This window comes from Delphinapterus leucas, chromosome 8, assembly GCF_059928025.1.
Source record: "Delphinapterus leucas isolate spDelLeu-1000000601 "Yukka" chromosome 8, BTC_Dleu_Yukka2, whole genome shotgun sequence".
NCBI classification, from domain to species: domain Eukaryota; kingdom Metazoa; phylum Chordata; class Mammalia; order Artiodactyla; family Monodontidae; genus Delphinapterus; species Delphinapterus leucas.
Genome location: NC_143136.1, coordinates 61,727,656 through 61,799,279, shown reverse-complemented (window position 1 = coordinate 61,799,279; position 71,624 = coordinate 61,727,656). Strand labels below are relative to the sequence as shown.

The following is a 71,624-nucleotide window of genomic DNA, read 5'->3' as shown; positions in this document are numbered from 1 at the left end:
CCTGCTCTTTTTTTTTTTTTTTTTCCTGTCTGCCTTCAAATACACTTTCCACCCTGGTATCCAGGTATTCCTTCAGAAATTCAGAATTGATCATACTTGTTTCCCTACTTAAATCTTTCATGACTACTTTGTTTCCCTACTTTTAAATCCTTTATTCTTAGGATAAAGTTCTAACTCCAAGGCCCACAATACTCCATTATCCAGCTTGTACCCCTCTGGCTACATCTGTCACCATTTCAGCCTCAATTTTGACCCATACGCAACAACAAAGTGCTTGTAGCTCCACACACATTCTTTTTTCACTGGTTCATGCTGTCCCCTCTCCTTGGAAAAACTGATCCACTCAGACCAGGATGGGGCTCTCCTTTGGTCTCCCATGTACCTAGTACACATCTTTATCACTTACTGCCATACTGTTTTATAATTATCCATTATGTCTCTGACTCCCCAGTTAGAGTGTGAGCACCCTGAGGTCAGTGACTGTTCATTTTTGTGTTCCTAGGGCTCAACATAGTGCTGGGCACTGAATGGGTAGTCAGAGTAGTGCTTATTTTTTATTTTTCAGTCATCTATGTTTGGTCATAGGTACTGTGACTTGACATTAAGAAAAATCATTAATAATGTTACGTAACTTCTGGTTATATCTGGAATACTTCACATGTATCTCTTCCTAATTTGTGTGTGTGTGTGTGTGTGTGTGTGTGTGTGTGTGTATGTATACAGAGAGAGAGAGAACTTTATTCTCAGGTATCCAAGCAGTGACTACTTGCCTAAGAAGAATTACTTTTCAACCTCTATAGTCTTACTTTTACTTTCCAAGCTCTTTATTTTGCATTTACATTCCTATAAGAAAAATTTAAGAAAAGTATTTCTGTGGATAGAATAGCATTAATTTCTTTTTTTCTGGAAGTTATTATATTCTTTATAAACAAAACCGTTTTCCATTTATTACAATTTCAAGCACCAAACAACACTAACGTCAGCTCAGGATTATCGGTTAGCAGTTTTATTACCTTTTTTGGAAATGGAAATCAGGTAAATTTATTGCAGTGCTGTTTAGTCACGAAAAAAAATCCAGAACAGGAGGACATGTAGTAAACATGTACACTTGCTACATTATAATTTAGGAGTGACCATTTTAAATTTTTGAATACGTTTCAATATTTATTGATTAAATTATATGTATTCTTTTCTAGGTGAAATGAGCAAAAATGTAGTCATTACAGAGCAGGAGAAAAATGATGAATGCTCCCCTGAGGATTCTGATGATAAGTTGTCTGAATCAACAGATGCTGGTGGTGAGGATGATACCAATGATGAAGATAATGAGGAAGACAGTAACCCTAATAAGGATACTCATGCCCCATTAGAGTTAATGACAGAAGTAAGTTTTACTCGTATGTTATAACTCAAGAAACTTAAAAATATTAAAATAGCTGAATAGTATATAGTCTTGCAGACTAAAAGAAATGGTCAAAATATCCTTGCCCACACTCAGATGCTTACCTCGTTACTCATCTTTCTTACTACTTTCACCAGGGTAGAGGTGAGAGAAGATTCTAGAAGTGACTCAAAGTATTCTGGTAAAGGCAGAAGCAGGAATAAGAGAAGTTTGGGCGTAAGACTCTTCAAGGACTACTTTAAGGAAAACTTTTTACTTACTGGGTACCATGCTAGTTACTTGGGATATTTAGAGATAAATAAGAAAGACATGACCTTACCCTTGAGAACTAACAGGCACATATTATGTATATAATGCAATTTATAATAAAAGGAAATATGTGCTAGTAGAGGTGTTTGTAAAGTTCTCTGGGAACTGGGAGGGTTAAGTGACTAATTGAGAAAAGAAGCAGGAGAGATGGGTAAAGGAAGGATTTTTAGAGGAAGAGACATGAATGGAATCTTAGAAACTTGAAGAGGAACGTGTAGGAATTCATCTGGTAAACATCAAGGAGGTGTTCCTGGCATAGGAAACAGCATTGGCAAAGGCATTGAAGCCTGAAACGTCACATGTGAAAATTGTACATCAACGTTTTACTGATAATTCTATGGAGAACAAAACAGTTTTACCTCACTTGTTGTGGTGTCACAGTCTACCTTTAATTAATATTACACAATTTCATGTATATCATAAGAACTTCATAACAGTACATTTTCATTTCCCCCTTCTCATCCTTTGTATTTTTGTTGTCATATGTTTTACTTGTACATGTGTTATAAGCCCCACAATACATTGTTCTTTTTGTTTTAGATGGTTAGCTATCTTTTAAGAGATTTTTTTAATGGAAAATATCTTCTTTTGGAAGGCATTTCTGGACTTCTTCATAGCTCTGCGTAGATCCAAATTTCTACCTGATATTATTTTCCTTTTACCTGAAAAGCTTCCCTTACTATTTCTTATAATGCAGTTCTGCTGGAAATGAATTCTCTCAGCTTTTGTTTGTCTGAAGTCTTAATTTCACCTTTATTTTTAAAGGATTTGATAGCTGGAGATTCTAGGGTGGGGGGCCAGGTTTCTTTCAGTACTTTGAAAGGTTGCTCCACTCTCTCACATTTTGCATAGCTTTAGACAGGATGTCTGCTGTTATTTTTATTTACATGTATATGTCTTTTTTACCATCTTTCAAATTTTTTTCATATGTATTATTTTTGGCGATTTGATTATGATATGCCTTGATGTGACCTATTTCTTCTGTTCATTGAGATTCTTGGACCTATGAGTTTATAGTTTTCACCAGGTTTGGAAAATGTTCAGTTATTAAGTCTTCAGATGTTTTTTCTGATCTCTGCCCTCCCTCTCTTCATCTGGGGTACAATTATACATATGTCAGACCACCCAATATCATCCCAAAAGTCACTGATGTTCCCTTTTTTTCATGTTTTTTTCTATATATTTAAAAAAATATTTATTTATTTTTGGCTACACTGGGTCTTAGTTGTGGCACATGGGCTCTCTAATTGTGGTGTTCAGGCTTAGTTGCCCCACAGCAACTATGTGGGATCATAGTTCCCTAACCAGGGATCGAACCCATGTCCCCTACATTGGAAGGCAGATTCTTTACCACTGGACCACCAGGGAAGTCCCTCTATGTATTTTACTTTAGAAATTTCTAATGCTCTGTGTTCAAGTTCATGATCTTTTCATTGCAGTTATAATCTGCTGTTAAGTCCATTTCCCTCCTTCTCTCCCTCTCCCTCCCTAGCCCCATATATATGCATATATATATATATATATATATATATATTCATTTTAGGTATCCTGTTTATCATCTCTAGAAGCTTTCTTTAAATATTTTTGTAACAATCATTTCTCACCTCATCATGTTCAGATTTCCTCTACTTTTGAGCATATGGCATATATTTATAATGGCTATTTTAACATGTTTCTCTGCTATGCTATCACCTCTGTCAACTCTAGGTCAGTTTCTATTGATTAAGTTTTCTCCTGCTTATAGGTCATATTTTCCTGCATCTTTGCATGCCTGGTAATTTTTTACCAAATCCTAGATGTTGTAAATTTTATGCTCTTGGATACAAACTTTTGTTGTTGGACTTTGATCTGGGACAGTTGAATTACTTGGAAATAGGTTTCTCCTTTTGAGTTTTGGTTTTTAACTTTGTTGGGAAGATCCAGGGCAACCTTTATAGTGTAGGGACACTACTAAGGGCCCTTAAGTCCCCTTATGAGGACTCTTCCCAGTGCTCTCCGTATTAAGAGGACCTTCCACTCTGGCTGGAGAGAACATGAGTTCTTCTCAGCCCTGTGTGAGGTCCAGTGAGTATTCCATCTGCTCATTCTAGTGATTCTTTCTCCAGCCTCAGTTTCTTGATACTCATATGCAGATCAATACCAGCCAAAGACTCTTTAATATTACTTCATGTCCCTATCTCTTGCAGTGTACCTGCAAATGGTTCAGAATATGTGACACACAAGCAAGAATAATTATCTGAGTGTAGGCTTCTTTTTTTAATGGAAGGTGTCTAAATAACTAATAATAGAAGATCAGTAAATTGTGGAGCCTAAGTAAGTAAAAGAAATAAACAAGAATATTTAATTCCATGGGGAGAAAATGACCATGATATGTGGTGTATTTTTTAAAAGTTACTGAATAATCCTAGTTTTTGTAAATATATATGTGTTCATTTATGGAAAAAATACTAAAATGATGTTCATGGAGATGTTAAAAATAAACATCTCTAAATGGTAAAAATGCTATTAAATTGGGGACAGAATGTGTTTATTTAGCATTTAAATTTCCTACCTACAAAAATATACATACAAGTATGCATACAAATATTACTTTGTAGTAAAAAAACTACAATAAAAATAGTAAAAGCAAAACTAGATGGTATAAGGGCAATCAATACTGGAAAATATTGAATATACATAATTGTAAATCTATATTTTTACTAAGTATTGTCATGTAATTACGGATTAGGTTCACAAATAAAAGCTGTATCTGAACCGAAGGGACATTAAAGTGATTAAAGTCTTCAGAGTCTATGCCAGTTGAATCAACCTACATATTCTCAAATTGTTCAGTAGTGTGTACACTGTGTGGCTGCAGCAAAGCAGAGGTATCATACTTATTCTGTGTGGCCTTAAATAGTCCTCATTAACTGACTGATTACAGACTCAGCCCTGGAAAAGCAAGTAAAAGTTAAAAGCAAAATAGTTAATCATTAATGGAAAAATTTCTAGGGAGTTTATAATTGACATTTAAATTCTCTGTGAAACTACGTAGCTGAAGAATTTCTGAATGTTTTCCAGTTCCTGAGATCAGAAATGGGCCAAGACTACCATTTGGCAAAAAAATTATGTCAGAAAAGTAAGTACAAAATACTTTTCCTTTTTCCAGTCTTCTCTGTTTCCAAATACATTCCATAATATGTAAGATGGTTTGATTATCATACATCTAATGAATTCTCTGATAGTGTCTCAGTGAATCCTTGATAGTAAAAATTGGTACAAGGACTAATTTAGACTTCTAGAGTAACTTTGAGTGGGATAAAATGACAGAGACTAATTACACCATTAAAAAATAAGTCAAAATCCTTAGCCTCATGATAACGGGTTGGTAGCATTGTGCCTTTAGATTCAAAGAAGTGTTGTGTAGTGCAGAAAGCCTTACTTAACATGCAATTATTCCACAAATATTTGAGTACCTACGTGTGCCAGGCACTGTTCTAGGCACTGGACAGATAACGATCCCACATTTATATCTAGTTTCGACAGATAACAAATTTATCTGTAACTAGTGTGTCACAGATGATAGGTGCTATGGAGAAAAATAAAGCAGGGAAGAAGGAGTAGAAAATACTGGGAGGGAGGCAAAGCAGTTTTAAGTAGGATGGTCTAGGAAGGCCTCACTGGAAGACTAGAGCAAACACCTGAAGAAGTTGAGGAAGTGAGTCCGGTCATCTGGAGGAAGTGTGTTCCAGGCAGGACTAATAGCAAATGTGTTGAGAATAAGCCAGGGAAAGTATGATAGGAGATGAGGTCGGAGAGCTTACAGCTTACAGGGGTTGTACAGATTGCATAACACCTTTCGCAGCTTAAGGACCTTGGCTTTTTCTCTGAGTGAGGTGGGAAACCACTGGACACTTTTGAGTAGAGGAATGATGTGAACTACCTTATTTTTCTGTCTTTGGGTTTTAGTGGTTTGACTTGACATTCAAAATGGTGGTGGTTTTCTTTGTATTTAAGCAAAGAAAGGTTTGGGAGGTTTGCTGAGTTTCTTAACTCTGTGGGTTGATGTTTTCATCAACTTTGAGGATTTCTTGGCCATTAACCTTCAAAGATTGCCTCTGCCATATTCTCTCTCTTCTCTTCCTGGGTCTCCAATTACACATAAATTAGACTTTTTTTCATGGTGTCCCACATGTATCTTATACTCAGCTCTGTTTTTTCCATTTCTTTCTATTTCTGTGCTTCCGTTTGGATATCTTCTATTGACCTGTTTTTGAGTTAATTTATCCTATCTTTTGCTGTGTCCAATCTGCTGTTAAAACTATCTAGTGAATTCTTAATTTCAAGGATTGTATTTTCCAATTTTAGAAAGTCTATCTAATGATTTTGAAAGATTCCAGCTCTCTGTCAAAATCCATAATCTTTTCAACTATTTTGCCCATCTTTTTCTCTTAATTCATTAGTCTTAGTTATTTTAAAGGAGAAAATGGCAACTCTACAATTAAACTTTATTAATAATGGACTTGAAATATTAACTATTGTAGACCTATCTTATGGTTAAAATCTTTTAGTGAAAATGTAGTGTAGGGACATGGGGTCTACTCTCCCTTGCCTCACAGAGTCTCCACTGTGGATACAGAACTTCTTAAATCATTGGCTAATTTTTAAAATGGGTTTTTTGAATGCTTTAACACTACCTATTTTATATCCAAAATAATTTGCCTTGTTTAATCCTTTTAAGCATTTTTGACCTTTAGAGCCATCGAATAAAATATTTCAATCAAAACTGTTTCTGGTGGCCCACAAACAGAATTTCCAATCAGAAAGAATCCTTAGAGAGAGAATCATGTCCAATCCTCTGTTTTTATAAATAGTGAAACTGAAGCAGAGAGAGGTTAAGCAGCTTGTGTAGCCCTGCTCAGGGAGCAAGTGACACAGCCAGAACTGGAACCCCAGCCTCGTTTTCCCTCAACTACTTTTCTTCTCTGTGTGGCTGGTATAGAAGGGAGTGATTTTGTAGCTCTAGCTCCCAGTTCTCTTGTGGAGTTTTTCTTGTGGAGCCTAATTGTAGGAAAATTTACATATTATATTGTATTTATATATTCATCAATCATTTTAGAAAAGCCTCTGGCTAAAGCTTACAAAATATAGACACTGATATCACCACATCTGTCAGTAAGTTTTGGCTGTTAGCCCAAACTGTAAACAGCAGGTGCTCAGTATAATGCTTATGGACCTGACATACCAGTGTACATGCATTAAGGGCCAGGTCAATGGGGATGAAAAAGTTCAAACTGATATATCTTAATGGGGTTACATTCCTTTAAAAACTCACTCCCTTCTTTCCAACCAGTAAATATTGAGCACTAACTCTGTACCAGACATTATGCTGGGAGCTGGAGAGAAAGCAGAACTCAGAGCACACATGCTCTAAACCCTTTTGGGGTTGATATCAGACATGGTTTGCACTCTTACTGGCTCATCCAGTAATGCTTTACTCTTTTCTGTCCATGGCAAATAGTGGTGCCTCTAAAACTAAGGACTACACTCTAGGAAAAGAAGCTATGGAGTGCCCTAAGACAGGCACCATGATCCAGGGAGCCAAATGGGAAAGACCTGCTCCCAAGAGGAAGAAGAGGCTGATGGGAAATGTGGGCAAAAAGGCCCAGAGAACGGGCATAGAGAGCAGGGGTGTGCAAAGTAAGATTGGCTACCCCTGAGGCAGATTGCCAGCCAAGGATGTGAAAATTAGGGAGGCCCCGGTTTTGCAAAGCCAGGCAAGTTCAAGGAAGAACAGAGAGTTGTAGACAGACTGTTCCAGGGAGAAGGAAGTGCTAGTTCTTTGATGCCAATAGGAACACTTTGCTGAGGGCTTACCCAAAGTCCCTCTCTGTGTTCAGAGCAACAGACAAAACAATTTTTTTTCATCTAGCATGGACCCCAAAATATTATATGTAAATTCTTACAGCATAGATATTCTTTTTCTAAAAATTTTTTTGAAGGATAGTTGATTTACAATGTTGTGTTAATTTCTACTATACAGCAAAGTGATTCAGTTATACGTATATATATACATTCTTTTTCATATTATTTTCCATTATAGTTTATCACAGGATATTGAATATAGTTCCCTATGCTATACAGTAGGATCTTGTTGTTTATCCACTCTATATATAATAGCTTGCATCTACTAACCCCAAACTCCCAACCCGTCCCTCCCTCATCCCCCCCACTTGGCAACCACAAGTCTGTTCTCTCCAGTATAGATATTCTTTTGTCTCTTTCTTTCCCCCCCATCTTCTAGCTCTTCCATGAAACACTCCACCTTTCTCTCTATATATATTTATAAAGTTATGCATGTAAACATAGATTGTGTATTTACATTTTTATGTATTTATATATGTATATATTGAACACCTACTATGGGAACATTAAACATACATTGTTTAATTCTTACAGCAATTCCATGAGACAGATATGATTAACCCCATTTTACAGATGAGCAAAGTGAGGCTAGCAAGGAGAACTAATTCACCCAAAGTCACACAGCTACCCAGTGGTAAAGCTAGGATTAGATCCCAGGTCTGGCTTGAGAGCCTATGATTTCTTGCTATATTTCCATTTCCTCATTTGACTAATAAGCTTATATTTCTGGTTAAGTAGGCAGAGACTTGGAAAAGAGATGCTTTTATGAATCAATCAGATTGAAATGGCTCCTATAAGTTGACTAATATATTTTTTATTTGTATCTAAGGCAACTAGTTTATATGAAATACTGCATCTTTGTCCCTGCAGAAATGTTTTACAAATCCATTCTCTTGAATAAAGTCGCCAGTTCCTGGTGTGTTTTCTTGCCATCCAATCACGGTATAATCATTTGTATCTTCACTTGGCTGCAGGGCTTCCCATCCTGCATCCCAGGTGCAAGTGGGTTCTTTTCTTTTCATCCTGCCTTCTAAAAAAGTTGTTGGTGAAGCCTTGGAAAAGTGGTTTTTAAATGAGACTTCAAGTCAAGAGTCCCAAGTACTTTTCTTCATTTATCTCGTGATTGACTGTGAGATTTTCTGTCAGTCTTCCCATTTCTTGGTCTCTTTACCTGCAGCCCAGTCATCTCAGGGTGCCAACACTTCTGCTCACAGGCAGCCCAAGATTCTACAAAAATAACTTTTAAGCCTTGAAGACCTACTCTGTCAATTATAATAATTGTAAATGTTTAAGAATAATGGCCTGAAAACCAAAATGGTTCTCATCATTATGGGTCTAACAGAAATACAGATGTATCTTCAGAAAAGAAAGTTCCTATAAAGTTTTCTATTTATTTTTTTGCGGTACGTGGGCCTCTCACTGTTGTGGCTTCTCCCGTTGCGGGGCACAGGCTCCGGACACGCAGGCTCAGCGGCCATGGCTCACGGGCCTAGCCGCTCCGTGGCATGTGGGACCTTGCCGGACCAGGGCACGAACCCGTGTCCCCTGCATTGGCAGGCAGACTCTCAACCACTGCGCCACCAGGGAAGCCCTCTATTTATTTTTGAGTAAAATAAATCACCCTTTCTTATTAGCCTAGAGTATAATTTTATCAAGGCATAAAAGGACTGCTTCCTATTCAGTTGTCTATATTCATTTATTCCTTTTTTTTTTTTTTTTTAATGTTTTAAAGGCTCCATCTCTGTGTCAGGTACTCTCTTAGGGCTGCAACAGTGAACAAGACCAACAGTCTGTCTACCCTAGCATAGCCTCCTGTCTGAGGGCCTTAGAGCTCCGTGGGCAGCAGAATCCCCAGCTCCCTGCCCCAGGCCTTCAGCCAGAAGGAGGCATCTACTGCACACTTAGGAGGGAACCAAGCCTTTCTTCAGGCCCAGAACCACTCCAGGAAAACTAATAATATTTATTCAGCACCTACCATGCACCAAGGACTAAACTAAGTATTTATCTTTATCCATATTATCTGTTTGATTCATCAGAACAGCCTGATGTGGTCAATAGTATTATTAGAGATAAGGGAACTGAGGTACAGAGGCATTAAATGCTTTCCCCAAGGTGACCCAGCTAGACAGTGGCAGAGCCAGGGTTCACATCTGACAGTCTTTCTTCAGGGTCCATACCGGCCTCTGCTTATGGGCCCCGGTTGGGAAACAACTCCCAGAACATCAACTGCATGTGCTAAGGGCTTCTCTTGCCTTTTTACAAACCCTACTAGCCTGTCAAAGCGTTTTTTATTTATCACCCAGGATGGATATTGCAGGGCTAAGCTTCAAAGCAGATACCTTTCCGTCACTCTGACAATTGCCAGCATTTTTTGTTAAACGCTGAGAATAGCTGATGCCATGCTCCACTCCCATGGAATAATCCTAACTCCAACATGAAACTTTCTAAGCTGTGTTCCAAGGAATATTAGTTCAAGATTTCTTAGTAAGTGTTCCACCAAAAAAGGATTCCATGGGGATAATAAATTGGGGAAACCACATTCTCCTCTCTGTAAGATCCATCGTAGTTATGAGCATATTAATGGCTATGTAAAATCCTGCAGTTACTCCTTACTATAAGCTTTACCTGATTAACTTCATTAGCCTAGTTTCCCAAATGCATATTAACATCTTAAGAAACTAGTATCTCAAGGAGCAAGTTGGAGAAACTCTGCTCTAGAAAGAGGCTTAGCCTCAGAGAAAGATTTAGACTGCTAAATTATTTTAGTCTAAGTGAAAATGTACAAACAGTCCCTTTTATCAGAAGCCTTAAAAGATGTATAAATACCCCTAGAAGCCTTAAAAGCATGTTCTGAGCAGGTGCACATTCATGCTAACCCAGATTGATGGTACATTGTTATATATTAGGAATTAGGAACTAAAGACCTTGGTTTAGTGTGTCAGGATGAAAGCCATATGGGGTGAGGCCCTCTGAGCCATTGGGACCTAAGTGAACCATCCACAATTCTCTGTCTCACTGTTAGCCAGGCAAATAGCACGCTTGATGTTTCAGTGCCCCCTGGGGGCCATCAAGATATTACGCAGGAGTCACAACATTTAAATGGGTGATGCAGAATTATGAATATACCTCAAGGCAGGTAGGAAGAAGGCAGAGAGAGATCTGTAGAACAAGATCTGAAAAAATAAATAAACTAGCCTAGAAAACTCTGAAACAAAAGGTGTAAATCTTTCTGGGCTCTAGGACATTGGTAACATACTAACAGGCCTAAAAAGAAATCTATTGATATGATCCAAAGGAAAGATGACACATTCACATAAAGGATCAGCAAAAAGGAATAAATAGCACTTAATGGGTCTGATGAAGAGGTGAGAGTGCTGTTAAGTAGGCGATGACTAGGGTGTCATTAATAAAGTCTCCATGTTTTGTGGGATTTGCACCTTGTTTGGGGAATGCTTATAGTCAAGAAACACTTTGGCTACAGGCCCATGAGGGAAGCCTCATAGTGATAGAGATTTCCTTCTTTGGACAGGAGGTAGAAACTAGAATGAGGATTATTTTCCTTACAAAGCACCTAAGATAAGTAGAACATTTTCTCTATTTGTGCCTAGATATACCCATGGTATAATTGTTGGTGGTTTTGCTTTGTGCATTTTCACTTACTCTCATTGACAGTTTCAGTCTCATTCTGAAGAGGCTGTTTGCTGAAACACTTCAAACACTAATAATATGCATTCTGTTGTCCATTTTCAGTCCTAATCTATGAACCAGAAAATCCTGAGGCCAAGGAGTTTTCCTCACTTATTGAAGAAATGCTGCTGATGGGTAAATTTAAAAATTGAAATTACTTCTTTCTTATAGAACTATGAGCAGTCACTATTTAAAAATCCATTGCCCCAGGAGATTGGCAAAGTACATCCTCATGAAGTGGTTAAGAAAAGGCTAAATGATCGTCTTGGATGGTTTCATGAAACCGGCTTGTCCTCTGTGGATGGTCAAGATGACTCCCTTTCCTCTGTGGGGTGGAACTGCCCAAGCAAAGCAGGCTCCCTGGGCACAAGGTATTGGGCACTGAAAGAGTCCTCAGAGGGAACAGAACCTGCTAATTGTGCCAGGCACTAAAGGGATTATCCCACAGTTCCAAGCAAAGCCAGTACCCTCTAAGTCACCCTGAATCTCACTTTACTCTTATTCTGTTTAAGTAAGAATTAAGTTGACAGTAGTAAAAAATATTTTTATAGACCAATGTTTTAAATTTATTTTAAATCCACAAACATCTTTATGCCAGTAAGAATATGTTCTTCTTTGTACTACTGCTTTGACCCTACATGCAGTTAGCAAACTTCAGCTCAGTTCTCACATTCCAAAAATATGTATTTCTTAGTGGCGGGGAAAACAAGGAGAATTGTGATTTTTTGAGGGTAGAAATACTAAGAAACATTTAAAGCAAGTCTTTTCCTTCCTGTGGCAGAGAAAGCTCAAAATCTGGAGGAAGATGATGAAGAGAGTGAAGAGGACAGCAGTGGTGAGAGTGAAGGGGAGAGCAGTGAGGATCCAAGTGAAGAAAGCTCTGCTGAATGTGAAGATGGGTGATGACAGTTGCTGCTATAGTTTAATCTTCATGTATGTTCATTGCTGTATACTATGGAAATATAAAGAAGAGAGCTGCATTTCAGTCTAACTGTTCTTTATTTGGTACAGAGTTCTTTTAATTTATTCATATTAGTTTGAGCTCCTTCTTAATATTTAGATTTTAGCTCAAGGTGAGCTACTCAGAGAGGGAAGTAATCATTGAAAACACATAGCACTAACTATGTGCCGGGTGCTGTTCTATATACATTAATTTGTTGAATCCAACAAACCTATGAGGTTAGCACTATTATCATCCCCATTCAACAGATGGAAAACTGAGGCCCAGAGAGGGTGAGTCATTTGCCCAGCATCATATACCTGTTGATCGGTAGAGCCTAGAATTGCATACGGACACTATGGCTCCGGAATCCATACTCCAAGCCCCTCCCATGTCCACTACTTTAGGCATTTTATATCATTTGTTTCATGTTCTTTATAGCACGTATCAGTACCTGAAGTTCTTATTTAATTATTTGTTCTTTTTTTTAAGGTTTTATTTTATTTTATTTTATTTTGGAGTATAGTTGATTTACAATGTTGTGTTAGTTTCAGGTGTACAGCAAAGTGATTCAGTTATACATGTACCTATTCTTTTTCAAATTCTTTTCCCATTTATATCATTACAGGATGTTGAGTAGAGTTCCCTGTGCTGTACAGTAGATCCTTGTTGGTTATCTGTTTTAAATATAGCAGTGTGTATATATGTCAATCCCAAACTCCCAATTTATCCCTCCCCTAATTTATTTGTCCTTTTTATCTTCTCCCTTCTTGTCAGAAAATGTAACCTCCATAAGCAGGACTTTGTCTTTTCACTGTTATATCCCTAGCAACTGGACAAGTGCCTGGAAAATAACGGGATGTGTATACCAAGTGAATGAATGAGGTGAAAGTTAATGACAATGTTTATATTCTTTCATAAAATATTTATAAGACTTTATTATACTATTTATGTATCAATCTACATTATTTTGCTGATTCTGTATTCCTTGATGAATTTCCACCACCTTCAAATTAGGTTGTAAGGTAACTGATGTAAAAATGAGAAAAATATTCCTAAATAATTTGTTTTGAGTGTGCCAGTCTGATTTGGGGTTAGGCAGTTTGAATTTTTATTCTTATATCAGCACAGTATCATGTCATATCCAAAATGCTTAAAGCATGATTCATTCTTTGGGCATTTTGTAGCGTGCTAACATTCAGAGGGAGGAATTAGGCCACACCATTTTATAGGAGTATGAAGTGAAGACAGGTATGTATAATCATCTAGTTACATAAATAGTCGGATAGCACTGAAGGGCTGGCTGATGGAGACCGCAAGAACCACTTGTTCTTTTCATTTGTGGGGTGTTTGTTATTCCTTCCTACCATAGGAAAACCATCGTATGTCAATCTGATGTCACTTACCTGATTTTGGAGCCCTCCCCATAAGAAGGTCATTAAATACCCTGAAACTGATATTGCAGGCTAAATTAGTTACACTAGTGAAACTTTAGTTTTCTTTTAAAGGAACAGGCAAGTTCTAAAGAAAAAGCTCTGAATAAAAGACCATGATATCACAGACCATATTATAGCTACATCTAAGTATTTGCGAGGTTTGATCATGCAGGATAATCCATATTTATGGATATGTACCCTTTATCCATATTCTTCATCCTACTTGCACTCCTTTTGTTTTGTTTCTTTAAGTTTTTTTTATTTGATGTGGACCATTTTTGAAGTCTTTATTGAATTTGTTACAATATTGCTTCTGTTTTATGTTTTGTTTTTTTGGCCGTGAGGCATGTGGGATCTTAGCTCCTCGACCAGGGATCAAACCTGCACCCCCTGCATTGGAAGGCGAGGTCTTAACCACTGGACTGCCAGGGAAGTACCCTACTTGCACTCCTTAATCAGTGTAATTTAGGGTGTTGGCGTAACCTGACATGGGCATGCGTGTCTGTATGTGGTAGCTAAATATAAAATCTAATAGCTAAACATAATCTGCAAAGTATTTTTATATTGTTTTATGTAAGTATTTTATAGTATTTAACTCACTGGCTTCTCAGTCCTATGAGCAAGCTATCATATCGTCCCCATCAGTTACACAAATTGACTTTGGGATGCTGGGCATATCGGAGGGTAAATATTGACTGGGGTAGTGGAATTCAGATGAGGAAATTAAGACTACGAGATGCTAGGCTATGTTTCAGTATGAGAGATCTAGTGAATCTTGAACCCGTGTTCTGTGCTGCTTCACACGTAGCTAAACTGTAGAAGCTGTTTAATGAGTCAGCAAACAAGTATCTATATAGACAGTTCAGTTCCAGACCTTTGCCTTCTTCAGAACGTTACAGTGGCGGGAAAGAATCCAAATAGTCAACTGTTTGCAAATGTACAAAATGTCCACTCAATGGACTTAAGATGGGAACCCACCAAAATAGCTTCATTTATTCAATCAATATTTACTGAAGGCCTACCAAGTACACCTGCTCTTAAAGAACACTGGCACAGTTGAAATGCAGGGTGATGGGAAGTCCAGGGTGCTAAGGGAGCATGCAGGAGGGGTACCTAACCTGGGCCAGGTGTCCAGGGAAAGCATTCAGAGGGAAGTGGAGTCTAAGCTGAGAAGGTAGAATGAGGGGGAATTAGCTACAAGAAGAGGATGTGGGGAAGAGCATTCTATCAGTAGATACATTCTGAGTCCAGAAAGTAAATAGGTATGGTTGGATCGCAAAATGAAAATGAACCAGTTAGAGCCGAGGCAGATGAAGCTATGTTCATAAAGGCGCTGGGAAATGGTGGATCTTACAAGCTGTGTTAAAGTTTGAACTTTATCCTTAAAGTAGTGGGAGGCCATTGAGAGATTTTAAGGAAAATAATGATTGTATTTTAGAAGGAGCATGCTAGTAGCCAGGTAGAAAAATATGTTCTCAAACTACAGGTCATGATCCATTGGTCAGATATGAAATCACTGTAGTGAGTCACCAATAGCTGGGTTTTTTTTTAATTTAAATACATAAAATAGAAAATAGCACACATTGCAAAAGAGTATATGGGAATTATGGTTTTGTGAAACTTTTCATTCAGAGTGTGTGTGTGTCCTAGATCTTGATGTGAAATGTATTTCTTCCTATGGATCTCCATTTTTAAATATATGAAAGTATAGAGAACAGACTGGAGTGGAATACAAAACTCCACTGTTACATAATTCTAGCAGTTCAGTACTGTAGCCTGAAAGTGGTAGTAGCAGAGATGCAGTGGAACAAAGATGTTATTTTAGAGGTAGAAAGAACAGACAGAAATTGGTGATGAATTAAATGTGGGGAGAGGTAGAGGTCAAGGATGACTCCCAACTGGATAACTGGATGCATGATAGTGGTGATATCACCTGAAAAAGGAGCACAGAAAGAACAGCAGATTTGCTGGAGAATATGGCGGTTCACTTACACAGGTTGAATATAGGAAGTATATTGTTTTCTATGCTGTAACAAATTAAAGCAACTTAGTGGCTTAAAACAGTACAAATTGATTACAAATTGATTATCTTACAGTTCTGGAGGTCAGAAATCCAAAATGGATCTCACTTGGTGAAAACCAAGGTAACAGCAAGGCTCCATTCTTTCTGGAGGCGCTAGGAGGGAATGCTTCCTTGCCTTTTTTTTCCAGCTTCTAGAGCCCTCCTGCATTCCTTGGCTCAGGGCTCCATTCTTCCGTGTCCAAAACCAGCACTGTCCGACTGATGCCTTTTCACATTGCCATCTCTCTAGTCCTCTCTCCCCTGTTGTGATTTTTGTGAAATTAGCATTTGTTAAGTAGACCACAAGGGAAAGTGAAATAGAGAAATTTATTACTCATAGGTCCTAGAGGAGGTACATGGCACACGTCAAAGGGGCCACGGGGTGGGGGGTGTCAAGGTGCAGGAGAGAGTGAGCAGCAGGACCCTGGGTACATGTCTTACTTAGGGTCTACAATTGAGTGCTTTTGGGGTTCCTAGGCTAAGTCCAGATTGGTGGATTCAAACTAAAAAGAGCAGAGTTTTGGTAACCTCTGTGGAGGTCTTTTCTAAGTGGGGTGCACAGGGGAAGGAGCTGGGAAGCAGGAGAGACTATTTATCACCAGGGGCACTGGGAAAGTCATATCTGGGATTTATACTTACTTGTGAATCTGCAGGCTATTGTCTAGTACATGGGCTGTTATCTGGGCATGCACTTGAGGGAGAGGCTAGTGTCAGTTCAAGGCCCCTGTAGGCCACTTAGCCACTCAAAATGAATGCCAAGGCAGCAATATTATGAAATAGTTTAGCTAAATTCTCAACACCCTTCCTCCCTCTTCTACCTTAAAGGCTTGTAATTACTTTGGGTCCATCTGGAGCGTCCAGGGTAATCTTCCCTGTCTTAATGTCAGCTGATTAGCAACCTTAATGACATCTGTAGCCTTAATTGTCCCTTGCCACGTAACCTAACATATTTATGGGTGCTGGGGATTAAGACATAGACATCTTTGGGAGGTGGGGGGATTATTCTGCTGGCCATAGGTAATATTGTGTGTTAGTTGTTTTGGAATTTATGGTATGGAGCTTGGAAGAGACACTTTGGCTGATGATATACACCTTATTTAGGAGTCTTAGGAGCTTAGACTCAGCGAGATAACACATAACAGAGATATCTCTTTAGTTCAAGATAGTAATCAAAGGTAAGGCATTGGTAGCCCACAGAGAAAGTGTAGTCTGAATAGAAGAGGACTGAAAGTAGAATTATCTTAAATGATAAACAACATTTAAGTGGTAGTCCAGGAAAGAAAAATGCACAAAAGAGAAACTGAGAAGAATAGCCAAGAGGAGAATCAGGAAAGCGAATATAGTAGATACCATTGGTCGCCTGCTTAGCATCATCCCTCCCTGCTTCTTTGCTAAGAGACCCCTGATTCTGTTCAGATATTCACTCCACACACACATAGCCATGGGACTCAGAAAAGATACCCTCAGCCAATCAGGGTATGGCATTTCTCTGGTGACTATTACGGTTCCAAAAGTGGACATGTGGCCTCCATTGGCCCAGTCAGATCAAGGACTTTATTTCATGATTGGGAGGAGAGGTTCCTCCATTCCTCTGGTTGGGAACCAGGAAGCATGCTACGCTACTTACTGTTGGCAGCCGTTTTGTGATCATGAGAGGAACTAATCTTAGGATGTTGTGGACAGTAAAGCAGAAAGAACCTAGATTCCTGGTGATGTTCAATCATGCTATCCATTGCTCTGGAGCCAGCCCTCTATTTGAGCTTACTGTTAAGTGAGATAAACTTTCTTATTGTTTAAACCAGTTTGGATTGAGGTTTCTTTTACCTGCTGCCAAAAGCATCCTAACTGACATCTGAGTACAGAAATCCAGAAAAGAGTTTCAAGATCTGGGAAGATCTACTTGGCCAGAAGTTATAGAGAAGACAAGTAAGGTAAGAACTAAAAAGTGTGATTGGACGGCAACAAAGAGGTGGTTGGTGACATTAGGGAGAGCAGTGTCAGTTGACTGGGGGAGGAAGGAGAGCCATATTTCAGTGAGTTTGAGTGAATTGGAGTGAGGAAAACAAAAATAAGGAGTTTGACATTGAAGGTAAGAAAAAAGACTAAGTGTTGTGGAGGACATAAGGCAAAAGGAGTATTATTTTTTAAATATTTAAGATGAGCATGTTTAGTAGGAAGGATGATAGTCATATGTACTGATAGCCTATTATGTGTTAGGCACTGTACCATATGTTAATTCCGTATGGTAATGTTATATGTTAATTCCACATGTTAATATTTTTAGTCTTCGTAACACCTGCATGGGGGTAGATGTTATTATCCCCATTTACGTGTGAAGATATTGAGACCTAGGAAAGATTGAGGGTAACTTTCTGAAGATCATAAACCTGGGAATTGGCAGATTCAAATCCAGGTCATTTGCTTTTGATGGTTTTATAACTTTGTCAATCAGAGGTCAGTTCTCATCCACACCGACTGAATGTAGATTTTTGGAAGTGGTGACAGATACATAGGTGACCAATGTATAGAGCTTGTTTGGTGAATCTTCATCCTCATTACATTTTCTGGACAGTCACACATGGATACAGTATGGGACATTCCTTATTCCTTCAGCCCAGACAGCTTTGCTGAGCCTGGTGTCAATGAGCATATCTGGAATTCGCACCTCCTCCGTGGCAAATTTCCGAATCTCTGTGAGTGCCCATGGGGTGTGCTTCTCGAAACCCACTCCATGGATGTGCTTGTGAATGGAGATGGTGTACTCTCTGGTCGCTACCTTATGGTTGGCAGAACGGCCCTTGTCCTTCTCACCACGCTTCTTTCAGAGCCATTCACAGGGCCCGGGTTAGAAAGGAAGAGCATAAGGTATTCCAAATCCAGATCATTTTACTCTAATGCCCTACCCTTCACTGTACTTACCTCCCTAAGATTCCAGTAGAGAGGAGCAGATTGAAGAAAGGGGAGTGATTTATTAAGTAAAGACCATCTAATACCTTAGAGAATGTATATAACATAACCTTAGTGAGTGGCAGTTGGTTCTATCTGGACCACGCTCCAGCAGTCCAAACGTGGAATCAGAATTGCCTCTCTTTTGTGCTCCTCATATAGCTTTCAGTTACCCTTCATTTCTTTATATAGTTGACCCTTGAACAACGCTGATTTGAACTGTGCGGGCCCACTATATGTGAACTTTTCTCAGTAGTAAATACTACAGTACTATATGGTCCACAGTTGGTTGAATTCACGGATGCCAAACCACAGATGCCGAACGGTGGTTACTGAGGGCCAACTATAAGCTATACTCAGATTTTCGACAGCATGGAGGATTAGCACCGCTAACCCTCATGATGTTCAAGGGTCAACTGTATATTAAGCAAGGTGATAACCTACATTCCCTTTAATTGAAGTGTGTTTTTTCCCTTTAACTATACCCTTGGTTAATTACATGTAAGGTATATGTAATTTTGGCATCTTGCCTGGAATATTGATGTTGGACAAGCAGGAGAGGGGGGTGGGAAGCACTTGACCAGAGCTCATGGTGCCAGATGTGAAGAAAAGCCTGGATCCACTGGAAATGCTTTGCAGTTCTGGGCAAGTGTCCTATATTGTGCAGTATTGAGAATTCACAAGAGGCAAGTAAGATGTAGCCTCCAAGGCCACACTAAGGAGGACAAAGGTCTCTCTGATTGGCTTTCCTAATAAACTACCCAGCTGACTTGGGATATGTTACAGTGCGGGGTGGGGCTGTGTGTGTGCAGAAGTTGGAGAGGCTTGTTAAGTAAAGCACTGGGAGATGAGATGGACTTGCATAGCCTTGTTCATAATGCACCCTTCTGAACCAGGAGACAGCCTATAGCAGACACTGGTTGATTCCCCCTCCAGCCTTTTCAACCTAGGTGATAAGTCTAAGCTAATCACGGTACTCCCATCCCACTTGCTCTAGTTTGTTTGTTTGTAACAGCTTTTAAATGTCATTGACATAAAAATTATATTTTTATATATATTTAGGGTGAACAACTTGATACACATATACATTGTGAAATGACCACCACAATCAAGCGAATTAACATATCCATCACCTCTACATGGTGACCTGTGTGTGTGTGTGTGTGTGTGTGTGTGTTGAGAAGATTTAAGATCTATCCTCTTAGCAAATTTCAAGTACAGGCATACCTCAGAGATATTTCGGGTTCAGTTCCAGACCACCACAGTAAAGCTAGTATCACATTAAAGTGAGGCACATGAAGTTTTTGGTTTCCCAGTGCATATGAAAGTTATGTTTACACTATATTGTAATCTATTAAATGTGCAGTAACATTATGTCTAAAAAAATAATATGCATACCTTAATTTAAAATACTTTATTGCTAAAAAATGCTAACCATCATCTGAGCCTTCAGCAAGTCATAATCTTTTTGCTGGTGGAGTTCGAAATATTGCAAAAATTATCAAAATGTGACACAGAGACACAAAGTGAGCAAATGCTATTGGAAAAATGGCCCCAATAGACTTGCTTGACCCAGGGTTGCCACAAACCTCCAATGTGTAAAAAAACGCAGTATCTGTGAAATGCAATAAAAATGAGGTAGGCTTGTGTATACAATAAGTATGTTAACTATCGTTACCATGCTGTACCTTAGATCTCCAGAACTTATTCACCTTACATAATTGAAACTTTGTACCCTTAGACCAATATCCCTTTACTACTAGTTATTACTAGACATGGACAGAACTCAGCCAGTCTCAGCTAATAAAACATGAGACAAGAAAGCATAGAGCCCTCATGCGTACTTGCAGCATCTTAGAACCATGGGAAGCTTTATGCTGAAGCCAATGCTAAGGACAGCAGAGGAGAGAAAAGAAGAACCTGGTCCTTGATGACATTTTTATTGACAGTCATCTCTGGTTTAGTGCCTGCCCTACCTCTGAATATCCTGCGTAAGACAATAAATTTTCTTACTGTTTAAGCCAGATTGTTTCTGATTTTCTATTACTTTGCAGCTGAGAGCATCCTACTGTATGTATCTGCCACAGCATAGCAAGCATAATGACACCAATAACATCCTCTAAGACTGTAAGCCTAACTGGACTCTTTAGGGTACCATCAGGTCCCCAAGGGTCATGGCCACTCAAAGCCAAGGAAGAGGAATTGGCGGATCCTTGTGCCAGTTACAGGTGCAGGTATGTCAAAAGTAGAAATATGAAACTGGCTAGAATGTTCATCTCTGGGTTGTGCAAGTGAGGAGGGGAGGTAGGTAAGAAAAGCTTTACTTTTCAATGTATGCATTTTAATTTTTTTATCATAGGCATGTGTCACTTTTATAACTAAAAGCTTTTTATTGTGCTAAAATATACAATTTACCATTTAACCATTTTTAAGCACACAGTTCAGTAACACTTAGCACATTAATATTGTGAAATCATCACCACCATCCACCTCAAGAACTTTTTCCATTTTCTCAAACCAAAACTTCGTACCCATTAAACAATAACTTCCCATTTCCCTCTACCCTCAGTCCTTGGCAACCACTGTTCTACTTTCTGCCTATGAATTTGACCTAGGTACCACAAGTAAGTGGAATCCTCCAGTATTTATCCTTTTGTGACTGGAGTATTTTACTCAGCATAATGTCTTCAAGGTTCATCTATGCCCTAGCATGTTTCAATACCTCATCCCTTCTTATGGCTAAATAATATTCCATTGTGTATATATATCTCACTTTGTGTATCCATTCATCCATTGATGGACAGTTAGATTGCCTCCACCTTTTGGCTATTGAGAATAATGTTGCTGTGAACATGTGTGTACAAATAACTGTTCAATACTAAAAACTTTTAAATTAAGCCTCTAATAGGGCAGGATGAAATCTGGGGGAAAAATTAATGAAAATGTTAACTATGGTTGTGTATGGGTGATGAGGTTATTTCATTTTAGTTCATTATAAAGTCACAGACTTTAACAATCATATATTAATTTAAAGGAAGAAATGTACTTTTTTTAAAAAAAGAAACTTGAAAGGATAAACAACAAGGTGCTACTGTATGGCACAGTGAACTATATCTAATCTTCTGGGATAAACCATAATGGAAAACCATAATGGAAAAGAATATTAAAAAAAGAATGTATACATGTGTATAACGGAGTCACTTTGCTGTACAGCAGAGACTGGCACAACGTTATAAATCAACTATACTTCAATTTAAAAAAAGACTAAAAAAAAAAAGTTAAAGTAAAACTGACCTTAGGAACAGAAAAGTTTACACAAGGAAGGGAGGAAATAGAGCAATATTCACGAATTGCCTATTGTACGTGAGGCATTTAAGCAGGCCTTAGTACACTTTTTGGTGTGCTGGAAGCTTCTGATGAGGATCAATACCAATAAGTAAATAAATAGGTCATTAAGTTCAGAAAAGAAATGTTGTCTGAGACAGAAATGCTGATCTTCACAGAACCTTAACCAGTTAGTACACTCACAGACTTGCTTACTCTTATGCCCAGTTGGATAAATTAAGTAGAAACAACTGCAAATCATCACCTATAGCCTCCAAAAGACCTTGTTTTTTAAGAATTGATTATGTGTTGGATTGGCCAAAACGTTCGTTCAGGTTTTGCCATAACATCTTCCAAACGAACTTTTTGGCCAACCCAGTAGTTCCTATTGTTGCAGAACTGTATCCCAAAAAAAGTTTAATAGTTGGTTAACTTTCCTGAGCTCCTTCCCCTGCCTTTCAAACACTTTAGCTTGCCCCCTCTTCTACTCTGTAGCAAGACTTTTGGCGTTTCATGCCCCCAGGTCTCTAAATGTATCTTTGCCTCAAAGAACAATTATTCTGAATGTCTTTCCATGAAAAGGATTACTTGAAAACAATCATCCTGTTAAGATGGTACATTTCACAGTTCCTTGTCTACCACTGGGTAGTGTGTTAGGAAGAAAATCGCTTTCCCATCATAATAGGCACCAAATTCAGTTTCATCCTGTTGGCATCTGAAGAACTGAGCCAAAGGTGGGGCAGAATACTTAAATCAGCAGACAACATCGTCATCCTACAGCCACCTTCCCTTAGCTCACATCCCACCAATGAAAGAAAATAAGAGGAAAAATATTAAAAATCCTATGTACTGAATGGAATTAAAAGAATACTTTTGAGAAACTTGTCTCAAAACAAACTTGCAAAACTGAGATCTTTTGCCACCTGTTAAGGCAGGGGTTTGAATACTAATGTAACTGGCTGCTCCTTCATAGGCTAGTTGAGGTCTCCTAGGTGGTTCTGACTTTGGGGGACTTATTTATTCCGTGTCTACTTTTTCTTCTCACCTCCTTATCTGAATCCAGATGAAGAAAAGAAAGTGATGCAAAACGACTGCCCATGGTCATTCTGCAGGCACTAGGTGACTTCCAGATGGCCACCTGAAGATCTTAGGAATATATTGTCTATTCAGATGCACAAAATAAAAACCAGCCAAATATGCAGTGGGTGGTTATAGTGTTCCAGGAACCATTCTGTGCTGGGGATACATTGGTTTAAAAAGAAATCCCCGCCCTCGTGGAGCTTACATTTTAGTGAGAAGAAAGAAGCAATAAATAAGTAAAATATACAATATGTCAAGTGGTAAAGACAAAAAGAAAGTGTTAGAGGAAAAAAACAGGCTGGAATAGGGATTTCTATGACCGGGGGAGATTTGTAAATTTAAATAGAGGGATAAAGGAAGGTCATTGAGAAAATAACATTTGAGCAAAAACCAGAATGAGAAGGAACAAATCCTATGGATACGTGAGGGAAGAGCTTTCCAAGCAGAGGAATATTTATTGCCAAGTCCCTGAGATGGGAACATGCCAAGAATGTTTAAGAAACAACAAGAAGGTCAGTGTCATTGGGGCAGAGTGAAGACATTGGCACAAAACTGGCTCCCTTTCACCCCTTCTCAGCTGAGTCTGAATGTGCCATCAGAAAATTTTCTCCTCTAGGAATCAAAACTCTCTGTAGATTAAAAGGCCTCTAAATCGCTGAAGAGAAAGCCTTCAAGTCCGTGTCAAGGGATGATGAAGCTCTACTGAAATGGGCAACAAAATAAAACACATGTTAGGCTTAGCTTATACATCCAAGGAGAAAACATTTAAATAGATCAAAATCACTGTTGAACTAAGGGGAAAGAACAGGAGCCGGAGTTGACATACATTGAAATCCATAAACCAGGCATCACTGAACTTGTGAACATGGGTTTTATGGACATCAAATAAGACAGCCCACAAAACTAATGTTAGCTCCCATTTTATTGATGAGAAAATTTAGACTGAGCATTTAAATAATAGCTGATAAGTAAAATTGAGATTTGAACTCAAGTCTGACTAAAGTTATTGATTTTCCTCCTGTAACAAGCTGCCTTGAAGACCTCAAGAGGTCCTTGAGTCCATAGCATTCACAACAGGAGAACATTGCCCTGTGAGAAGAGTCATGAAACACTACTAATTAATTATTTCAGATGAATGAAGCCTTATCTGGTCACATCTGATACCCTAACCCTGCCATTATGGGAGTCCAGAGAGATTAAGTGATTTTCCAAGGCCAAATGATTATTATGTGGCAGAGCTGGGAGGCCTCACTGAGCAGTGCACAGGGCACTGAGATGGAAGGGAGAAGAGTTTCCAGCCTGATTCTCACTAAGTGTGTGCTCTGGGAAATCCTGAAACTTCTCTGGACTTCAGTTTCTTTGTCTGCAAAGCAGACGATCTCAGGTGATGCTTAAATGAGAATTCAGACAATAAACACACTGCATAATTTCCAGGAGATTTATTTTTCACCTCTATAATATAACTATTTCTGTAGTCATGATTCTAAAGCGAGAGACAGAGACGTCAGAGGTCGCTAACGTGCCCCACCCTCTCCACCACCGCTATTAGGCCAGACTGGGCCCACCCACAGTAAGCGATCCTGGGCAGCCAACGCCAAGACCTTTCTCTGAGTTCCACCTTGGTTCTCCCCGGCAGCCTTGGTGTGAGAGGCTGTATTTGTCAGCTACTGCCACGGAAATGATGCATCACACATTACCTCAAGACTCTTGGATTTGCAGTTCAGCTCTATTCCTGTGTCCAAAGCAAATCACATGGCCAGGTCCGATATCAAGGTTGGTGTGTGTGTGTGGCAGGGTGGGGCTGGGGCGGGGGTGACGGCGGGGAGAGTATACGGTTCTGATTCAGGGAAGAAAACAAAAGTTTTACCAGTTCAAGTCTTCCCGTGCTTCAATGCATGTCTGTGGCTTATCCCTAGCTATGTAGTTGAGACAATGTGACTATAGCCCCAGTGAAAAGATATTGACTATCATTTAATCTGCATATTTAGGGACTTCCTGAGATTTCAAGTTGTTGCAGTTCTAAATGATCCTTGACTCATCCAAAGGCAGAGAAAACAAGACCTCAGCCTTGCACCTGAAAGTAAGAAAGAACGAGCTCCAGGTAACTAATTGGGAAAACCCAAGGCACTGATTTGCAGCTGACACAGGTGAGAACCTTGGGTGTGAATAAATTCCAGTGAGCTCTTACTTGTTAGTTCTTGACAAGAAAGAAACTGAGCTAGAACAGCAATGATGAATCCCACCTGTTAAGCTTCTGTTTTCTCCCCTGAGTAACTGGCCAAGGATTAGGCCAGATAGGGAAGGAATCTGATCAGGAATAGAAATTTATCAGATTCTCCACAACTAAGTCAGAACCTTCCAGAACCTCTCATACACAGCAGTCCTAGGCACCTACATCTGAAAGCAAGGGCTAAATACCTGTTATTCTAAATAGTTCAAGAGCTTTTACACTGAAAAGAAAAAATAGATAAAATACAGTTGACCCTTGTACTACACAGATTTGAACTGTGAGGGTCCACTTAGATGCGGATTTTTTTTCCATAGTAAATACTACAGTACTACATGATTTCAGGTTGGTTGAAAGTGTGGATGCAGAATCTAAGATACAAAGGAACCGTGGATGTTGAGGAACTCTGTACATGGAGGGCCGACTCTAAGTTATACATGGATTTCCCACTGTGGTGAGGGCTGGCTCCCCTAACCCCCGGAGGTTGTTCAAGGCTCAACTGTATCGCTATTCCATACTCTGTTTCACTAAAAAGCATCTCATTTGGGAAATCATCTTTCTTCATCCCACTCTTTTGGGAAAGGACTGATTTTGCCTTAGTTTTTGTTGAGAGAACTGAAAACATAGATACATCTTAGAAGCTGTCAGAATTGCAATCCAGACCTGTTATTTCCCTGGTGTCCAGTTTCGCAGTGAAACACCTTGCCTAATTAATACCAGAGTTCCTGTCCTGAGGCTACCTTTAAAGAGCAGCTCTGTGGGAAAGAGTTGGATACTCTGCATCCCCTCCTCTTTCACCAAAGGGACAGAGATTCTGAGTGTTTCCAGCCACTTCCGGCAGCATCTCTCGGCATTTAAAAAAAAAAAAAAAAAAAAAAGGCCCTGCTTTGTGAAATATGGCAGAGTATGAGTGAACTGGAAAGGGCCTGCCAGCAGTTTTCCTTCAAGAACTGCTCCCTTATGGAACCCGTTGTTCCCTCAGAAATTGTAATCTATCGCCACCTGGCGGTCCCTGCGTCGTCGTGTTTGAAATAGCGAGAACTGGGCGTCTTAAGATGTGCCCCAATACAAATTACTCTGTCCTCTTTGATTAATTTCTTTAATATTAGAATATTTTCATCTTCTGAATAGCAAGGGGGAAGGGACCATATGACGATTATCTGAGGAACTCAGCGCTGTTCTTTAGAAGAAAAGGTGGTAATTTCCGGAGTCCTCTCTGGCGGCGTTCTGGCTGGAATTCTCCCTCTCTCGCCACACTTTTAACCCTTTCCCATCTTCCAGGAGTGAGTGTGACGTCGTCTGTTGCGGGTAGGGGTGTTGATTTAGCTATGGTTCCCAAAGAAAGTCCAGAATGATTTGGGGAACTATCTTTAAAGTACACAAACACACCGAATAGACCTTCGCTCCCACTTACGAAAAGCCGAGTGTACGGTTAACGCTGCCCACAGCCCTCGTCTCGGGAGACAGACGTTTAAAAGGTGAGCACTGCCATTTTTCCCCCCTCTTTTTTGGTCGTAAATTAGATGCTTAAAATAGACCTTAACGAGCAGGCTGAAATGAACCAACACTGTGGCTCTAAATTACCTTTCCTGGAGGCTAAAAATGCTAAATGCGTTAAAAAAAAAAAAGATTGACGTTTCATATTTACTCACCTTGACGCGGACCATATTTTACGCATAAAAAATCTCCCCCGCAGCCCATTTGGGTGCCCCTTCCACTCCTTACTCCACCCACTCGCTTTTTTTCCTTTGACGAAAGGCTCATCTCCAAATCCAAATCCACTTGGAATATCTTTAAACCTCCCGGGGAAAGGGCATTGTGGGCGGAGGGTCGTATTCCCAAGTCCCAACCATCCTTGACCTAAAGGAAGGTTGTCCTCGGAAGACATAATCGAGTAGCCTGGGTTGCAGGCTGGCAAAACCTCCACGCCCGGCAGAGAGAGACCAGAGGGGTCGCCCTCGCCCCCTCCTTCTTCTGCCTCTGGACGTCTTGTTCCCATTTCTTCAAAGCGCTAAACCTTCGATCAAATGCAAACGAAACAGCTGGGCGGATACTACTCCCTTCCGGGCCACCCCTCACCACCGGCAAGAGTCCCCAGAGAAGATATCTTTTTCCCACCCCCAATATCCAAAGCATCTTCCCCCGGGAGTCATAAAAGATAAAAATAAGAGTGGGAAAATACCGACAAAAATATAGATCCCCAAATATTCTGAAGAGCCGAAAGACAACCACAACGACCCTCCTTGCAAATTCTTACCGGAGAGGCAAGAATGGGGCGACATACTCCACCACCACCGCGCCCCAACAAGGGAAACAAAACCCAGCAGTTACTGCTGGGAGGCGGATGGGGAGAGCTGGGCGGGTTTCCTAAATGCTGGAGACCTAAGCGGACTAACCCGAGGCTTAAGCGACCAAACCGTGGGCTCTGTCCTTGGTGCTGAAAGAGCCGTGCCCTAAGTCCGAACTCGCTGTGCTGAAACTGGAATTCCAGGCCTTCGGTTCCTTACCATCTCCGCTGAGCCCAAGAGTCCGGGTTGGAATGAGAGATAATTGGAAACTAAATCAAAGCCATGAAGTCCCCAACTCTGTTACTCTTCCCGCCTAACTGGAATGTTCATGAGTGCAGGGATAATATAAATTGCTGGACAGTGTAAGCTCCATGAGAACAGCGCCTAGCACAAAGTAGGTGACTAATAAACATCCGTTTAATTACTAATATTAAACATTTTAAAATTAAGGACGAGCAAGAATCTTCATTCCTCCCTTCCCCCCTACATAAAGGAGAAAGGGAGGGATGTCCTTGCAGCTGGACGGACTCAGCTTTAATTTGAGACACACAGTCTTGTAGGAGATTTCTTTCTCCGGCGAGATGATTTTATTGGCTAAAACGTTAGGGGTGAGCGTTTTGGACACCGGGGTCAGAAGAGGGAGTGGGTGGAAATTTCTCAGTCTGATGCCACAGGTTAAGGTAAACGAATCTTCCTTTCTGGGGAATCTCGGATCTTAGGAGAAGGCAGAGGAGACAAGGTGAGTGGGCGTCTTCCTGGTACGGCACACCCTGAGAGGAGCGGGGATTTGTTGCCTCCTCCCGCCGGCCTCCTTGCCCCAGGGCGTCTTGAATGATCGAGCACTAGCACCGGGCTCCCTGATTGGTGCAACCATTTCTTTTAGGAAGGCTCGAGGAAGGGGCGTGGGTGGAATTCCAAGCCTAGTCTCGTAGTAAACCGCGCATTCCAAGCGTGGCAGAGAAGCTGCGCGGTGCGCAGTTTGAAAGGTTTCCTGCGCGGAGTGGGCACGCCCACCCTGCCCAGTCCTGAGCTCTGGCGCCCGGTGCTGCTGTTACCCACGCCCGCCATTCGGGATGCTTTTCCGTCCTTAAAAAGTGCCCGAGTTCTTACTGTAAGATGAAAGAGAGGGCAACAGTATTTCCTTTAGTATCAAGGGCAACGCGGTTATTTCAAACCTCACAACGAGATCCCTCGTACTAATCGAACTCCGTCTTCTCAGGGCTGAATCTTCGATCTCCCTTATGGAATATTCAGTGCTTTGTAAGATTTTCGGCATCCCCACTGTGTCATGGTGAAACGCAATAAGATATTCAGAGAGAAGGGTCGGGACTCCGGTGGGCCAGCAAGGCCGCAGACGTGTCCATATATAACCCCTGCCTGCTGCACCGCAACAGGGAAAGGAAAAAGAAAAAAAAATCACTGCGAAAACGAGTAAAGGAATCACTGGTTACACGGTGTCACCCAGACCCAAAGATCAACTTTGTTTTGCCCTCAAGAAAAAGAAACTGAGGTAGAGGAAAGAGGAGAACAAAAATTAGAGACGAGGGTGCCTGAGGGATGGCTTGAAAAGGCCAGAGAATAAACAGCCCCGCCAGCCAGTCTAGTTGTTGGCTCTGGCGCACGAGGAAAGCCCCGGCCAGCATAGGGCCTCTCGGTCTCTGGCTGCCTAGCGCCATCTGGTGGAAATTTTTCCGTGAACGTCTTTTTACCGTGAGGGGCTTTCAGAACCAGGCAGTTCGTTAAATACGTTTAAATATTGCAAAAGGAGAATTCATAAAAAGCATGAAATCGAAGGGGGAGTGGAGGGGAGTGGGTCTAGGCATAGAGGGCCGGTCCGCTCCCCCCACCCCACCCCCAGGACACCTCTATGCTCGGGTTCCCCTTGTGTGTGGAGCGGCACTCGTGCGTGTTATTAACCTTCAGATATGATCAATCAGGAGGACTCCTTTCCCCATCACCAAGGGAACCAAAGCTAGGAGGGAGCGTACAGTGGGTTGGAAATCGGACCCTTTTCTCTGCGGAGGCAGTGGGTAGCTGAGCTCAGATGAAGTACTTGGGGAGGCTCTGAGCTGGATGAGGAAACTGAAATGAAAAGGAGATGGAATCCTCTAGGGTCTGAGTGTTCCCCCCTCGTCTCTGCCTTCTTTGCTTTCACGACAATCCTGGCTCAGTAGAGAGCCAGCAAGGACACGACCCAGAACGCGGTTTCGCTCAAGGAGGCATCGTGGGGTCGTAGAGCTGGAGGAACCGCGGGGAGAGTAATTGAGGCAAAGCTACTGCTCTTGTCTTCTCGAAGATATGGTAGTGGGGGAGAAGAAAGGGAGGGAGAAGCGCTCAGCGAGGCAGAATTCTTCATAGAAATTCTCTCTTGCCTCGCTTTACCCGACACTCTGCCTATTTCAAAAAATAGAGCGTGTTGAGTACGGTCTGGATTACTCATAGGGCTCTTTCTTTTTCTTTCTTTCTCTTTCTTTCTTGCTTTCTTTCTTCCTTTTTTTTTTTTTTCCGGGCGCAAACCCGTGATCTGGATTTATAATCGCCCTACAAAGCTCCAGAGGCGGTCAGGCACCTGCAAGGAGCCCCACCGCTCTGCCGAGCTGCCCCCGCAAGCAGCGGCCTCGTGATTCCCCTGCTGAGCCGGTCCCCGCCTCCCCACTCCGCCTCCGCCTCCCCCGAAGCCAAGAAGCCGCCTCTTCGGATTGCTCTTTTCTCTTCCTGGAGCTCCCGTGCGGGACGGTGCTAGCGAAACAGAGGCGGCAGCTGGAGGTGACGCCGGGCAGATTACGCCTGTGGCAGAGCCGGGCCGAGCCGGGCGGATTGCTGGGCGCTACGCAGAAGAGCGACCGGAGCGCACGGCTTGCTGTCTCCCAACCTAGGTGGGTAAGCGCGCGGCTGCCCGTACCTTCCCAGTACCCAGCCGCGACTGTTAGCTGGGTCCTCTTCACCCGCGGTTTCTTGACCAATCCCCACCCCAGTGTCTGCCATCTACCCTCCCGAGATGAGTGCGTCCCACCCGCCCCAGTCCTGACTCTCCGTTCCTGCACGGCGCAGAGACCTCAGCCTTCTCAATCATCCTATCCCCATCAGCGAGATTCATGCCCCGGGGACGCACAGAGGCTGAGGCTCGCGCAGAAGTGGAGCGAGAGCGATTTTCCCCTCCGCTTCCCGGCTGCGAGTGCCGGTCTCACCAATGGGCTCCTGGCCAGCAGCAGCCGAAGGCGCGACTCAGAGCGGTAACCTGTTACTTCCCCAGAAGCCCTGGCCTCCCCGCTGCCTGCTCTGATGGGCGAGTGCGCGCGCGGAGCTAGATGCGGAGTCCTATGCAGGGTCTGGAGGCCGTGGCCGGCGGGCGCTACTCTGCAGGCTCTTAGATGTACCCAGATTCGCCCGCACTCTCTGTCCCCTGGCCTTCGGAAGCCATCGCACCAGCGCCGAGCGCGGAGCAGGGGCGCCGCGCACCTATCCTTGTCTGCCACCTCTCGCGCGCTGGGCGCAAGTTCGTTTCCCCGGTGACGTTCCCCTTTCTTGCCTCTCTCACCCTCTCCGGGTCTGTACAGCGAGAAATCCGGGGACCTCAGAGAGTTGGGTGGAGAGGAAATACAGAAACAAGGATAGAGCCCCGTTCTTGGCTTCGAGATGACTCAAAGCGGGTGGGGCAAGAGGGAGACAAGCGAGGTTCCGACTCGCTGCTTTCTGGCTGTCTGGACTACAAGGTGACTGTATTTCTACCCCAGCCAAGTCCGAGGGAGAACGTAAAGACATGGACCCTTTTTTCCTTCTCACCTTGTCTCACCAAAGTCCCCGGTCCCCGGAGCAGTTAGCCTCCTTCTTTCCAGGGAATCAGCCAGACACAACAAGGGGAACCAGACACCGAACCAGACGTGCCCGCCCCGTGCGCCCTCCTCCCCCGCAACACCCGCCTGCCCGCCCGCCCGCCGACTGCTGAGAGCCCAGTAGTGCTTGTCGCGGCTAGGCTGGAAAACCGCGCACTGAGCCTCCCTAGCCCTCCTAGCCCAGTCCCCCGCACCCGCGCGACCTGCACTGGCCTTGGGCTCCTCTAGTCTCAGCGCTGCGCTCCAGGTCGCCCCGCCGCCAGACTGGAGAGCCACCCCGGGCTACGTTGCGGGCGCCCGAGTCCCCAGCTCGCGTGCACGTCTCTTCCTCCCCCCGTCCCCAGCCCGGCGCACCCCGACCCAGCCCGCTGGCTGCCGTTCCTCTAGCCTCTCTCTCCTGAGCCCGGACTTAAGCGGGAGCGTCCGCGCCCCCGACCGCTCAATCGCCTCCCGCGCGCCGGACCCCTGAATCCCTCCCCGTGCAGCTCTCGCTTCTCTTTGCAGCCTGTTCCTAAGCCCGGCTGGCCGAGGACCCCGGACAGCAGAGGACCGGGGACAACCGAGCAGATGGCGTCTTCGACCCCTTCTTCGTCCGCAACCTCCTCGAACGCGGGAGCGGACCCCAATACTACCAACCTGCGCCCCACAAGTAGGTCCTGCTCCAGTGTCCTATCAAATGGACTGCGTGGAAGATGGGGGCGCTGGGACGTGAGGAGGCTGCGCTGGCAGAAAGGGAAGGGGGAGCGCGGAGATGATGGAGGCTAGAAAGAAATGGGGCCCTGACCCAGGTCCCGACCAAAGGTCGTTCGACTGCCAGGGATGCTAGGCGATTCCAGGGCGCTAAGGCAGTGGGAACCACGCAGGGTCGGAGCGGTGGCGATCCTTGGAGGCTTCGCTGCGGGGGAAGGACGCGCGGCGAGAGTGTTGTTTTTGTTGTGTTGTGTGTGGTTTCTTTGCTAGGTGGGACGACGGGGGTCAGCGCAAGGGGCGGTGTGAGGAGCTGGGAGTCTCAGCGGGAATAGAGCCTTCTGTCTTCAGCTTTCGTTGAGCCGAGATCTGACCCCTCCCCCCTCCTTTACCCCTGCATTGTGCTCGAACTCTATAATCAGCGGAAATTTCGACGTTAATTGCAGCTTTTAGAAAACTCGGGGTCCCTAATTGCTCCAAATTTGCGTCGAGCTATTGACGAGTGAGGAAGAAGCCAGGGGCGAGAAAGGAGCATAAAATGGTTTGAGATTAAGCCTCGACATTTTAGACAATTAATTACATTTCAGAGACAAAAAAAAAAAAAAAAAAGCGGGCAGCATCCTGAGTGGCAAGAAGTGGGGAACCAGGAAGAGTCCAGAAGGTTTGCCAGGGCGGTAGGAGAGAGCAGCCCTCTCTTTTCTCCAGGGCAGGAGACCTGTCAGCGATGAACACCTCTGGAAGAGAGAGGAAGAAAAGGGGAACCAGATAAAAGCGGGTGGGGAGATGTATGCTTCCCCACCCCTAGCTCCATGCGGCGACTCAACCCATTTCCGGAATCTGTCTTTAATTCGGATTGATTTCCAGCATCTTTGTAGAGATGTGGAGATGGGGGAATTGTTTTCCTTTTTCCACTTTGGATGGAAATGCGCTCCCTCCAAATCCATGAGCTCCGGATAGTAACGGCCCCAGAATTTCTATATAAAAGGCCTTAGGGATGGCATTGTGGTTAGAAGGAGGGCTCATTGCTTCGCTTTTATAGCACTTTCTATAAGCTTGAGAAAACATCAATTGTTCCCCAACGAAGGTTGGCGCAGGGGGGCATCAGGTAAGCCCTCTATCCAACCCCTAGGTGCTGCCCTTGGCTTCCCGGCTGGAGGCCTTCTCTTAAATTCTTAGGCGGCGTTCCAGTTCCCTTTGCAGCTCCCTCCCCCAGCCCCCCAGGCTAGCTACAATTACCCACACAACAAAGAGGGGCTCAGGAGAGCCGCCAGCCTTGGTGGCGCGAGAGCTGGGCACTGGCTACCAGAGCTGGTCGGACCAGGCCAAGAGAAACGGGAGGCCTGCGCGCCTTTGTCTGTTGCTCTGGCCCTGATGGATTTCTTTTCCAGTTCTCTCCACATTTCCTGCCCCTTTCTTTGCTGTCTGGCAGGGGTGGGCGGCCGTTGTGTTCACCCACCCTCGAGTCCTGAACCCCTACTGCGCCCCTACTTCCCAGAGGCAGCCAGCAGCGGAGCCCATGTGCCCAACCGCGGGTCCCAGACCCAGCAGAGGAGCTGACCCGAGTTCGCTCATGGCCGGGCGCGCCCGGAATTCGCCAGGGCGGAGGGAAGATAGCCGAGAACTGGGCCCAGGAAAAGCCTGCAGCACCTGTCCTGAGAACGCCGCCGTCGGCCCCGACAGCCCAGCCGCCGTGAGCATTCTAGGCTGTGCGGCGCACGCCTGGCTCTCCACCCATCCTTGCCCTCCCTTGCAGACACATCCTCGCCCGCCCAGCTGGCTCTGCTTCTCTGCCCCGCCAGGGTCTCCTGGGAGGTGGCGTTGCTCAATTCGCACAACCTTACTCGACCTCTTGCGCCGGGGACGCCTCCTCCTTGTTCTCAGCCACTCGGTCTTCCCTACTCTGGCTGCGTCAAAGGATCTCTCTCACTACCTCTTCCCATCTCTCTTTCCCTTTCTTTCACTGCAATCCCCAACTCTAAAAGGCAGTGCCATGGGTCTGAACTCCAACGCCACAGCTGAGTGACCTTGGAAAACTCTCCTAGCCTCTCTGAGCTTCAGTGTTTTTATTTGTAAAGTGAGTCTTAGATTAACACTCCTCTTGCTTCCTAGGGTTATGAGGATTAGGTGAGATGGCGTTTAAAATGAAAGCACTCTATCGGATGAAAATAGCTCTTTACCTGCCAGGCATTTTTATTAGGGTTTAGCTTTCGCCCCGATTTACTACTGTCTGTTGCAGGAACTCCATCTGTGACACGCTTTCTCATTGACGTCGGGCTAGTTCTTCTCCCCGCTGGGGCTCTGTTGTGCCTCGGGTTTAATGGATGTCACTCTCCTTATCGCAGCAAACACTCGCGCCCGGCTGAAGGCACTGGACCGGATGGGGTGGGGGATGGGAGTGATTGGAGGGCCTTGCTATGAGGAATCCGAGGGGAATTTCAGGCTAGGCCCACTACACCGGCTCGCATGCAGGCTCTGCAGGCACCGCCGTGCTTCTGGCTGGAAGTTGAACCCCGAGGGCAGGATAGACGCTGAGGAGTTTGAGAACACGGCAGCGCCTGAATCTGCGATTCAGACCTGGAGAAAAAGTGTCTGATTCCCTTCGCCTTCGCCTGCTCCAGATCCGAGACGTCCGAGGGAAGGGTTAATGAGGGGCATGTTGGGAAGAGGGGGCAGGGGATGAGAGACCCGAGGCGCACTATTGTCTTGCCGACTCCCCGGTTCCACTGAAGAGCGGCCATGCCAGCCCGACCATCTAGTCAAATACTATTTTTCACCCAATTAATTCCTGAACTCTTCCGCGACCCCATTTCATGCCAGTTTATTTTAAGCTGCCACTCAGCTGGAGACCCGCCAAGAAATTATGAGATGTGTTGGTCCCAGATGTCTCTGTGTTCCCTTTCCCAGCCGCTGTGGTCGCCCTTCGAGTCTGCGGGGCGGAAACCAAGGGACAGGGCCTGCGGGTGGGTGTTGGGCAACTCGAGGAGCCGGGCCTGGCCCTTTGCACCTGTGGTCAGCCCTGTTCCACTCCGACCCCGCCTTGGCGGCTACCCCATCGTGGTCGCTGGGAGCCGCGGGTGGGGCGCTGGGTGCGTGGCCTCTCAGAGACACTGTTCTGTACCTGAGGTCGGAGCAGGAAGGGACTGTGATGGGGTCTCGGGGGGCACGAGTCTCCCCGTCGGCCCAAAGATCTGGCTCTTAGCTCCTTTCGGGAAAGAGCTTTTTAATGAGGCGCACTGGCGAAGACCTGCCCCTACCTCCCCAGAAAACCTTTGCCCTCGACCGGGTGCCGGACTGTCGAGCCTCACTGATCGCACGTCTCTTGGTTTCTAGCGTATGACACCTGGTGCGGCGTGGCCCACGGATGCACCAGAAAACTGGGGCTGAAGATCTGTGGTAAGTGAAAGGGCCGGCTGGGGCCCCAAAGGGGCTGCGAGGCGAGCGGGCTTTGCGGGTTTGGGAGAGTGGGACGTACGCGGAAGGGAATCCTGGCTCTTGGGTCTGTTTTCTAGTGTCTACAGCCCCTACGCCCGGCAGAGACGCTCCTCTACTGGCCTTGACCTTCCTCTGCCCTCTCCTGACGTGCCCCCGAGGGACCTTTTCCGATGGGGGGCCCTGGGCTACTTGAGACCTCGGGGCTCCCCTAGCTGGGCGCGAGCACAGCGCCCCCGCGCGACAGCCCCGCTCATCTTGCCCGGCGCTTTGGCTGTTCTGACCCAGGCGCTCTGCCTACGCGACGCGAAGGCGGCATAAAAAGGGTCCGGGTTTACTGGAGAGCAGGCCCAAGGCGAGACATCCGCCTTAGACGGTAGCTGGCGCGTCGTATTCCTTCCCTCTCCACATATCGCGCGTTGAAAGTGGCTTCCTCGGGGGGGATATTTTTGCCCGAGATGTCAAAACGGATTCAGATTTCGTTCTTTGAGGCCTTGGAGGCCAAGAGAATGGATTGCCTGCAGCCCTCGGTGGCCTACCTGGAGGAGGTGCGGGTGATGCAAGCTAGAGGGTTTGAGGAGCTTGCCCTTGAAGGAGAGGAGGGAAGGGAAAGGGGGCAGAGGGGGCGTGGGGCCGCAAGACGGAAAGTGGGTATCGGGCACGATTTGCTAGAGAGGAAGGAAAATAGATCTGGGAGCTGGACGGGAGAAAGAACTGCTCTCCGGAGACGTAAGGATCTAAAATGAAAACGCCCAAGGGCTGTAATTTTTTTTTTTTTTTAAGGAAAAAGGGAGATTTGTTCGAGGGGACACAGCTGAGTGGCTCCGGCTGAACAATGAGAACTTGCTTTCCTTGCTACATTTCACCGTCTAAAATTTCTAGCCTTATCGGGCCAGAAAATACGGACGTCCCCGGTCAGGGGGTGGAGAGGCGGGGTAAGATTAACGAGGGGCTTATTAAAAGGTCATCCGTCAGCTGCTGCGCGCTGGAGATAGTGGCGGCGCAGGCGTAGGCACGCCCGCTCAGCCCCGGGAGCGCCCGAGAGTGGGCCGGCGAGCCGGTGGCCTCCGGGCCTGATCTTCCCAGGTGCCCTGCAACCCGGGGCCCCAGGGAGGTGAGAGTTTGTGGCCGGAGCGAGAGGAGTTACTTGGCAGCTTTTGGGAGTCACCCTCCCTTCCCCGCCTTGCGGCGCGGCGCCCTCCCTGCGTTTCTGGGGCTCTGTCCCCTTGATCCCAGAAGCAGCTTTACGGTGAGGAAGGGTTGCTCGACTCCAGGACCTAGACGTTTTGCAGGGAAAGCCCAGCCCTGCGGCGGGGAGGCCCCGGGGTTTGGCCCTCTCCCCAGCACGCGAGGCCCGCGGGGCGAGGCCTGGGCCGCGTCCCCGCGCGGGGGCAGCTGGCGGCAGCCGAGCTTTGTTCTATAAATAGCCCCCTTCTCCCAGCCGCCATTCCCGGCTTAATGGCCCATTTCGCGCCAGGTCCCTTCGGCGGCCGCGGCGCTCGGCTTCAGCAGCCGTCATTGTCATGCAGCCGGGCAAGCAGAACTGAGCAAGCCCTGGGCGCCCGCCACGGTCGAGGACAGGGTCGGGGGAGGCTTGGGGTGAGGGCTGCTTTCCTCGCGGTCCTAGGCCTGCCTAGCCAGCGGCCTTCATCCATCCCCATCCATGCTTCCCGGCCTCGGCCCTGGGCGGTGCCCCCTGCTGCCCCGACTGCAGACCCTCAGGGTCGGGGGAGAAGAGAAGGTCTAAACGCCACTTCGGGGACACATCCGAAGTGACCCGAAAAGGTAAAGGGGCAGGAGCATCCCTGGGTCCGGGAATAGATGTCCAGGCACAGGGGTACGGGAATTGGGGAATAGAGGTTTGCATTAGCTTCCCCTGAGGGAGAGCTCTTGGGCGGAGAGCTCTTGGGCATTTGGGGGTTACCATCCTCAGGGAGTTTCTTCTCTGTTTTTACCCACCTCCCCAACATTAATTTCAGGAAAGCTGAAACACCTGTGACAGGAGAGGGCTGGTAGTGTGTTGAGGGGAAATTGCCTTCTGCTAATACACATGCTTTGGGGGCTACAGGTTAGGAGGATTTACAATAGGTTTGATTCTGAAAGGAAACAAAACAACAGGAGGATTTGTTTTCCATACTTTACGCCAACTCTGGCTTTCCATTTTAGTCTAGTTACCGGAGGCAAAGTGCAGTCTTTGGTTTTGACTTGAATCCACAGACCCCTCCCCTCCCCCACACACAGATTCCCCCACTCCCAGATTCCCCCACTCCCTTCATCCCAGACCTTCACGGGCTTGAAAGATGCCCTCTTGACCTGACACTCTCCAGGTTGGTTTGACCTTTCACCTTAAGAGAGTTGAGGGACTAATGGTCATCTTCTCACTTCCAGATCCATTGCCCTGGGGGACCCATCCATTGCCCTTGCCAAGATTCCACCCCACCCCCTCTCCTACCCCCTCTCCTGGATCCTCCCCCCTCCCCCCAAGACAAAGCTGCAAGGAAGGCTCCTGGTCTCACCAGTGTAACCCTTAGCTCCGGAGGCAGAATCCTGTGGGAAAGCAGTCAGCCAGAAGACACCCAGGGTCTTGCCAAGAGGTAGAGAGCCGGGTGGCTACAGGCATGATAGCATGACCTAAATCGAAGGAGATGCAGGGAGCCCTAAGTTCTGGCTCTGGGCTCTGCTAACTTCCCAGTGTGTCCTTGGGCCTCAATCACTTCTGTATTCAGAGGTCCCAGACTGGCTGCCAGTTACAGCCCCTGAGGTGTTTTATTTAGCCCATGCAGTGTGTGTGTTTGTGTGTTTAATTTTGTGTCAGTCACCAACTTTTAAATATACATTTCAAATATTCTGTATTTATTATGGCTTCTCTTGAAATTAAAAAAAAAAGTTTGAGGTGGGGGAGAGATCTGGCAGGGTACTTATAGCCCAGAAAAATCAGGAAAAGAGCCCCTTCCTCTAGGGAGATGCAACTCCATGCTACAGCTTGGTGAGAGACAGCAAGGGGGTTGGGCTTCAAGCCTCACTTGCCCCCTTGGCCAGGTGCCCTCATGCCAGGCTCAGTTTGAAACCCCACTTGGAAACAACCAGCTTGAACCAGGTGCTCTAGTTCCTCACACCTCCCCCCCCCTCACAGGGCTGAGTAGGCCTTTGAGTTTGGGGGCAGCTGTGAGGACCAGCCGCAGGATCGCCCCTCGGCTCATAGGTGGAAGCTAGCCAGGGTGCTACGACCGGGCCAAAGCTCACCGCAGCTTCGGCTCCCCTCCGCTTGCCTCTTTGCCTCTTAAGAATGTTCAGCTAAGTTACCTTAAACTAGGTCCTTATAGCTGAGGTATAGAGCAAAAGGGAGTACAGTCTGCTTTAGTCTCAGGGACCTCTGCTTCCAGGACCCCTTGCTAGCCAGGGAGGTCATCAAAGCACTGACCTCAATGTCATCCACCACCTCATTATCCTTGGAGAAGCATACGAACTTCCAGAGCCTCTTAGAGCCCAGAGAGGCCCGGCTCCTTGACCTTATTTTTGAGGCTCCCAATATTTTAGAGAACAAATACCTTCCAAAAAAGTGATATTCCAAAAATAATATCCATTAAGTGTTTATATTAGCAAATGGTTTTTAACACAAATTATAATGCAATATAAGTGTGCTTTGCATAGCATAGTTATAAGATGTATAGAAAACACTAATTCCTTGTGCACTCCAGGAAGTGTGGTCCAGGAAGGGGATGCAGGTTTAAAGTGTCGTGATTGGCATCTTTCATTCCTATCAGGACACCTCTGGGAATGCCTGTGAGAAGAACTCCTTTGGAGATAATATCCAAAGCCCAAATGCAGGTCCTAGGTCCTTTCCCACCTAGGAAGGGAGTTGCTAAGGGGTTTCAAGGCAGAGACTTTCCCAGGGAGTGAGTCAAAACCGACCAGGGGTCAGAGACCTAAAGAGCAGGAGTTCAGCTAGGCAAGACCTCACCTCCATTAGGGCATGTGGACTTGGTCTTTTCAGCCTGCCTGAAACAAATTCCACTGCTGCCTGTTTGGGTGGAGGGGGGCAGTCTCACTCAGGACGCAGGTGATACTGCATCCCTCTGGCAAATGAGTGCTAGCTTCTCATTTTGGACTCTGGGGATTTGGAGGAGGAATTCAGAAAGTAGGAGCAGAGGTGAAGGGGAGGATGCACCCCCCATCTTTATATCCAAGTGTGGAGCTCTATTATAGTGTATTTCCCCCCTTCTGATGTCCTTTAGAGCTTTAGTGATAAGTTTTAAAGGTGCTAAGAACAATGAAAGGCCTGGTGCCTCTGCCTTCCTATTCTTCCCTCCAAAAATAGACCCTGCTTCTGTGTGTGGGAGGATTCTAATCACTGCAACTTTCCCCCTGCACCCCTCCTTCCTCCACCCCTCAACACTGAATTGCAGTCCTGGGGAAGTAAAGCTGAATTCCCCAGATTAACTTGCCTCTCGTGGAACCTCCCAGGACTTTCCTCCAAGCCTGCCTTGTGACGTATGTGACTCCCCAAGGATCTGGGTAGCTACAAATACAGCTTTGGGGTCACCAAGAAGCTTAGAACTTTCTTCCTCTTTTCAGGGTGTTGCATTTCAGACTAAGATTGAGGCTGAATTGGAGGAGCTGCTGAGGGAAGGAGCGGGTCCGCGGGTCCCAAGCACCAGAAGGGACAGGTGGAGGTACTGAGAGAGGAAGTGTGCTCCTGGTTGGCAGAGCCTCAGCCCTTTCAGCTCAGCCTTCTTCTGGGTTTGCCACTGGTAGTGTTTGCACTGCTCAACTCAGGCAGGAGAGATTTCCACTCCTTCTGAGGGGCAGGGAGGAGGTGCTTTGACTCCCACCCTGGGCTCAGAGTTCATCTCTGTGGAGTTCTTGGATGGCTGTCTAGCTTTATTACATTGTTGGTCACCATCTGCCAGTCTGCAAGCTCCTGGAGAAGAGGGGATCTGTCTCATTTATCTTTATCTGTCCCTGGTCCTAAATGCTTAGTAAAGTCCTTTTCCACAATAGGTGCTCAATAAGTGTTTATGGAATTAAATGTCGCCACACATAAGATTTTAGGCTTTCTTGTCTCTTTCTCCAATACCTTTATTTAAGGAGAGGGTGTGGTACAGGGAAAGCTGCCCTTCAGTTTTGGGTGAGAAAAATTAAACTTACATTCAACCCTGGTAGCATTTACCTGGAGTCCAAGGAAAGCATCTTCCCCAATCCTCAGTGCTGGTCTCACCCCCTCCTCCCTCTGGTTGCATCGCCCGTAAACCCAGAGCTGGCAGCATCCTCTCCGTTTGTGTCCCTTCCCTTAAAGCCCCATCCTGGGGCTGGTTACTGGAGTGGAAGCTGTCCAACTGACTTAATTCTGCATTCACTGTCATGTTGAGAGAGGAGAATGGGCTTCACATACTGTTTTTCTCTCTTGCATGACTGGGTCTGTGCCACTGATGACACTTGGTACTGCCCCCGCCCCGCCTGGAGGCGAGCAGTGCCAGAGCCCTTACATATAAAACAGACACTCGGCTTCCATTCGGGAAAAGTGAGAACCCTGCTTGGAGAGTCGACCTGAGCCAGCAGCAGACCCTCCGAGGCTGGGAGTTTGGTGCCCTTCCTCTGACCCAGCTTCTTGTGCTACAGGCTTCTTGCAAAGGACCAACAGCCTGGAAGAGAAGAGCAGGCTTGTGAGCGCCTTCAAGGAGAGGCAGTCCTCCAAGAATCTGCTTTCCTGTGAAAACAGTGACAGGGATGGCCGCTTCCAGCGCACAGAGACCGACTTCTCCAACCTGTTTGCTCGAGGTAGTCCCCACCCCCAGCCCTAGTGCTATCCAGTAGGTTGCTTATTGGAGTTTCTTTACTTTTTCCTGAAACCTTGCTTCTTTTACAAGAAAAAGCCATTATTCTCTCTGAACCATCATGAAACTGCTTTCCCAACATTTGAATATAATATACTCCCTCCTTCCCTATTGCCCAGGTCTCCATCATTTGAAAGCTGGATGAGGGCAATCCGTAAAACAGCCAACTCTAAAGATACTTGCAGGACGAATACACAGTCAGAGAATCTCAGAATCCAAAGAAATCTTTCATATAAGAAAATCCAGCTATTCCCTCCATAGCATTTATCCTCCAAGGGTGGTGCCCACAACAGCAAAAGCACCCTGTAGGAAGCTGTGTAGCTGGGCCTCATGACCAAGTGCTGTCCTGAAGGTCATTTTCCTTTTGAAGATTTTTCACTCATTACCGCTGCCCCTACAACAACGGTCTCAGGAGGTGCTTTCCCAGTCTTTCCTGACCAGCACAAAGGTAAACCCACCCCCCTCCCCCTTCCGTGAACTCCCCACAAGCCATGGAGGCCAAACCAGAACAGTAAACAAGATTCACTAAACCTTGGAGAGATAATCCAAAGAATAGACACAGAGCATCATATACAGCCAGTCTGTTCTTGAGCTATGGCTGACAACTTCATTTGGGGCCCCCTACAGCTTTCCCCCCTGGCTACCCCCCAGCCTGACTCTACCTAACACAGGCCAGAACCCAGAGTCACCCTCTGGCATCCCAGAGGCCAAGCCCTAAAAGGTAAGGTCAAGAGAGGGGCAGGAGTTCCCTCTCCCACCTTCCTGAGCCCCACTTTCCAGTTCTAGTTTTCTGTCCAAGGACAACATAAAGAACCATCCTCTTCGGTGTGACCTCAGCCTCTACCCACAGAAGCCTCACCCGCCACCAGCAACAGATCAAGCACATCATAACACCAAACCGAAAGCCCAGTATCTGAGCCAGATGTACAGAGACACACCTGGTACTAGGGGAGCAAGACAGATGCCCCGTCCATCACACGCCTGACAGGTGCCCAAATGGATAACTGCAGGGGAGGCTGCTCGTGACTTCTCAAAGCGTTTCAATTAAGAGCAGCCTAACTATCAGAAACTCTGTGAACCCCCAGAGAATATATGCAGCGCTTCTGTGTATACGCCGATGTACATTGTTCTGGGGAGATGGTACATCAGATTCTCAATGCATGCATATCCTGGAAGAAAATCAGTCCTGTAAAGATACGGATATTAGGGAGTTCTAAGCTGACTGAGGAAATCCGGATAGGAGTCAGGTGATAACCCCTCATGGGCTTCCCCCCACCAGATCTGCTTCCAGCTAAGAATGGGGAGGAGCAAACTGTGCAGTTCCTGCTGGAGGTGGTAGACATACTCCTCAACTACGTCCGCAAGACATTCGATCGCTCCACCAAGGTGCTGGACTTCCACCACCCCCACCAGCTGCTGGAAGGCATGGAGGGCTTCAACCTGGAACTCTCTGACCACCCTGAGTCCCTGGAGCAGATCCTGGTTGACTGCAGAGACACCCTGAAATATGGCGTCCGCACAGGTAAGGGTGAGAGCCAGGTGGACACGCAGTGGCAATCTTGGCCTGCGTCAGACCTTTGCCAATTGCCAGGATGTCAAAGTCATGTTGAAGGAGAAACACAAACCAGGGTGAAGGAAGGCAGCAAAGCGCTCCATGACCTCAGAACCACCAGACGCAGTGACAAAATCCAATCATTATTTATTGTTGTAAAAATAGATTTAAAAGATACAGATACATGGTGCTGTGTCAAGTTCTGTATAAAGAGTTTTAATTCTTGGTTTGAGGCTATTCACAACCTAAAGAGAGCAGAATTATCCATTCTCTACTTCTTCTCCCGCTTCCATTTTCACGCCTACTTCATTCTGATAAATCCGACCCTTGCCTGTCCCTGAAACTGGGGAGGATTGGGCCCATTTCCTTTTCTTTCTGTACTAGTTTCCTAGGGCTGCCACAACCGATTACCACAAACTGGGTGACTTAAGACAACAGAAATTTATTATCTCACAGTTCTGGAGGCTAAAAGTTCAAAATCAAGGTGTCTGCAGGGCCATGCTCTCTCTGAAGACTCTTGGGAAGGAGCCATCCCTGCCTCTTCCAGCTTCTGATGGTTGTGGGAATTCCTTGGCATTCCTTGGCTTGTAGATGCATCCCTCCAATCTTTGCCTTCATCTTCACATGACATTTTCCAAGAGTCTGTGTCCAGGTTTCTCTCCTCTTTGGATTAATGCCTACCCTAATCCAGTATGGCCTCGTCTTAACTTGTTTACATCCACAAAGACCCTATTTCCAAATAAAGTCACAGGAATCAGGGGTTAACACTTGAACATATCTCTTACAGGACACAATTCAACCCCCCACACCCTCTATTTGCTAGGCCCAAAAGCCACACACTTACACACCCTTTGCATTCTACTCCATCCTCTGGAGTTCAGGTATCCTGAGGCACCAAATCCTATCTCCAACAGGGAGCCCTGGAGGACGCCCTCTTGCCTCCTTTCCATGTTATAGGAACTCTCTCTACTCAGCAATCCTGGCCAAGTGGTTACTCTCCAGTTGCCTCAAGTTCAAGGACTTTTGGGATCTCTGTCTGGCTCTTTCTAAGCCTAGGGATCAAGCAGTGGTTTCTTCTCCCTACCGTCTTTCCCCACTGCAGCCTGGCTCTCCTGAGCCCTTGGGCAGACTGATGTACAGGAATCGGCAGTCCATAGCATGGTTGTCCCCACAGAGGAGCCCCTGAGGCCATGACTGGTAGCCTCTTGTTCTTTTTTCTTTCTCTCTCTCTCCTTTATTATCCTGCTCACTCTTCCTAGGCATTTGAAGATATGACTGGGGAGGCTGTCGTGATAGGACTGAGTAAGGCTATTGGATGTCAAAAACAAGGGTTATAATGAAATAATGAGGCTGGCCAAAGAGGCATTTTTAAATAATGAATCCCAAACAGCTTTTAAAGTCTGCCAACGCCACTGGTATAGGTGTAGCTTTCTTGAATCACTGCAAGATGGACAAGACTCAATTATATTACAAAGTCTGTGTTTGATTTTTAAAGAAAAACATGCTCATCAATTTAGTTACATCTCACCTTGGTCTGATGGCTAATCTGTTCCTGGTGGAGATCAAGTTGTTATTTGGCTAGGAAAAAAAACAGAGTTCTCTGTGTATGTTTTAGCTTGACTAGCTTTGGTCCACTATTTTTATTTTGTCAGTTCACGCCACAAACACTTTATCAGAGAGATGAGACCACGTACGTTTATCACGAAGCTCAGAACAGTGTTGCCCCTCAAAGACAAATACATGGATTTGTCATAATAGCAACTCATATCGCCTACAGAACTGAAGTATCACGTGGTCAGAGAAGCATGGACTCTTACTAGAGTCGAGTGTGTGAATCCAATTAGATACTTAGCCTGGAGCCATTCATCCCTGTTCTTCAGAGCAGCTTCTAGAAGCAGATATTTGCATTTGTAGAGTTCATAGTCTTCAGGCAATGTGAAACCTGCATCACAGGGTGTTGACCCTGGCAAAGTGTACTGTTGCTTTCATGGCAAAACACATTTCCTAGTTGCTGGTGTGTAGTTTAGATGTAGTTACTGGAGCAATAGAGTAAACCCACAGGTATTCTGCAATGGAAGTGGAAGATATTTCTTAAGAGTATTAATGCACAGCCAGAATAATGAATAGGGTTTTGGAATGAAAACATACTGATCTGGGAAGCGTCTGTGGAGGGATGATGATGGCCTTTGGAAATTTCCCTACAAATTAACAAAGACTTCTGAAAAAGGAACCAATGTATATACATTCTCCAAGAACTCAGAGAAACGCTAGTCAGCCCTCAGTCACAGTAGACATGCTGACTTCCTTAGTTTTCCTTTTTTGAACTTTTTATCATGGAAATTTTAAACTTATACAAAAATAAAACAGTGTAATGAACCCTGTATACCCAACACCCAGCTTCAGCTATTAGTAGCTCTTGCCAGCGTTGTTTCACCTGACACCCCACCACCCACTCCCCTCTCTTCTATACTATATGGAAGCAAATCTCCAGCATAATATTATTTCATTCATAAATATTTTTTATCCTCAAGGACTCAAAAAAAACACATTATCATTGGTACATCCAAAAAAATTTATAATTTTTTAATATCACATATTCAGTCAGTGTTCAAATTTCCAGTTGTCTCATGAATGTCATAAATTTTTTATTTTGTTACAGTTTGAGTCAAGATCCACAAAAGTCCCCCACATTGCAATTGCTTAATATGTCTCTTAATCAATAAATTTCTTCCTGCATCTTTTTGTTTTTTGAAGCTTATTTGTTCAAAAATTTTACTTTAAAAAATTACTCTTTCTTTCTCTCCAACCTGACTCTAAGCCATGTGCTGCTCAGTACCACATCTATCATCTGTTAGTATTTTTGTTGACTATAGACAGTTGAAATTGAAATTTAAACTAGGTCATTTTGTTGCTTGATAGAAATTCTGGTATGAGATTTTTGGGGACATTAAGCCATAGCCATAAGAGGAAAGTAAGGTTTGGGGGGACTTTGTGTCCTTTTATATTTTAATAGACCATGAGATACTGTTTCACTTTTGTTTGAGGGTATTTGTATCAGTCTGTCTGTCTGTCCGTGTCCATCTTTTGTCTCTGCTATGCGATGTGATTTTGATACATTGTCAAATGGTGTGATTGCATTTATTTATCATTCAATCTTGTCTTAAAATGAAATGTTTGTTGTTAAAAGTTTTCAAATGGGTATTGTGTGTGTGTGTGCGTGTATATATATATACACGCACACACGTGTATGTTTATATATATGTACATACATATTTATATTTAAATGGACTTCAACAAAATTAGTTACGTTGTAGGAGATCTCATAGATTTTGTTGGCACCGAGCCGAGTAGAGCAAAATGGACCAGTTTAAGCTATTTAGAGTAATCTACATGAATGTCTGGAATCTGGCCTTGAATTTACACCAAGCTTACTGTTTATGCTTCTTTTATTCTTTCTAAAGATCAGTATTATTTTTCGAGGACTCTTGAGGTGCGGGGATCTGTATATTCTGCTATAAGAAGTCCTAGTCTAGATGTTCTGAATGAGTCCTCATCGCAAGGAGGGAAGGATATACTTCCTCAGAGAGGGGACTTAGACCAGGAACATTCCAACATTAGCTCTCTGACAGTTATTTCAGAGGCAAAAGCAATTTCCTCTGGAAACACAGCAGTCAGCACATCTTTCTAACACCAGTTCTCTGTCACACACCCCTAGATAATCTATTGCGTTGGCGCCTTCGTGTCAGCCAAGCCAAGCCTGCTGTATGGGGTTGAGTTTTTCTGTGAACGCCAAGTTGGCCAAAATTTGGCAATAATCCTGAATTTGCTGAGAACAAAGCCTGATAAAGCATAGAGTAGGTTGAAAAGGACTTTTGAGTTACATAATAATAAAAATTATTCTATCAACAACTCAATGAGTGAATGAGGCTGTGTCTGCCCCTGTTTCACAGAGCAGATGCCAGGTCATCTCAGCAGTACATCTAGTGTAACAGTCACCTGACTATATGTGGGCAAAGCACACCAATGCTTGGCATCGTATTTGACTGACACAGAGGCCCAGAGAGTGATGGCATGCCTCGGCATCAGCCTCAGAGCTGGCACTTACCCTGGGCTTGGTTCGGTTCACAGAGCCACTGACCCCTTCTGAGGCCTGCAGCCTCTCCTCCTCCCTCAGCATACCTTGATTTGGAGAATAAAGGCTTGAGGTGTTAAATTAAAAACTGAAATATTTATGGAGAAAAACAGGGCCACCACATCCAGATTTGTATTTTAAAAAATACAATAGAGGAGCTCATCTGGAAATCAACGATACTGGACAGATTACTTGTTTTATGACATTGGATTTCTTTTAATTTAAAAGCATTATGCTTTAGAAACATGTAAGTTTGGGAGACATCTTCAATGTTAAAGGCTGGTATAGGGTGGGTCAACGTGCCCTTCCTTCAGTATTCTTGGGCAGCCCTATTAGACCATGGGGATAGAGGTCCCATCACTGTGGCCTAGTGGAGTGGACCTTTTGATTTGAAGACAGCTTGAAAAATCTGGATTTGCCTTGATGCTTGTCTGTTACTTACCTCTTTAGGTCATCCTCGATTTTTCAACCAGCTCTCCACTGGATTGGATATCATTGGTTTAGCTGGCGAATGGCTGACATCAACTGCCAATACCAATATGTAAGTCCCACATATTATTTCCACGTAAGCAAACATGATGTCTGAGTATGGCTTGTTGTATTAAAAGTCCAATTCCAATGGTTCTATAATAATTTTATTACAGTTTGCCCTAGTCATCTTTTCTCTTAAAATCTTTTAGGTTTATCACAGTTCTGAGTTAAAGGTAGATACTTGATAAACTGTTTTTTAATTGAATAATGCAGTTTAATAAGAGCATGGTCATAAGAAGTCATGACTCTAGCTTTCAAAGTTTAGTGTGAAACTTCATGTTAAAAGACTCCATATTTCTTAATGATATATTTAAAGAGAACATGTTCTGGGGTATAATCTTGGTCCATTTTCCCACCCAAGCATATTGCTCCTTATCATTTAGGTCATATTTTCTTCATAATTAAAGAGGCCATAAAGCCACAAACCAATTTGATCAGCCTATTGTTCAACTAAAAATTCTAAAACAATTCATGTAGTGATATCCCTTTGAAAGGAATTATATATCCCTTTCAAAATAACTTTTTCTGAATGTGAAATTTTTTCATACTTGAGTAGGCAAAGCCTTTGTTTGTTTCTAAGTTCTTGTAAATTTATTTGAAACTGGCTCTAAGGTCCTGGCAGTAGGAGGGTTGTGTGTGCAAGTAATACCTGGGTAGTCTTCTGGTAATCACCCCACAGTTTCTTCTACACACAACGTGCCATCTTTGGAGACAAGGACAGGTTACAAGTTGATGGAGGGGCATCATAGCTTACTAAGTACTGTCTTTTCTTTTAACGCTAAGATAATGTTTTACCACTCTCTATGTATCCAGACAGTGGTACCACATTCTATGAAAGTGTCCAGAGGGAAATAATAAAACAAGGTTATCGCAATAAGTTAAAAATAACTACATAAGAATTATATGGGTTTTAGTCACTGTGGAAATATTTGGAAAATAACCGTACACTTTTTAGTTCATGGTAAAGTAGATTTGAAAAATGAATTTAGGTGAAAGGGTGGTATTATTTAAAATGAGAAATTCCATTTGACGTCAAGATAGAATGTAAGTTATTAAAGTTCAAGGTATTCTATTTTTCTCAAACTACTGCCAGCCACAGAACCTGAAAGGGCATTTTAAACTTATATATTGATTTGTGTGTGTTCCAAAGCTGTTTAATGCTGTGACTCAAAATACTTAACTACATTCAGAAAAGTTTCTATTCATTAAGGCCTCCTACTTTGTTTGCTAATGTAAAACAACAACATTTAAAAAGCAAATGTGACAAGTGAAACCATTAGTGCTAAAAGATTAAATTGATTGAAGTCAAATGGTTTTCCTGCTCCCTACTTGCAGGTCAAGGTTAACTTCACAGAATGTTCATGTTGGATCACTGAGGCTCTGAAGGGCTGGGAGGAATTCAGGTCAAAGATACAATCACCTGTATGATCTCCTCAACAAAAAACTCCCCTTTGCAGTCTTTATGTTTATGGTTTGTGAGATAAAAATATATCAGCAAGCATAGACATCATAATATATTAATTATAACTTGAAAAAAGACAGTAATGTTTAACTGAAACATCTCACACTAAGGAATGATTTTAATTAGAAAGTACAGCTTTAAAAAAAACTTAACTATTTAGAAAATAAATGAGAAAAATAGAGTAAAAGGTACATACTCATTAAGGCCCAAGTACCCTTATTAATATAGGCACCAAATTCACCCAGTGTCTTTAAGTATGTATTCTGTAGGCCTCTCAGCTGTGATTTCCTAATATATATATCTCAGTCTCATGGTAAATAAAAGGAATTCACCCCGTTGAACCATTTATGACCACGTAGTCTCCTAAAAGACTTTTCTTTAACCAGGGAAATCTCACAAATTTTCCTTTTTTTTTTTTTTTTTGTATATGTTCATAAAATGAAAGTCCCTTACTCTTCCCTTACCTCAGCTCAGCCATATGAAACGCTAAAGTATTGTCCCACCATCTGAGGTCAAGGCCAGTCCAACTAAATGGCACATAGTAATTGCAGCTGTACTGAACAGTGGATATTTATAAAATATGATCCGATTCCAACAGATCGATAGCAAAGGTTATTTAAAATACTGAAATAGTTTCTGTCAGTTCTAGAGACAAGGCATTGTCTGAAGAAGTAATAACTATAATCTAGAAATTGTTCTAAGCCAGTTCCCCTGGAAGCTCATGAAATGTGGCAGCACTGTCAGGAGCTTATGCAGAAATTTGCTCCCTTGTGACAAGTCCTTCTGCAGCTGGGAACAGTGTTCGTAATAGGCCTGGGAAAGAATGGCAAAAGGATCTTTTTTGGCAGCGTAGGATTTAATTAGTGATACACTCGTTTTTTGGACCTGTACTTCATCGAGTTTGGATGGCACTGGTAATAGAGAATAATAACTACATTGCTCAGTATACTCTCCCTAAAAGAACTGTCCAATATTTTAATCCAAGTGGCAAAGTGTAAGGTATCTGATGGTTAGAATAGAAGGAACATTTATGCCCATGCTTTCACACCCACCTGTGCATTCAGCTTTGAGATATATTCTTCCAAGCTAGGACTCGGTGAAGATGCAAAGAAACCGTCACCAATGCGTAGTTGGCCATGGCATGTACAGCTCTTTTCTTCCAAAACACGGGCACCGAGCAGGTGTAAACAACAGCCTGCCCTCAAGCACCTGACGATAATACATAATCCTAGTGGCAAGATCTATCACAGCCCTTTGTTATGAGGTTATGATTTCAAGTATCTAGCACTTTATTTTCATAGAAATTACACAGGAGAAATTTTCTATGGGGGTTATCAGTCATTTTACACTAGTAGGCAGGTTGTTACAGAGGAGCCTGCAGTAAGTAGTTCTCATTTGTCATAGAAAAGCAGCTGTGATGTAAAGGACATGGAATTCCAGCTTGGAAACATCCTACATGTGAGATCTTGAAACAACTCACTGAATTTCTCTGAACCCCAGTTTCTTCTTCAGAAAAATGAAGAATAATTGTATCCACCTTACATAGTGATTCTGAAGACTAAAAAAGACACCAGTCTTAAGTGCCCAGTGTATACAAGGTACAATGCACACACCCAGGAAAGGCAGCCAACCCATAGGTCACTGTTGCCATTTGCAACCCCTCCCTTCAACTTCCCAGCTCTTTTGTTTCTGTCTCTCATCATCTCTGGACACCAAAGGGGCTCACTAAGCTCCCCCTCAGGTGTGTTATCTTTTAAGGTAGAGATGGGCCACCCACCACATCCATAAGGAGGATAAAATCTAAGAGGAATGTCAAGTTAGAGAATCAACGTAGAAAATTATTTCTTCCTCTCATTAAAGAAGTTCCTGGTTTGGCAGTCACCAGGGATGCAGGATCCTTGTGACTTCCTGGTTCATACTGAGGCATGTGGCTCTCATCTTCAAAGTTACTTCATGGTGCAAGCTAGCTGCTGGAGTTCCAGCCATCATTTATGTGTTCCAGATCTCAGGAAGGAATGCAGGCAGAGGGAGGAAGGAGGAAGGAAGGAAGGAAAGAAAGAAAAGAGGGAAGGAGGAAGGGCAAAAGGGAAACACACTCTTTCCTTCTAAGAAACCTTCTCAGAAGCTCCACAAGACATTTCTCATAGCATCTCTTTAGCTAGAACTTAATCCAATGGCCACACCTAGGGAGGCTAGAAAATACAGTCTTTGATCTGGATGAACTGCAACTCCAAATAAAATTGAATGAAGGAAGGGAAATTTTGATACTGGTTAGCAACCAGCAGATTCTGCCATCAGAGAAAATCAGCTTAACAATCAATTTGCCTCTGTTAATCCCACTGAGAAGGTGAGTTGAACTACTAAAACAGGGCTGACTCACTACCCTACTCAGAATATAAAAACTCTCCTTTAGTGTCACTCCCTGAATGTCACAATCATACTGTTTTTAAACCCTTACTTTCAATCCCATGTTCTTATGCTTCAACCTAGAGCTTTTAGCAGGTTTAGTTTCTTATCCTCCGATTCTGAAATGTCATCTTGTACTATGACTTTAGCATCAAACTAGCTTCTTCTGAATCCATATTTGACCTTTCATCTCTTGCCTTTATCCACTTTCATCTGTCACTTACGGAAGGGGTACCAAACCTGGAGTCCCAGTTGCAAGAGGGGACTCTCCTACAAGTGTATACAAAATGATGTGCATATCCTCATTTTCTTCCTGGAGAGAGGGACCATAGCTTTCCTAGGAGTCCCAAAAGTGTCTGTGATCTCAATTAAGTTAAGAACCACTGCTCTAGGGTGAACTTCAAGGTCTTCTCTAAGGCTTTGGATGCAGGCAGACTCCCAGTTTTAAACACGGCCGAGGATGAGAAGGCAAGTTCAGAGGAAGTGTCAGGAATGGGGGCACCACGTTAGCCCATGTGACAGGTCTGGCTGAGGATCAACAGCCATGGGGCAATCTCCCAGCTTCTAGGAGAGGGTGTCAGGACTAAGGTCACAAATCAGAATAAGCTTGGTGTTAGCTGTAGGGTAACTGATCCTTCAGACCCAGGCAGGGACTGTCAAATAGGATGCAGCTAAGGCCAAGATGCTGGATTCATCCTAGTAAGCTTCCTTCTCAAGGTTGGGAATTGTGTCTTATGACATCTTTGTCTCCTCAGTACGTAAAAAGCCATTTGGAAGAAAATAGTCATTCATTAAATATTTGTTGAACAGAACTGAAAGAAAGGTTTCAGAATCAGGAACCTGGTATAAGTAAGGAACCTGAGATAGATGAGATCAGATAATCTCACGATCAAACTCTCTAGACTCTTCCTCCTGATCCTGAGAGTAATAACCATATTCCTGGTAAGAAGACTGATTCATGCAAACCTGGGCCCTAAATTGATTCAAATCCTGAAGTGGACCAACCCTCTGGTCTTCAACCCCATCCTTTCTCCCTTCCCCATGTGTTTCCTCCACTGACTTGACTCTGGTCCAGCTTTCATCCAATCCTTGATAAGGTTCTGATATTATGGTGTATGATTCCATTGGTTCCTTGCCTTACCCTAGAGAGCCTTCTCATTTGGCACTGTGAGACTTAAACACACACACCGCCACCAGTACCTCTTCACCATGCAAACGTTTTTGCCATTCCAACATTTCCAACAATCAGTGGCACTGTTGATAACGCATTTGTTCAAGAATGGTTAGAACCACATCATGAGTTTGCCCCTTGGTACGCTCAGCAGCACAGGCTAAACCAGGAACCCTTCTCTTCTTCTTCCTTTATCAGGCCATCAGACATGAGGGAGTGTTGGTTGCTACGGTGATGGGGCTCAGAGCAGAACCAAAGCATGATTGTGACCTCCAGAGGTGATGGTAACTGAACACATGATTTCCAAGGGTCTTCCTCCTAAGTTTCAAGGTTCCTCCCAAGGAAAATGGACATATTCTTTTTGCAAACAAAATTCTTCTATGAGGAGATATACCCTGAGGATCCTTCAGGATCTTTTTGTCCTCTTTTACCACCATGTGATTAATTTGATTATTTTTCTCCATGATTAAAATTTAGTACCTTCACCTGGGTCTTTGTACAACAATTGTTATTTCATCCTTGCAAATAGCTTTTCTAAATCATGAAGCCAGCAAAAATTCCCATTAATTCCCAGCATTGGCATTCAGCCTAAACACCCTAACCAGGGATGAAGTCTCCCCATATCACTTGGCTGAGTCAATCTAGGAATCTCCCTTTGGCGAGCATTGTCTGAGCCGAGCCCACAAACTCTAATGCTTAAGAAGGCCAAGCAAAAAGAAGAAAGACAAAGTCTCACAGTCAGTAAATATCTTTTTGTTTTCTGGTTTAATTTTCTGTAGATGGACCTTCTTTGATTTCTCTTAAGCCCTTTGCCTTGGTACCATGATTTTGTTTCAATGATTAGTCACCAGACTGTGTTTTGAATGGCTTTGAGAAGAGCATGGCTTGCTACTTTTACGTCAGTTAATTAGAAGACAAAGCTAACCTACCAGAATATCTTGATGCCCACAGTTAGCTGTGTATGCCAGTTGACATTCTTCTTGTTTTTTTGTAATTGGTAATTAGAAAATCATCACTTACAATTATTCTTGACAGATATCGACTTCAGAGAATTATAGAAGCATTGCTGTCCTTAGGGATTATCAGTAGAAAAACCATGTAGATAATTATATTGAGATCTTTAAAACCTAGGTCAATACTTCCAATTATCTTCATGGTTAGCTTTCAGGTATTTACATTGTTTTTAAAAGATAGACTTTTTGGGAATTCCCTGATGGTCCAGTGGTTAGGACTCCGTGCTTTCACTGCTGAGGGCGCGGGCTCAATCCCTGGTCGGGGAACTAAGATCCTGCAAGCCACCTACCTCGGCCAAAAAAAATTAAAATATAGACTTTGGCTCTGGGTTTTATAAATTCTACAAGTGTGAAGTTGGCAATCAGTTTTTTTTAAATGTTGCAAACCATTTATATAGAATTTAGAATACATTTTTTTAATTAGCATTTGCATCATCCTATAATCTTAGAGGTGAAAGGGACCCAGAAAAATCATTTTCTTTCCTTCTATTTCTCTGGGTGGACCACACCTAAGACATTCCGTTGAGATGAAAGTCTGTTTTGTTGGTGAAGAATCACAGAGCGGGTACTTCCACCACCTCTCTCGGTAACCCAGGCTGGTTTCTGACATTTTACGATTGATGACAGTGCATTTCCAGGAAATTAATTGTTTTAGTGGTTTTAAACATCTTTTATTCGAACCCAAGTCCAAATGCTAAACCAGTTATCTGTGTTCCCCAAATAAGTGGTTTGACTTCTTTATTTTCATTCTTTTTCTCACCACCTTTCCAGGTTTACATATGAAATTGCACCAGTCTTTGTCCTCATGGAGCAAATAACACTTAAGAAGATGAGAGAGATAATTGGATGGTCAAGTAAAGATGGTGATGGGATATTTTCTCCTGGTAGGTTTCTGTTCTCTTTCCCCGGCTCTCCTCAAGGTTTGCAGTATGGATCCTTGGGATCCATGAGAACACTAAACACAAAGTGAGTTTGTAGAAGAATAACAATTTTCTCAATAGTCCTGCCTTCTTTTCTTTGTCAGAGTGAAGGCTAGCAAGAATGCTACATTCTATGTGTACTAACCAACAAAGGCTGTGCCTAAACCTGTACTAACTGACAAAGGCTGTGTCTAAATCATGCTAAACAACTCTGGTCTGTCGATAGCAGTTTGATTAAGCTGGGGATCAGAGAATCAAGATTATCAGTGGACAGATCAATTTTGGCCAAAATAGTATATCTAATTTAAATCTCTAGTTCAATATAGATACAATAAGAATCTTTAAAACAGGGACAGATAATCTTGTAGAAAGGAGGGAGTTTGGAGTGGTGTCAGAGACAGTGTGACTGTGTACAAAGGGAAGAGAAAAAATTAAAATTGCAATTGTTCAGGCAATTGAATCAGTCCATGAATTTGCCTGTTTGTCAGGTAACTGATGCAAACATGACTGTTTGTGTTGGCCAGACGTACCTGGTTACCTCAGTTCTCCTTGCATCTTGATTTAAGTAAACACGAGTTTGGTTTTATTTTAATACACTTGGAGTTCTTCTAAATGACTCAATAACTCAGTTGGGCTGTTCTTTGAGGAGAGTATCCAGGCAATGTCACTGTTTCCTTCCATAGGCTCTATTACTCTCTCTTCCTCTGTCTTTCTGACTCAGAGAAAAGATTCATCTTTGTTCAGTAAATAGATTGAGCAGAAAATGGAAGCAGGAGGGTTGTAACTCACCTATCTCTTTGCAGCCGCTGCTTCTGCCACCCCTTATATTCCTGTCTAGGCTTCGAGGTGGGACAGGCACCAGAGTACGTGAATCACCTCCAGCCAAATTGCCTAAATGGCTTTGGTAATAAGTGTGATTATTTGTATCTCCAGGGCAAAGGGACCAGAGGGAAGCCCTGGCAATAGGGAAGCCAGCAAAACCTATCACGATATTGTCCTTCCCCTTTCTGACCTCCCTTGTCTCTTGAGACACCACGTCAGCCTTTTTTGGTAGAAACAGTAATGAGGAAGTCCCAACAGCTCCCAATGTGTCTGCTTGCCGATAGGGGGAGCCATATCCAACATGTACAGCATCATGGCGGCTCGCTACAAGTACTTCCCGGAAGTTAAGACAAAGGGCATGGCAGCCGTACCCAAGCTGGTCCTCTTCACCTCAGAACACGTGAGTTGGGTGCTCTTGCACATGGATTGTGGTGTTTTCCAAGGGACTGTCTAACATCTAACCTCCAGCCTCTGTTGCAGAGTCACTATTCCATAAAGAAAGCTGGGGCTGCTCTTGGCTTTGGAACCGACAATGTGATTTTGATAAAGTGCAATGAAAGGTAGGCAGGGGAGAGTGAATATTAGGTTCTTGATGTATTAAATGTGCTCATCTGTTAAATTTGTTTTATTGTGCTTAAGGACTGACTCAATACAGTGTGCCAAACTGCTAATGGTCTGTTGAAAATATCTGATTAAATTACTTTTTGCTGCTGTTGAAGTTTTTTTCCATGTGCAATCTCACTGATTGTTCATTTTAATTTCTCTCCTTTTACAATAATTACAGGGGGAAGATAATTCCAGCTGATTTAGAGGCAAAAATTCTTGAAGCCAAGCAAAAGGTATGTACACTACGGTTCATCTAAACTCTGGTGAATATCGATTTTTTAAAATACCTTCTTTCTGCCCTAGACAATAAAAAGTGTTTGATAATATAACAGATAATTTTATTGTGTTTCTAAAATTCTTTTCTCAGATGTTTGCTTATTTTCAACTTGTGTGATGACATGGCTTTAAAGCTGTGTCTACACAATATCAATTTTTTTTGAAAAGTGGAAAATTCAGTCATTAAACCACTTGTTCTGTCTTCACTGTGCTAAATGACTAGTTTGATGTACTTCAATAAATCCACTATCCGCGTCTCATGAAGATGCAGCCTAATTGAGGTTTTCACTTGCGACTTGTTAAGTATAATCTCATTTTAACAAGTATCATTTAAGGTTAGGATTCTATTTAGCAAACTGCTTGCATGCCCTGGCAGTTGGCCCATGATACTTGGTGAATCCAGCCTCAATAAATTCTCTTAAACAGAAAAAATCGCATAGAACAGATATATGCACGAGGCACTGCCAAGTAGCTGTCAGGCCATTTACCAACTCGTTGTTTTGGTTACATTCTTGTACCTCCTTCTCTAACTATGGTTGTTTGCCGGGTCTCAGCAGAGGAGACAGAAATGTCGCTAGGACTGAGCAAGGGGCAGAGGAGGAGGAGCTTCTAGAACTCATAGACTTCCGCAACTCTGTCTGAGCTCTATTACTTCACTTTCTCATTTATTTCTTGTTCACACCAAAATTTTACTGTATCTACTCTTAGGGAAACTGTGTATAGACCTGTTTTCAATAACCAAATGGTGCTTCAGTATTATTACTTCAGTATTATTATTACCTCAATACACTTAGAACAGCACAGCTTCTAAAATGTAGAATGTCCAGATGACACTCAGATACCTGCCCATCACTCCACTTATTACTCTTTCCTGCTTTATTGTTTGCCATAGAACTTATCACTACTAAACATGCTATTTATTTTGCTTATTTAATTTTGTTGACTGTCAGTCACTCCCGACGACAATGCAAACTCCACAAGGACAGAAATATTCGTCTTTTGTGCTCACTGCTGTATTCCCAGCATCCACAACAGGGCCTGGCACATGAAAGTCTTCAAAACTATTTGTTGAATAAATGAAGGAATGAGTGAATGAGCTAACAGAGAATAGTCCCAGATATAGTATCTGGTAACACACCAGCTTAGCTGATCTCTGCTGGAAATAAATGCTATAGTAATTCTTCTCCTTCATGTGGAAAGGAGGGAGGTTAGAAAGACTAATCAGCTTGTCCCTCTTGCCTTATAGGGATACATTCCTCTGTATGTCAATGCAACTGCCGGCACGACTGTTTATGGCGCTTTTGATCCCATACAGGAGATTGCAGATATATGTGAGAAATACAACCTCTGGCTGCATGTCGATGTAAGCGCTGTAACTCAGAGTGGCCTGGTCCCGTCGGGGGGGTGGAAGCAGCTCTGCTTTATAATTTGCCTCCAGCTTCTCCCATTGCCTCTCTCCCCACTACATTTCTCTGGCCCCTAGCAGGCCATTCATGACAGGTGCACACCACACGCCTGTCCATCCTCTGGGGCTCACCCAGTCCTTACTGGCCAATTGCTGTCATCTGTGATTCATCCTAGAATTTCATCTCTGTCACTTTCCCGGAAAGCTTTTGTCTGAACAAATGTCTAAGAGTGAAGGACAACTGATTTCGGAGGGAAAAGATGTAAGATACAACGTATAGAAAGTGGCCATGAGTCTGAATCTGAGCACTCAGCTATCTGCCTTCAGTCCAGCCATCTATGACACTTTTCTTCCAAAAAAAAAAAAAAGGAAGGAAGGAGAAAGGAAGAAAAGAAGAAAGAAAGAAATGCATACTGGTACATGTAGGAAAAATAAGGCAGCATATGGAAGGTGTTATCAATTAAGAGGTTTAGTTCCAAATTTTCCTAGGAACATAAGAGGTACATTTTCACATGTGTGACTGGATGTGTTTTTTCCTTTTTCTCTGTCCATTCTCTTATGGGTTTAACTTCTCACAACTAGACAGTGGGGTGATCTGCCCTGCTATTGGACAAATGATAACAAAGGCTGTTCTTGTGTCACATGGTGTCCCAAGATATTCGATCCCCATGCATCAGAGGATGCATAAAAATGTCTTGCTATTGCAGGAGTGGTTGTGGGACCTCCAAGCCCCCCAGGGCTGCTGCCTTGTGAGTTTTTGAGGAGCCCTTAGAATTCTGCTCTGGGCAGAATCAGACAGCAGTCCCTAGTCCTTTGTGTCGCTCCCAGAGCTCCGCCCCTTGTCTCCTCCAGTGTCCCTGGCTTTCCAGAGCACTTTGGGCCTTGGGTCTCAGCACCACAGACTCAGCCCCTATTTACCTGTATCACTTGCACTGCGACTCTGACAACCAGGAGGAACTTTTGAAGAAGTGATAAACGATGAGTAAGCACAACTGCCCCTGGTGGAACAGTCAGCGTGGGTTCCATTTGTCAGAGAAGCTTACGCTTTTCGCTGTTTACATTCTCGCTCATGTTTCGCTAGAGATGTGAAGTGACCGGGCATGGACTCCTCAGCGCCACCTCCCTCTCTTTTTCTCTTTTTCTCTGTCCTCACAGGCTGCCTGGGGTGGCGGGCTGCTCATGTCTCAGAAGCACCGCCATAAACTCAGCGGCATAGAAAGGTAAGGGCTGAGCACAGGGCCTCCCTCCGTTCAGGCCATGCAACACGCTGTGCCGCTGAGTCCCTAATGTCCCTGCCCTGATTCCCAATGTCTTATTCACTCTAAGCTCACTTTTGTTCAGTAGGCACTTATTGAGCACTTACTGTATGCCAGGCACTGGGAAATTAAAGATGATGGATTTCCCAGTCAAATGAGCTCTCGCCTCAATTCACGATTTGGAAAGAGAAAAAGACAAGTATGCCGATAGTTACCACACCATGGGATATGCTCAGCAACAGATGTGATTGCAAGGTGCCCGGGTAGGAGAGAAGAGAGACTTACCAGTGTGGGGATTTGGAGGCTAAATGGGAGTTTGTCAAGGGCACAGAAAGGGGTGCTGATTTATTTCATTCTTTATTCTCACTAAGCTTACGTTTCCCATTAAGCTGGGAAAAGGGTAAGACACTCAGCTTACCTAACTTGTCTCATGAACAAAGATATTTCATCTGCCAAGCCATGCTATTTTAGACAGTGTAGTCGGAGGCCTTTCTGAGGAGGAGGCGGTTCAGCAGATACTGGGATAAAGGGAGAGAGGAAGCATGAATACAAGGAAGAGTGTTCCAGGCGGTAGGAAGGGCAAATGCAAAGACCCTGAGGTAGGACTGTTCTTGGCAAGTTGCAGGAAGGACTGTCACCGAGACCATTGTGGCTGGAGCAAAGTGAGAGCAGTGAGAGCAGACCGAGGGTGGAGAAGTGGACGGGGAGCAGGCGTCAGGGAAAGCACTCCAGTGGCTTCAGTGTTTGTTACCTCTCCTGTGCCTCTTGCCTTGCATTTCAGTTTTTTGTGTTTTTTTGTTTTGTTTTTGTTTTTGCGGTACGCAGGCCTCTCACTGTTGTGGCCTCTCCCGTCGCGGAGCACAGGCTCCGGACGCGCAGGCTCAGCGGCCATGGCTCACGGGCCCAGCCGCTCCGCGGCATGTGGGATCTTCCCGGATCGGGGCACGAACCCATGTCCCCTGCATCGGCAGGTGGACTCTCAACCACTGCGCCACCAGGGAAGCCCGCATTTCAGTTTTGAAAGGCCAGTATTGAAGCGAGTGAGACTGACTCGTTGAAGCATAGTTATATGACCCTTAACTTGGAGGACAAGATCTTAAATGTAGATAAGCCAGTCCAGCTTTAGATTTCTCAGGCAATTTCCATTTTCCATCTTTGAGTCAAGGAAAACTTGAAACATTTTGCACTAGACTTTTTCTTTTCTAACATTTTAAAGTACATATGTCTTCTGAAGGAAATTGAATCCATGTCATGTCTTATTACTTTCCACCTGTAGCACCAAAGAATCATTTACCTCAGACCTTTAGGACATTCAAAAAACATTTAAGACATTTTGTGAGATCTATGTATAACTGGTTTTTTTAAACTTATTTATTTATTTAATGTTTTGGTCTGCGTTGGGTCTTCGTTGCAGTGTGCGGGCTTCTCGTTGAAGTGGCTTCTCTTGTTGCGGAGCACGGACTCTAAGCGTGCGGGCTTCAGTAGCTGTGGCACGCAGGCTCAGTAGTTGTGGCTCACAGGCTCTAGACCACAGACTCAGTAGTTGTGGCACACGGGCTTAGTTGCTCCGCGGCATGTGGGATCTTCCTGGACCAGGGCTCGAACCTGTGTCCTCTGCATTGGCAGGCAGATTCTTAACCATTGTTCCACCAGGGAAGTCCCTATGTGTAATTGTTTAATGATTCAGTGAATGATAGCAATGAGAAAATGGATTAAATTCACTACCTTCTAAATAAGGCTTGACAGTGATTTTTTTAAAATTATTTATTTTTGGCTGTGCTGGGTCTTTGTTGCCATGCGCAGGCTTCTCATCACAGTGGCTTCTCTTGCAGTGGAGCACAGGCTCTAGGCACGCAGGCTTCAGTAGTTGTGGCTCGCGGGCTCTAGAGCGCAAGCTCAGTAGTTGTGGCACACAGGCTTAGTTGCTCTGCAGCATGTGGGATCTTCCTGGACCAGGGATTGAACTCGTGTCCCCTGCATTGGCAGGCAGATTCTTAATCACTGCGCCACCAGGGAAATCCGACACTGATGTTTTTTAATGAAATAAACATTTAGTCAACTTTTCTCAGAACTTTTCACAGTCTCTTTCATAAAGGTTTTCTTTATTATGCACATGGGGGAAAGTACATCAGGTCTTTCTTTCTTCTCCTTGAGATACAACTTACGCCTGTGGTCATGTATACACTAAATTATTTTCCCTCTTATGCACCTAAGCAAGATGAAGAGGTTAAAAATTCGCAGCAGGAATTTAGCTCCAGGGAGAGCAGAGGCAGTATAATTCCGAGTCAATTGCTATGTCTGGGGAAAACATCCTTCACAGGTATTAAAGCATAGAGCCCAGCTGTGGGCTAGGCCATTGGAAAGGAGCTACCTAAGCTTTAATCATCATACATTACACGTAGTTGTTTCCCTAATGTCCTAGCTAGTGTGCTCCTTAACCATTTAATTGTGTCTGACGGAGTGTTGTGGTTGCTAGGAGACCATGCTTGTTAAGCTATCATTGCAGCCTAAATAGGCAAGATTATGTTTATTTAGCATTTAAACAATGCTGCTAAGTAGCCAAAGTCTAGAATTGTCCAACTGATCCTTGCTTTTATGTGTCAGTCTTCATACTACCTTATAAGCAGGTAGGTCAGCGTCACCAGTCCAATTTATTAGTAAGAATGGGAAGGCAGAAAGAAGCTGAGTCTGTAGCCTAGAGGGAGGCAGTCTAGTGGAGAGGATATGAACACTGGCTCGACAGTTAGACTCCCTGAACTTGAATCTTGGCTCCAGCGCTTCCCAGCTGTGTGACTTTGGGTGATGTATTGAACACTTTTGTGCCTCAGTCTCTCCATCTAAAATAGGGGTGATAATAGTCCCTATATGGTAGGATTGTTGTGAGAATTAAGTATTCAAGCATGGTTATTAGCATTATATATTTACTAACTCATTTTATTCAATTCCTTGAGGCAGATACTGTTCTCCCCACTTTACGGACAGGAAAACTGAGGCTCAAAGGAGTTGTGTAACTTGCCCAAACTAGCAAATGTCAGAGCCGGGTTTCAGACTTGGGTACTCTGGCTCCAAAGCTTGAGCTCTCAACCATGACACTGCACTGATAAAATGCCTGTAACAACTCTTAGAACAATAGGATACATAATAAATGATGTTCGTAAATGTTAGGTAGTATTAATACAGTTATTTAGAAGAGGCAGTCTGCCACTTAGTACTCTGAGACTGCCTGCAAAATATTTGTTTACCACTTGATTAGTCAATTTAGGGGACGAGGTGTCGAAAACTTGTCTTGACTTGAGTTGCGGTGGGTGATGTTTTCCTCAAGAGGACGGTTGCCTCTTGCTGACTCCTACACCTCCTCCTCAGAGCATCATGTGTTTCTCTCAGGGCCGACTCAGTCACCTGGAATCCTCACAAGATGATGGGCGTGCTGTTGCAGTGCTCCGCCATCCTGGTCAAGGAAAAGGTCTGCCCTTCCCCCAAAGATGAGCTGGTGGCCTGCACACCCTTTAGAAGGCACAAAAAGAGAAAAGCATGGGTTTTTTGGGTTTTTTTTTTACAGTACTGGCTGAGGAACTCACAAGATTGACAGCCCCACTGGGCCTGCCATGGCTGTTCTTTCCCACCTGCACATGTTAGCCTTCGGCTAACCCAGCATATCCTGTTGGCCCTTGCTCTGAACTGTCCTTCTTCCTTGTTCAGCCCCCACGGCCCTGCCAGTGATAGAAACTACAAGGGCATTATTTGAGTTTGTGGTCCCAAGAGCTGAAACAACTTATTTGGAACCACAACTACAAATGTCAACTTAGGGCAACAAGGAATGTTGACCAAAAAGCTTCTGTAAATGACGATAGTTGTATAACTTGCCCAAATTAGCAAACGTCAGCCAGATTTCAGACTTGGGTACTCTGGCTCCAAAGCTTGAGCTCTTAACCATGTCACCGCACTGATAAAATGCCGGTAAGGCACTTAGAACAATAGGTAGTATATTCTCTTCCTAAGAATCTAATAGGACCCTGCCGTGGAGGGCCTTGTTCCTCCAGTAAAACTGTTGCACACTGAGGCGTTCTCAAAAGCCTGTCACCAACCTGTGGGGGCCAGTACCTGTACAAGCTTTTTACTCCACTCCTAAGTAGAGCACCTGTTAACTTCATAGGAGCTCCCGGAAAGGATTGGAACACTTTTTAGGGGGTGCTTTGGCGGAGGAAAATTCTTCTATGCATGAAACTGTCCCACCCTCTACAGGAAGTTTATATCCCCAACCCCTGCTGACTGAATGCCATAGCACTTCCAGTCTGTGAAATAACCGAAAACACCCATGGACATTTCCAGATGCTCCTTAGAGGGACAGTAGGGTGGGCTCTTGTTGTTGGCATCTGAGACAAAAGATCGTTTTCCAATCAGAGTGATAGAGGAGAAGGGGCGAAGGGTTTTCCAAGGGTGGTTTTGGAGAAGGACATCAGAACAAGTGCACGGCCTCATGAGACGTTAGAAGAAAGATTGTATGTGACCCTAAGTCCGGCCTGCCCTGTTTCAAAACCATCCACACCTCTGCCCTGTGAATACAGATGCACGCCTGTCTTGATTTCCATTACAGGGTATCCTCCAAGGATGCAACCAGATGTGTGCAGGGTACCTCTTCCAGCCAGACAAGCAGTATGACGTCTCCTACGACACTGGGGATAAAGCCATTCAGTGTGGCCGCCATGTGGACATCTTCAAGTTCTGGCTGATGTGGAAAGCAAAGGTACGAAGGAGGGCATTCAGGAAGTAGAGCAGAAATGTAATTTGCACAGGCTAGCTGGCAAAAGTGAGGCAAAGATATATCCCAGATAATCCATTATGTGCGAAATCAATATCTAGATAATTGAGTTAACTGTATTTTCTCTGCAAATGAAATCACTTTATCCCTTATGTCAAATTCTCTCTCCTTCCATTCAGTCTCCTCAATTTGAATTAGCATGACTTTTCTTATAACTTTCTCTTATAAGCACTAAAAATTTTGTCAAGATAAGGACTTCCACAGCAGTCCTTAGGGATGCTGAAATTGTTTAGTGCAGATGTAGAGAAAGAGATAAAGATAAAATTACTACATTATTCTGTGCAGAACCCTGAGTTCCTTTATATGGCCTCAAATCATGGGATATATATGACAGTTTTAAGTTCTATTTAAATAATGGCTTTCCCATTATTTGTACTTCTATACTCTCTTCTAGAAAATGCATACTTTATTCTAAGAAATCCTAGACTGAGGCATGCTATGTCTGCATTCATCAGTCTTTCAGGATGCATTTCTGTGTCTAGAAAAAAAAGCAAACTACTGGAATTTCCCCCAGTGGGGGTGAGGGAGAGGAATACCATGGGACTATTTATTTCAAAAGTATTTGTATGCAATCAAGTAAGGGCAATTTTTATTTCACAGCTTTATATTGCAACCATCGTTTTATTTTTCTACTGTTAAAGTAATTTTAATAAATTTCCGTATATAAGATCGGGTCACCTAATACCAAAACAAAAAAGGGTTTCCAGCCAAACATCTAGTCCAATGTTTTTTCTGTAAGAAGGATTTGATGGATTATTAGTTTTTTTCCTCATTAAGTTATTTTGTCTTAATATAGAAACAGTGTGAATTTGATTTCTACCACAAAGTAATCATAGGTATTTTAAGCATATAAATAGTCATAAATTGCAACAAGAGAAAGAGCCCTATCATTCAGAAATATGATAACCACATGGCCTGTCTCAGTAACTTGTGCCTTGGTTTTGCCTGACAATAACCGCTTGAACAGTCTGCTGGAAGTTTAGCTCAAAGAGTATTCATTGGTTACCGACGTGGGACCTGGTGCGGGCTTCCTTCCCAAGAAGAAAGTGGACTGGCCCGAGCACTGCTCAGCGGTAGCTGCTGCTTTGCCAGTGCCGGGCTTGGCCCAGACACATTAGCAACCCACAAGCCTCGTGCATCTGCTCTCCTTGTTAACACCGACCCACTCAACACCCCCCATGCTGCTGTTACTAATCAGCCATGCTGGCTTTGGAAACGCATGCTCAATCAGTTTGTCCATAGATGGAGCTATGCCATCTCAGGGCACATCCTGAGACCAGTGCTTCCCCATCTGCCTGCCTGCCTCTCACTAGAAAGGGGTAATACCATGTTACGTGGAAGGTAGCCTGCCTGGGAGGGAGGGGAACGTGTTTGGCCAGGACTTCCTGCTGTGGGAAGGTGGGTTCTAAAGTAGTATTTCTCCAACTACCTGTGGTGAAGAACCAGCTGGGGTGTTTTTAACCTCTCATAGACCAGTACAATAACTTGGTCTTCACTTAATTCATTTATTGTACACTACAATAAATGAATTGCTAGAAAGGTGAAATAAAAAGCCATACAAAGTATGAACACTGGTTTTAAAAATGCAGTTCAGCAGGCATAAAATTACTCTGTCAAGTGACCATAAATGTTCCTTATTACTTAATCTCAATTTTTGGACTCATCTTATCATGGACTGGTTACATTTTGTGGACTGGCCTCAGTCCATAGACAACAGTTTGGGTGGCATTATCCTAAAGCAAACCAGAAATGGGCTTCAGGCTGTGAATTACTAGCAAGAAGCTAAAAGCCCTGTTGAGAATAACTGCCCAGAGACTAGAGTGCCTTCAAAAGAGATGAGGCACACTTTATCGCATGCAGAGCTATGAGAAAGCCATACATATTTAATGAGATGGTTCTTGCTAGCCATCTCCAAGAATACTCTTATATATATTTCCGATAGACAAAGACAGCATAGCCCTCTCAATGCCATCACAGGGAAATTCAGCCTGTCACCAACAAACATGACTTTTCCTTTTTTAAAACAGGGCACAGTGGGCTTTGAAAATCAGATCAACAAATGCTTGGAGCTGGCAGAATACCTCTATGCCAAGATTAAAAACAGAGAGGAATTTGAGATGGTTTTTGATGGTGAGGTAAGTTATCATCCTGGACTAGATATATAGCATTTCTGGAAAATCTCTTGAGGGAAGCTCCTGAAGCTGTAGTGTCCCACATTGCTGGAAGCTGCTTCTGAATTTTCATTCTAGCACTCTTCATTTACTTCCCTCTGTGTCCATGAATGTTTCTTCTGGTAGCATTGGGATGACTTTTCCCCTTCACCTCTTCTAGAAAAGATATAGTTCTCAGCCAGCCCTTCGTAGGCAAGAGGTCTTTCCTTGGCAGGTCTGAATCCTGTATAATTCTGGGGTCTTATTATGGTGTTGTACCTCCATGATAAAGTGTTCCTCAGTTCCAAGAAGCTTATAGGATGGGTATATCCTTGTCTTCCAAGACTGGTTCTAAAATGAAGTTCTACTTTACAATAGATTCATTATGAAGAGAGCAAGATACAGTTGTCTCTGCCCTGAGTTCAGATCTGTATTGCACACAGTAAGATACTTGTCATACCAGTGTTGGCTGAGTGCCTGCGGTGTGCCTTGCCCCAGGCCAGGAGCTGGATTATAGTGTAGTGACCAAAACAGGTACTGTCTCTGCCCTATTGGAGCTCGCAGTTGAATAAAGAAAGTTGGGGGCTTCCTTGGTGGCGCAGAGGTTGAGAGTCCACCTGCTGATGCAGGGGACACGGGTTCGTGCCCCGGTCCGGGAAGATCCCACATGCCGCGGAGCAGCTGGACCCGTGAGCCATGGCTGCTGAGCCTGCGTGTCCGGAGCCTGTGCTCCGCGACGGGAGAGGCCACAACAGTGAGAGGCCCGCGTACCGCAAAAAAAAAGAAAGTTGGAATAGGAGCCAGTGCTGAACAGAAGGACATCCACTCATAATTCGGTGTAATAAAACACCACCTGCATTCAATTCAGTCTATTTATCAGGCACCTAAACTACTAGGAGCACACCAGAGAGTCACCAACTGAGCAAAAGAGCCCTGAGCAGTTCACATCAATCATACAGTGCTCATGCGTTTCACCTCTGGGACCTCACTCTCATCATTTACACTAATTTAAACATTCAACTAGCAGGTTAAAACAAATGTAATGTCTCTAGACCATGAGAGGCAGGCACAGTGATGGCAGACAGCAACTAGGAAGGAAACTGAAAAACTATAGCGAGAATACAGAAGGACTTAAAAAGCATGAGTCTTTAGGGCAGGAACACTTAAACAGTTCTAAGCATCTCAATAAGCCCTGTCTTACAGATTAGAACCAGTTTTAATTTTCATTATGATAATCCTGAGTCTTCAGAGAAGGTTCAGTATTGATAGAGTAAACTCAGAATATTCAGTACCAATAAAATTAACTATGTTTTGAGCATCTTCTATACATGAGGCACTACAAAATGGCAAGATGGATAATACCCTTTTTTAAAATGACCCAAATGTAATTTTTTTAACATTTCAGTGTTGAAAGGTGGGTAACTTTAGTCATCTAGAAAATGGGTTATGGGAAACAGTTCTCTTGTCAGATATGATGGGATTAACCAGGCTTTGTTCTCCCAAGTATAGAAGTAACATGAAGCCTTTTTTTTATCCTTTTTTTTTTTGTCTGAGAGACTTCCGCCAAGGGTCCATAGGGGTTTTGGGACAGCTTTCTCTCAAGTTCTCATAATTTTTCTGTTTTGTTTGTACGCATGCTTGTCTGTGAAAATCTCCACAGCCTGAGCACACGAATGTCTGTTTCTGGTATATTCCACAAAGCCTCAGGGGCGTTCTGGATAGCCCTGAGCGCCGGGAAAAACTACACAAGGTATGGAATCACTCCTTGTCTCATCTAACCCTCTGCAATTTCTCTGGCTAGTCAGAAGATCCTCACTCTGATGTGTCTTTCTAACGGAGGAGAAATAAAAGCTAAAGGCTTGGGGTGGTAGGGAGACATCTTGTTATAGTCTTCTTGGGTCTGAATTGTCCCCTCACTGTGGCTCAGATCAGTGGGAACCTCTGGAGGACGCATCCCTGCCTTCGGTTGGTGTTCGTCATTAGAGGGGTCATATGCAGCGCAGTTGAATAATGTACATATTCCTAGGAACTTTCGTATTAAACTATGTCTGTTAAAATATCTTTTACTAAGTTCAAGGCTGTTCTAATGCTGATTCATTCTAGTTGTCGGTTTCTATATCTAGTTTATATATTACTTATAGTTGTTTGTATTGTATTTAATTTATATAATATTTCATTCATCTAACCATTCAGCAAATATTTGTCGAGCAGAGTCCATGTGCCAGACAGTATCCTAGGCACTGGATTATACAGAAGCCCTAATTTGTGTTGTTGCCCATGTGAATTTTTTGTTTTTGATTTTGAATTTATTATCATTGTCCTATGTCCGACTTTCAAAATTCAGTTGCGCAGTACTTTCTGTAGGAATATGTGATTGGGTAGACTTAAATAGTCATTAGAGGCCATCATCAAAAATCCTACAAATAATAAATGCTGGAGAGGGTGTGGAGAAAAGGGAACCTTCCTACACTGTTTGTGGGAATGTAAATTGGTGCAGCTACTATGGAGAACAGTATGGAGGTTGCTTAAAAAAACTAAAAATAGGGTTACTATATGATCCAGCAATCCCACTCCTGAGCATATATCCAGAGAAAATTCTAATTTGAAAAGATACGTGCACCCCAATGTTCATAGCAGCAGTATTTACAATAGCCGAGACATGGAGACAACCTAAATGTCCATAGACAGAGGAATGGATAAAGAAATTGTGGTACATATATACAATGGAATATTACTCAGCCATAAAAAAGAATGAAATAATGCCATTTGCAGCAACATGGATGGACCTAGAGATTATCATACTAAGTAAGTCAGAAAGAAAAAGATAAATATCACATAGAATGTGAATGTGGAATCTTAAAAAATGATATAAATGAACTTACAAAACAGAAACAGACTTCACAGACATAGAAAATAAATTTATGGTTACCAAAGGGAAAAGGGGATGGGAGAGGGATAAATTAGGAGTTTGGGATTAGCAGATACAGACTACTTCATATAAAATAGATAAACAACAAGTTCTTACCATATAGCACAGGGAACTACATTCAATATCCTGTAATAACCTATAATGGAAAAGAATCTGAAAAAGAATATATATATATGTGTGTACAACTGAATCACTTTGCTGTCCATCTGAAACTATCCCAATGTTGTAAATCAGCTACATGTCAATTTAAAAAATTAGTCACTAGATATTAGCCAAGGAAGAAACTTGTACAAGTAATAAAAAGAAAATTGCTCTTTTTTCCAACTAAGAAATGGGTTGCATTTTGAAAAAGAGCATGGTATATCAGTCTTGAGTTTTGTTTTGTGTTTTCCCTCACAAGGTGGCCCCGAAAATCAAAGCCCTGATGATGGAGTCTGGCACGACCATGGTTGGCTACCAGCCTCAGGGGGACAAGGCCAACTTCTTCCGGATGGTCGTCTCCAACCCAGCCGCTACCCAGTCTGATATCGACTTCCTCATTGAGGAAATAGAGAGGCTGGGCCAGGATCTGTAATTGCCGTCCATAGAACATGAGTTTCTGGGACTTCCCTTTCCCCTCTGGTATTCTAGAACAAACTCTGTATGTTGCTGAAACACGTAGGCCATTTCATTGAGGGAAAACATAATATCTTGAAGAATACTGTTAAAACCTTACTTAAGCTTGTTAGAGTTAGCAGGAAATGATGTTCTTTTTCAAAAGTTGCACATTAGGAGCACAGTATATATGTACAGCTATATATACCTCTCTCTATAAATATATGTCTGTATAGTGAGTGTGGCTTAGTAATAGATCACACGCATGTCTCCCACTCCAAGAGAATTCACTTTACCTTCAGCAGTTACTGAGGGCCAAACATGCTGCAAACCAGCTTGCGCAACAACCCCAGGAAAGATGTTTTTCAAAATGCCAGGTGTCGGGGACCAAGGGAAATGCTGTTGGCAGGAGTTGACTTCATTGTCGGTATTTCTCCCACCTGAAGTGATGATGGATGAGAAAAAGCACCACTGGCTGACAAGAGTCCCGCCCTTCCCATTAGTATCCTGTGAGGGGAAAACAGTAGCAGTCATTGATTGTTTCAGGTGTACTATTGCTGTATTTTTAGAGATTAATTTGTATAGATTGTGGATATTTCTGTTGTCTGACCTTGGGGCGGAGTGGAAGAACACATGTAAAGATTTCATTGACTGTTTAACAGTAGGTATATGAAATATTTGCTTATTTATATTCAGAGATTTACCATGTTAAAGAGGCGTCTTGTATTTTCTTCCCATTTGTAATGTATCTTATTTATATATTAATGCAGTAAGTTCTAAAAACTGATCATGGTATTTTCGTGCACTTGTGAGCCAAAGAGAAAAGATTAAAATTAGTGAGACTTGTATTTATATTAGAGTGCCCTTAAAATAATGATTTAAGCATAAGTTTACTGTCTGTAAGATAACTCTGATACTGTACATAACGTATATATGGAAATCCTGTTACTTACATAGCATCTGCTCTTCTATTACCCTCTCTGGCTATATGTCTGGTGTTCTCTACGCTTTTCTAGTAACTGTTGCGTAATAACTAGATCCCCTGTAATTTTGTAGTAGCTCATGACCAATCTCTGTGACTTGCTTAGCACAAACCTAAGGCAATGTTTCCGAAGACCTTCTGAAGTCGGATAAACTGACCAGGCTCACAACTGTTTTTGAAGAAAGGAAATTCACACTGTGCATTTTAGAGTATGCAAGAAGAATATAAACAAATAAAAATATTCTCCATGGAGAATTTGAAAAAAATTTTCTTTTAGTATCTGTTTCATGCAGAAAGAGAGGTTTCCAGTTATAGTTACGGGGATCACCACAGCCCATTCACTCTCCACTAGCTGACTTTAGGTGATGCTCAGTACCTTTATTAAGTTGTAACTCAACCCACAGTCTTAGGTTCCCAAGCCCCTTGTCTAAAAATCATTGGGATTCTAATTAAATAAAATTTGCAATTCACACCTGGAAAAAGAAAAGCCATTCCTGTTTTTCATTTTCCTATCTGCATCTTGGAGTTCCATTCATTCAGTTACTCAACAAATGTTTTCTTCCTCTGTAGCAGGCAGTGTTCTAGCACTAGATAGGGTTGCAGAGGCGTGCATGGCAGACAAATTTTCCTTCTCATGGGGAATCTTCCATCACTTGGTGTCTGTGGTATCTGAATACGTCTGAGAGCACAGAATTGTACCTTCCTGCTGTTTATGCTTGTACAGTGGGCCCAGTTCACTTCCTCAGGAAACATATTTTGGTGCTGGATCATTATGAAATAGGGTCCATTTTCTACAATATTCTATTAAGCTATGATAATACTATCTTACTCATTTGGAATACAAGTAGTTCCCTATCTGGCACTTGTAGGGATTATATGAGTCATTTGTAATTAACATACTGATTGTACACGTAACCATTGTATTAAACAAACTGGGCTCCATAAGGAGGTGATGATAAAGTCACTTTATTCTTTCTCTTACAGTTCCTTCAAATCCCCTTGTGGGCTGATTGTTTCCACACCTCCATTTGAATTCAGGCCGATCCCGTAGCTTTCCTGGCCTCTCAGTCACAAGAACAGTCTCATTTTAGCAACTAAATGTCCAGGTCAGTGTAATAAGCAAGACCTCAAATTTGTATACAATATAGAGTTCCTCCCCTTCCTCCCTCTGGTACCTTTCAGGCTGCAATTCCTGGCGTGAGGGGGGAGG

At 43.6% G+C, this 71,624-nt stretch overlaps 2 protein-coding genes and 1 pseudogene across 4 annotated transcripts in view; 2 read left to right on the top strand and 1 right to left on the bottom strand.

Annotated features, from left to right (window-relative positions):
- Positions 1–12,282, top strand: part of ERICH2 (glutamate rich 2) — a 19,860-nt gene extending 7,578 nt beyond the window's left edge. For all 3 annotated transcript variants that reach the window (XM_089916691.1, XM_089916694.1, XM_089916692.1), the window contains 4 exons: positions 1,197–1,384; positions 4,772–4,829; positions 11,366–11,437; positions 12,084–12,282. In XM_089916691.1, the coding sequence (XP_089772817.1) occupies positions 1,197–1,384; positions 4,772–4,829; positions 11,366–11,437; positions 12,084–12,205 (440 nt within the window). In that variant the 3' untranslated portion in view covers positions 12,206–12,282. The remainder of the gene's footprint in view (positions 1–1,196; positions 1,385–4,771; positions 4,830–11,365; positions 11,438–12,083) is intronic.
- Positions 12,283–17,946: 5,664 nt separating this feature from the next.
- Positions 17,947–20,862, bottom strand: LOC111172985 (large ribosomal subunit protein eL31 pseudogene; annotated as a pseudogene).
- Positions 20,863–32,005: 11,143 nt separating this feature from the next.
- GAD1 (glutamate decarboxylase 1) lies at positions 32,006–69,543 on the top strand. Its single transcript, XM_089916690.1, has 14 exons — positions 32,006–32,087; positions 35,456–35,518; positions 47,523–47,613; positions 54,427–54,539; positions 55,682–55,797; positions 55,878–55,957; positions 56,182–56,236; positions 57,526–57,642; positions 58,840–58,904; positions 62,325–62,403; positions 63,535–63,684; positions 65,787–65,894; positions 67,570–67,659; positions 69,239–69,543. The coding sequence occupies exons 1-14, from the start codon at positions 32,006–32,008 to the stop codon at positions 69,410–69,412; spliced, it is 1,383 nt and encodes a 460-aa protein (XP_089772816.1). The 3' UTR covers positions 69,413–69,543.
- Positions 69,544–71,624: the final 2,081 nt, after the last annotated feature.

What these genes read in the sequence shown, in the direction of transcription:
- GAD1 (XM_089916690.1), top strand. Translation starts at nt 32,006, where the DNA reads ATGGCGTCTTCGACCCCTTCTTCGTCCGCAACCTCCTCGAACGCGGGA. An exon ending in ACTGGGGCTGAAGATCTGTG is followed by an intron (nt 35,519 to 47,522) that starts GTAAGTGAAAGG and finishes TTACCTCTTTAG; the next exon opens with GTCATCCTCGATTTTTCAAC. An exon ending in AAACTCAGCGGCATAGAAAG is followed by an intron (nt 58,905 to 62,324) that starts GTAAGGGCTGAG and finishes TGTTTCTCTCAG; the next exon opens with GGCCGACTCAGTCACCTGGA.